At 41.8% G+C, this 53551-nt stretch overlaps 3 protein-coding genes and 1 pseudogene across 3 annotated transcripts; 1 reads left to right on the top strand and 3 right to left on the bottom strand.

Moving 5' to 3' along the window:
- The first annotated feature begins 16784 nt into the window (after positions 1-16784).
- LOC133917552 (uncharacterized) lies at positions 16785-17612 on the top strand. The gene has a single exon (XM_062361432.1). The coding sequence runs from the start codon at positions 16822-16824 to the stop codon at positions 17143-17145; it is 324 nt and encodes a 107-aa protein (XP_062217416.1). The 5' UTR covers positions 16785-16821; the 3' UTR covers positions 17146-17612.
- Positions 17613-22888: 5276 nt separating this feature from the next.
- LOC133917918 (sm-like protein LSM1B) lies at positions 22889-44050 on the bottom strand. Its single transcript, XM_062361736.1, has 6 exons — positions 43875-44050; positions 24702-24721; positions 24565-24633; positions 24392-24507; positions 24197-24268; positions 22889-22966 (listed from the first exon to the last, which is right to left on the bottom strand). The coding sequence occupies exons 1-6, from the start codon at positions 44048-44050 to the stop codon at positions 22889-22891; spliced, it is 531 nt and encodes a 176-aa protein (XP_062217720.1).
- A 916-nt stretch (positions 44051-44966) lies between these two features.
- LOC133917917 (uncharacterized) lies at positions 44967-47220 on the bottom strand (annotated as a pseudogene).
- A 3302-nt stretch (positions 47221-50522) lies between these two features.
- LOC133919118 (trihelix transcription factor ENAP1-like) lies at positions 50523-52197 on the bottom strand. The gene has a single exon (XM_062363386.1). The coding sequence runs from the start codon at positions 52047-52049 to the stop codon at positions 50847-50849; it is 1203 nt and encodes a 400-aa protein (XP_062219370.1). The 5' UTR covers positions 52050-52197; the 3' UTR covers positions 50523-50846.
- Positions 52198-53551: the final 1354 nt, after the last annotated feature.

The raw sequence follows: 53551 nt of genomic DNA, 5'->3' as shown, positions 1-53551 counted from the left end.
ATCTGAAAGACAAGAAAAGTGACGACATCTGTTCCAAATGTGGAACTTCAAGGTGGAAAAAGAATCCTGGATAAAACAACTCTAACTAAGAAGGAAAGAAAGAAGGCAACCCCATGTAAGGTTTTTCGATACTTTCCAATTAAACCAAGGCTTCAGATGTTGTTTATGAACAAAGAAACAACTACAACAATAAGATGGCATGATGAGGAGCATATAAAGGATGGGGCATTGCGTCATCTAGCTGACTCAGAGGTTTGGAAGAACATTGATTCTTGGTATCCAAAATTTGCATCATATCCTCAAAACATTAGATTTGGAATTGTTAGTGATGGGTTCAATCCGTTTAGGATGATGAGTTCCACTTACAGTTGTTGGCTTGTTGTCTTAGTACCCTTTAACCTTCCTCTTTGGTTATGCATGAAAGCTTCTTCACTTATGTTTAGTCTAATTATTCATGGCCCATCTTGCCCTGGAAAGCAGTTCCATGTATTTATGGAGCCTGTTTATGTGGAACTAATAGAGTTATTTGAGGTTGGAACACCTGCATATGATGCATCACGAGATGAGATGTTTGAACTTCGTGCTATTGCATTGTCTACTATGAGTGACTACCCTGGGCTTGGGATCTTTGCTGAATTTAGCGTTAATGGTGAGTTTGCTTGTTTCCCATGTTGTGAAGAAACATGTTCTAAACATGGGCGCAAATATTGTTTCATGGGACATCGTCGATTTCTACCTCCAGATCATGAGTTTCGGTATGATGGTAATTCTTTCGATGGTTGTGAGGAATATAGAATAGAGTCTATTGCTTATTCTCAAACTTCAATTCTACAAAAGATAAAGGCAATTGATAAGTTTGACAAGTCAAAAACTTGGAAGTGTGCCAGCGGCCTATTTTCTTTGCCTTACCAGGACTTCAATTTACTCCGTCATAATCTTGATTTTATGCATATTGAGAACAATGTATGTGAGAATATATATGGGACGCTACTAGGATTGGATGGCAAGTCAAAGGACAATCTACAAGCACGGCTAGACCTACAAGAAATGAACATTAGATCAGAGCTGCATCCACAAAAAAGAGCTAATGATAAGTATTACTTGCCTCCTGCTGCTTATACCATGTCTAAAAAATAGAAGCAACAATTTTGTAAAGTCCTTCATGATATAAAAGTTCCAGATGGCTATTCAGGAAACATCTCAAGATGTGTAAACATTGCCTAAGGGAAAATATCAGGTCTTAAAAGTCATGAGTGCCATATTCTAATCCAACAACTTCTACCTGTTGCTTTGCGAGGTCTACTTCTAGATAACGTTACATCTATCTTGTTTGATCTCTGCGGATATTTTAGAGAACTCGGTGCAAAAATTCTCTACATGGATGACCTTAATAAGTTAGAGGAGCGAATTAGAATGACATTATGTCGAATGGAGATGATATCCCCACCTAGATTTTTTACTATTATGGTGCATTTGGTTATTCATTTAGCAACAGAGGCAAAAATTTGTGGTCCAGTATGTTATCGTTCGATGTAATTTGTGGAAAGGTACGGTTCTCTTACAAATATAGGCTTGCATTTTCAATGCATTTGCAGTACAAGCTATTTAACAATTTCTTTTGTTTTATTTCTTGTTTATGCAGATACCTCTATGTACTGAAGTCATATGTGCGTAAGAAAGCTCATCCAGAGGGATCTATCGCTGAAGCATATTTTGGCAGACGAGTGCATGATATTTTGTTCAAGATATATTGAAGGTTTTGAGACCAAGCATAACCGGCCTTCAAGGAATGAAGATATCGAGTTGGTTGGGCATTCTGATGTTGAACAAGGACCAGCTCTCTTTCCTCGTGTTGGAAAACCACTTGGAAAGCCCAGTAGTTATGTTATAAGGGGTTTGGCTAAAGTACAAGCATATATATATATGTGTTGTTCAATTGTTCAGATGTCAATGCATACATTCGGTAATATCTCAAGCTTATAAACAATTTCAGCGATCCTTTTCTTAACAACACAACTAATTGTAAAGTACTTTGCAGAGTTCATGCTGATGAGATCACTAGTAAGCACTGTCGACGCCGTATCAACCCAAAGATTATTGAGCGCATGCAAAGCGAGAAGTTCCATGAATGGTTTAGAGCTCATGTAAGTCCCATATTTCACATATTTTACATGTACCACACAAGTCATCTGCTTAATTACTCCTAAATATACTGATAATAAGTTTAGAGAGGAAAAATGGCATCGACAATATTAAAGAAGGTATTAGATGGCTTGCTCGTGGACCTGTTGAAGCAGCAAAAAGATATCGTGCTTTCAACTCTCGTGGCTTCCGGTTTAGGCCTAAACGCTTGGATAGAGTGACACAAAACAGTGGGGTAGTGCTAACTGCAAAAACATCAAGTTATGCTACATCAGGTGATGCAAATCCAATTTTAGGTGATGTGACTTACTATGGGAGAGTGATACATATTATTGACCTAAACTACTCTGGTAATTTTTTAGTGGTGTTGTTTAAATGTGAATGGGTTGATGTTATTTCTGGAAAAGGAATTCAAAAAGACAAGTATGGCCATACACTTGTCAACTTCTCACATCTGATACACAAAGGAGAAAAGATTGAGCATACCAGGCTGATCAAGTGTTTTATGTGGAAGACGCAACAAATCCGGGTTGATCTGTGGTAACGAAGATGAAACCTAGAGATATATATGATACATGCAACGAGGAGTGGGCTGAGGAGATAGAAACTGAATTGTTCCATGTTTCACACCTCGGGGAGATGTTCAAAAATGCAAACAATGGTCAACATTGGGTTAGAATAGATGTTGAGGGAACAATAGCTGATGCTAATAATAATTCTTTGAACAATAAGGCATAGTGCAGGATGATATTTTCTTGACTTATTTAGTAACTTTAAGGAACACATATTTTGAATTTAATCACCTTCCTTGCATGTTCTTGTATCATATATATCCTTATGCCAAGCTTCCAGGTGCTGGATCAATTCTATGAACCAAATGATGGTTGTCTCCTGCTGACGCCATGAAGATAAAGTCACTCGACTGGTCCCATGCAACGTTTATTTGATATTAGTTCATGTTGTTAGGTTCGGATATGTATAATCTGGATCTATGGTGTGTTCAAGTTTGTCAAGCCTTAAAAAACATCTACAATCCTATTTGACTTGGTAAGTATGATATAATGCATCATTGCATCTTAATATGCTGAAACTCTTCTAAACTTAGACAGTGTGATTTATGTTATTTTCAGAATTTGCGATTTCTCTATGCTTTGGTATTTGACAGAATGTTCATGTAAATTTCTATTTTGTATATTTTGTGTATGGTCGGCTCATGTGGTTTCTACTTTCTACTTCACTCGGCTGTTTCAGATTTTGGATGTACTTTATTTATTATATAGTTGGTCCATCATTTATCAGTTTGATCCAGATAGATTGTAGGGTGCATGTGTCAAGTAATCACTTGGTGGCAACTTTTTAAATTGTTGGGGTTTTCTAGAAGTTCTAGGATCTGGAGATGGGAACCTATGATAACTTAGTAATGGAATATTTAAAACTTTTTGCTGCTTACATTGGATATCTATTCTGAGACAACAGCCTGGGGGGGGGGGGGGGGGGCTACAGGGTGAGTCCAATGATCAGAGTTCTCTCTTCTGCAGGGGCCAAACATGTTGGAATTTGACTAGTAATGGGGCTATGATGGGGCTGTCAGGGGCAAAGTGCTACTGCTGAAATCGCTGCAGTTTGGGACTTATGGGGATTGGGGAGTGAAAATGAATCTGTATGGGAAGGAGTATTTTACTGTCATTGGGTTAACATTTTCTCGCAAGTTTCACATGAACTAGAAAATAAATATGATCAGAGATTATAGCAGAAAGTTTTGGATCTTACTATTATGCATTTGAATGTATCAAGATCTGCCATGTGGGCACATATCTTCTAATTGGACCAAGGCCTTCACCAGAGAGGGAAAAAACATAACTGCACTTGTTATCTTTTATATAAAATTCAGTCTTCAGTTATGCGTCTGATATAATCACCACAGTACATACATGTATAATCATGTCCATGTTCATGGTGGGTTTCAATTGCATCCGCATACATGCGATGAAAGAGTGAAAACGGAAACTTAAAAACATATTGTTCTCGGTTGGCTGTAATACATATGGTGTTTGTTTACACTATTATCAACAGATGTGTATTCCCATTGCAAACATAGTGTTTTTTTGGTGTCATTTCTCGACCTGCACATTTCCCCTACAGTTATGATTTCTATACTAATTAATGTCATACTATATGATTTTCCACTGTCAATCACCAGTAACTGCTTACCATATGTTCTGGTGTAGCTATTTGTGTTCCTAAGTCGAAAAGTAAGACTGGAAAGAGTTCCATTGGTTCTCTACTAACTTCTGAACTCTGTTTTAGGCTTACCTGTGGCAAAATTGCAGCATCCTATCTTCTAAATGCCCAAAGTGGAATGAGTGTGTCCCCTAGAGTTCCTGCCCAGGATATGAAAGAGTACGCTTCATCAGCTACTCCTTCTCCAGCATATTAGTTTTTTATTTTGTTTTGCCAGACTACGAATACCTTTTATAATATTTCTTTGGCCGTGCTATTTGAAATAGAGTTAACTTTCACAACTACTGCTGCAGAAGTCAAGAACTCAAAGAAGCACTGAGGGCACAGATGGAAGTGCAACGGAGATTGCATGAACAAGTGGAGGTAACTCCGACTGCTTGTTCTATTATGCTCTTGAGTTTAGCTTCCTGAATGGTGTAAGGCAAGAAAGTGCCACCTTTAGTATTTTCTGCAATAGTTTTGCTTTTGACAGAGTCATTGATTTAAGACATGAAGTTTGGACTGGAAGTTACTGATATATGCTTTATGTCAATGATGTGGAATCCTGAGCACTGCTTTCTACTTATCGGTTCATTCACTGTAAAAACAAGTGAGCTGCATTTGGGTTTTAGTTGAGAAGACCATCTCCCTAATAGAATGATAATCAACTCTTCTAGTAGAAGTATCATTCACCATTGAAATGGTTGACGTAATAGTTGCTTACTAAAATTAAAATTGCAAGCTCAAAAAACAAATGATGAGTTTAGGGGCTGATCTTTAGCGAAACATTGTGAACAACAGTAACTTTGGGATATATCTGTCTTTGAAGCTTCTCTTAACCATATGTGGGATGCATCTGTCTGTAAAAGTTGCATCAACTGTGCTTGTGGAACTTCCAAAAACATTTCCAGTGTCAACTTGAACAGCTCCATACAAGACCTGCTCATTTACGGTTTCTCATTAATATGCGAATGCATTGCAATATACAATACTTGACTGATTTGTCCCACGGTCAGGTTCAGAAGCGTGTGCAGATCAGAATGGAAGCGCTTTAGAAGTACATTGACACTATTCTATAGAACGTATGCAAGTTGGTCTCTGAGCAGTTCACCTCAACTGGCTTCAGAATCTCTGACCCTGATCTCCCGGAGCTATCCCCTGGTGGTGTCATGTGTGGCCCCACAGACACGTTGAGCTCCTCCGTCTTCAACCAGCTCTCCGTCAGCTCGATTGACTCGCACAGTCCAGGAGGCAAACCTTCTCCCTCGGGTATCGAAGGCTCATCACTGTTACTCCATAAGTCGCCTAAGCTCAAACGGAGGTCCTCTTGAGCTGTGTCATCGACAAAGTCTGAGTGTAGTACTTGGGTCCTTGTCTACGGTAGTAATGTCGAATATTGCAGTGAAAGGAAATGGTCAACCAATCTTGTAGTAGCTGACCTGTTCTCTTGCTAGTGCCTACCAAGAAGCAGGGTTCGCTCCATCGTTTGATCAATCAAAACAAACCTATGTTTATATGAACTGATGTGCAAGATCAAATGCCTTTCTTGATATGGTACTTTTTGTCATGGGATTGTAGTTCTAGCATCCTTAGCACGTTTCAGAGATTATCTACTATCCTTTGTGCCAATGCATGCATGCACAATGATTTATGTACCTATGCTCAATTTGCGTCGGCTCCCCACTATGATAAATTCGATACATAGAGACCTGTAATTTCACCGGTTACCTTGTAGACTTGCATTATTGACCTGTAGACCGTTTGATATATATATTTTAAATTACTCAAATAATCACCAAAATGCAATAGTTCCATTGCTGGTGGCTCCTCTCTATATCAGCTACATACACAAGTCTTGAGTTCAAGTGCTGCCTTTAGGCTACCGAAATAATTAATTAGTGTGAAGCGTCTTAGGTTAAAAAAAAATATTTCTACATGTTTTAAAACAATACTATAGTTTAAACAATAACTTTTAATATTTTTGCAACAACATATATTATGTGTTCCTACAGTACGTCTATGTGTAACACTTTCACACCTAATAGAGTATGTATTACTGCATGTATTTGTGTTCCTATAGTATGTCTTTATGTAACACTTTAGCACCTGATGGAATATGCGTTACTGGCAAACTTTGTAACACACATAACGTGTTACTATAGTATTTTACAGTAACACGTTTTTTAATGTGCTACAAGAATATGTTATGTGTTCCTATAGTACATCTTTGTGTAACACGTTAGTACCTGATGGAATATGTGTTACTGACAAACTTTGTAACACACATGGCGTGTTACAATAGTATTTTGCAGTAACACATTGTTTAATGTGCTACAAGAATATGTTACAAAAGCCGCATCTTGCAGCAGTGTGCCCTTCTCCTGGTCAAACTAGACGGACCAAAGCAAAGACTAAACTGCAAAATAAAATAACCTTGTAAGGTCATGAAGCTCATACGTGGTCTTTCGGACGCCGACGAAGCCTTCGGGGATCGCCTGATCAAGGTCTAGGTTGGGGAAGTGCTCGCTGACACAAGCAAAGGCAAGGCAGGCGTCATGGAGTGTGGTTGCAAACAAGTGGTTGTTGATGTTCTCGCGCAGTCTCTGCTCGAGCGCACCTGCCTCTGCGGAGGCTGCCAAGAACCAGTCGACATAACCAGTTACAGTGTCTCCAGGAGTTGGGCGGATCTGAATGTTGGTGGCTTGGAGCAATGAGTCGAAGGGGGTGAATGCCTGACTGAGACAATTGTAAAAATGCGCCCACCACTAGTCGTCCTCCCTCATCACTCGCTCCAAGTCTCTCTTCGCCACCAACAGCTCCTCCCGACAAGCTAGTCACAGAATCAGGTCACAAACCATGCAGGAGTTAGCTGGTCGAGTCTCACTTGGCTAGCCTTGGACTACACGTGGCTTAATATGGGTAGGGCCGATGCACCTCGAAGATCGCTTTGCTGGACCTCTCGCTCGATCGCAAACCTAAGCTCACACTTGGCCACCACTTCCAAACTACGTTGGTCGTCGGCGCTATCAACAAGCATTGCCGGGGGATCCGAGCAAGCAGGAGGAGTGATCAATTCTTAGGCTCTACGACCATCGTAGTGACACAAGCTCATTAGAGAAATCAAAAGCTTCATTCATACATAATGCAAGCCTAAATTATAGTTCAAGGATTACTCTTCTTCGAGGGCCTCCTCAACAGTCTCCACCTGAAAGATAGACCCTACAAATCCGCCGACCCTTGGCACACCGTCTCTAGCCTCTCCATGGCTATGGGACTGGTGGTCACGACCCCTTCCTGGACGGTCTCGAGGTTGAAGTTGGGGTTACGATAGCGGTAGAACATGAGAATGTACGCCACCATGGCTTTTATCGCCGTCATCATGTCCTTCGAGGTCCTCGCCACTAGGATGTCCGTGAGCTGGGCAAACCTCTCTGACATGACATGGATGGCACAGGCCTAGCCCTGAGCAGCCCTATTGTCCTTTGGGTTGGGGGCGTCCAGTCTGATGCTCCTCAAGTGACGCCGAATCGCCTTAAAGGCTTCCTCAAGAATACCATAGGTCTTTCGCTCACCCTCCTTGAGTTGAGAACGTTCAACAATGAGCGCGGTATTTTCCTGCCGAAGTAAGCACCTCACCTCCTTCTTTTTGGCTACCAGCCTTTCCAACTCGGCGCACCTGCTGTCCCCGCCTCCTTCCAGTCTTCAGATGGAGGCGGGAAGGCTGATGACCAAGGAAAGAAGATCAGAGGTCGGAGTGGGCTCCACGATTAGCTTCGCAGGCACGGAAGTCACAACCAGTGCTCCCGGTGTCAAAGTTACTAGAGGCTAGGGGGTTGGAGCACCTTGCTGAGGCGCCAGAGGAGTTGCGACTGGGGTCTATGGGGGATTTGAGGACCTACAACGATAATAGATTATGGAATCAAGAGAGAAAATATAAATTAGAGCACCTAAGCCTAACCAAGAAGCTTAACGCGTGGGCAAAGGGGTGAGCACGAGCCATGTCATGTGAAACCCTCTATGACCGGTGTCCCACGAGCGCATTTGGATGCTTCCATGAAAGCAGAGCCCTCCACTAGTCTCTTCCCCGCTGACACAGATCCTTGGCCAGTAGCAGGAAAGCTTGTGATACTTCTCCCATATTCCTAAGCATTAAAACATCACAAGAATTTAGTAGTAATCCATCCAAGATAACATGAACAATGAGGAACGAGTTCACTTGATGGTTTAATTGTCACGCATGGGCTCTTGTAATTGGACCTTGTATGATTTGAGGATTATTATTAGTGTTGCTTTTATCTGAAGGAGCCATGTCCTCATCACTCGGGGCAGCCGCCATTAGGAATTCAACCAGTGAATTGATGGCCTCATCAAAGAGATTTGGGTAAGAGGGGGATACTTAAGATGCCACATGGCTAAAACAAAAGCGCTCAGGATGCAGCTGCGGTATTACATCTGGAGCTCTCTCGGGTGATGTCATCGCTCCCGGTGTACTTGTATGCCGGATGTGCTCTCCTCCGCAAAGGGCACAACTAGCGCTTTATGTAGTCGTGGACAACATTCGACCCTAACAGCCTGGCATCTGGAAGCCGCTTAACCTGTGTTGTGAGAACCAACAACTTTGAAGTTGTCACGGGAGCACTCCCCCAGTGCTCGGTGGTCTGCATCGGTCAGCTCAAAATGCGAATGTTGTCCAAAGAATCTTCTGTGGCAATAGAACCATCCCTCTCTCCAGCCCGACCATGATGACTTAAGGCCCATCTCGAGGTAGGAGACTGCGACGCCATCATTGAGGCGAAATTTGCAGCTCCCGGTGGTCGACCCAGTCTGTAACTTGACCATGTAGAAGAACCTGAAAAGGTCAAGGCATTGCTTGACCCCAATGAAATTCTCGCAGCAAAGACGCTCAACATGATGATGGAATTAGGGTTGAGATGGAGGTGACAGATATCGTAGAAGGAAATGATGGTGGTGAAGAACTCGGAGAAGGAAGGAATGAGGCCCCGGCCAAGAAGAAGGAGACAAACATCACGATTTCCCCCTTGCGGGCAGCAGGGACGTCCGCCCCAGGACGATACCTCAAAGACAGGTGATGAGAGATCTGATGGTTGTCACGCATTGTCACACCCGATTTTAACGAACAAAACCATATGTGTTTTATGTGTGTCTAGGATGTTCAACACACATAAGGATGTCACAGATGAAGTAACAAAAGCAATACTTTATAGATTAAACATTAACTCTTATAGCAATTGACATATATAGTCTTCTAAAAAGATATCTGCAATGGAACAGAAGCACTGGTGCTCAACAACACCGCAGGCAACCGACCAGGAGACACGCACCTAGAACGTCACAACCTCGTATTGATAATCTTCAATATCTTCACTCAATGTGCAATACCACACATGTCGTGTGTCATAGAAAAAATAGCAAATGTGAGCACATGACACGCTCAACAAGTGTACAGGAGAATAATGATATCCAGTCTTATATCAATGACAGGCTAACACAAGGGTTTATTTGCATAAATATGAGTAAAGTAAACAATTAAACTTTAAAATCATTGAGCAATCATTAAGTGAATGTAACCCAATTAATCCAACCACTAAACATCACATAAGGTTAACCACCTTGCAAACCATAACCATCACTGCACTGTAACCAAAACCATATCCATAATCATTCCATAACCATAACCCAAATCAACTAATCATGTGAGGATACAAGTCTCTCACGACTGCAAGCACGGATGATATATCAGATTTTACACTCTGTAAAGGTTGTCCAGCTTTCCCCATGAGTCGTAATTTTCATATTATCGTGTTTGCAAGACACTTAACACACGCTAGTGGTGTGCTTCCAGGAGATCACTACAAAACATGGTCCATCAATTAGGTCCTGGTACCCCAACGTATGCGAGCCAGGTGTCTAATCAATATGCTACGCCTCGTGGTTACTACGGTATTTCTTGGGTTGTTGTTCTATGAACCGGTCTTTATATATGACACTTGGGCAAAGACTACCCAACAAGAAAATAACCAACAAAACCTAACGCCTTTGCTTGGAACGTATCCACAAGCCCACCACATGAACCACCATTATCAAACTATCTCTTTGTCCAAGTCCTAGGGTTCCATGTTACTAAATCAATTTCATCATCACTATTGCATGTGTCCACTGATTCTGTAAATGACACTTCCCAACATTCCAACAGTATGACTAAGCAATTCTACCCAAAAGACTCATACCAACTATCATTTAGGTTTCAAGGGATGTAAAGGAAAAACTAGGGTAAACCCTAACATAAGTGACTACCCATCAGGTTAATAGACACTGCATGTAGTTTGTAAAACAAAAAAATCAAAAACATAGGTTCAGAATGATCAAGGAGTACACTTGCCTTTTATCCAATGCTACTCAGTGTTGTCAAAATCTTGATCTTGAAGTCCTCGAACAGATTCGAAGCGTTATCAACTAATCGTGAATTCTATCGACAAATAAAAGCAACATCGAATAAACACCAAATAAACTCCAAATTGCAAAAATAATAGGAATAGAATGATAGATTGGGATATTTGATTAGGCTGAATAAGGAAAACAGAATCGATTGGACTTATTTCGAAGAAAGATAAAGATATAGGAACTGGGGTTAAGGTTTCACATGAAATGATAGAAAAGATTGGCTGAAGCATTAACATGTGCAATCTACAAATTAACATATTATTTTAATATCATAAACCTATGTTTGTGATACAATGACATGTAGTTCATGACCTATATGTGACAACACAAATCTACTAATCAAAATAATATCTTCGTGTTGTAGGGATCTAGATGTTAATAAGGGAAAACTACTATAGAGATATGATAATTTCTATCTAAAACTAGTATGGTTGGATAGATCTTGAATTTAGAAAAATTTGAGCGCAAGAATCACTCAAATCGGAGCTAAAACAAAGAAGATACATGGTTTTGAAGTTCTAGGGACCTAAGTACAAAATTCTCTAATTTCCTGGAATTTTTGGAATTATTTTTGTACTAGAAAAGATTGCATTGCTGACTGGGCTAACATGGCACACACATGGATTGACACGTCAGCAAGCATGCTGATGTGGATGATGATGTGGCGGCTGACAGTGCACATGTGTTGCCTGGGATAAAGGTGGACATGTGGCAGCTCTCTATTGGCCAACGAAGGGGAATCTTCCAGATCTAATCTATGCCTTCGGTTTTGGATCTAACGGCTCAGGGGAGAAGGGGTGGCTGGAGGGAATCGAGCGCGGTGGAGCCGAGCGAGACACATCGACGCACTCGATGGAGGTCGGTGTGGACCTCGTCGCTGGCCTTGAGATGCGTCGGCGAGTGACGTAACAGCTTTGGGAGAGCACGAAGAACTCGTTTGGAGGCTTACCACGTGCGGCGAGGCTTGGGAAGAGAGTTGGCGACAACAGAGGCAGCGGAAATGTGCAGAAGCTCGTCGGAGAGGCAGCTCCAGTAGCCGAGGAGCGAAGGCGAGGACTCATGCGCGATCAGCGAGCGTCAGTGAAGCGATTTGGCAACTCGGTTGGGGTAAAATGATGCTATGCGGCTTGGCAGCGAGATCGACTAGGGTAGTAACTATGGCGACGACGACGCTGGGGTTTTAGTGATTTGGCTTGGGACTAAGCGAGTTGAGGCGATGGGAAAAACCTAGGGGTGACGGGGGAATATATAGGCGGGCGAAGAGGCTCGGGGCAAGGTAGGTCTCAAGGCAGCAACAAACTCCTTCTCGGATATAGCAGCGCATTCGACTTCAACTTAGAGACGATGATGGAAGGCGAAAAATGGCACTGTGCCTTCGGCTAGGCTGGCTAGCGAACGTGCGCGGGCTGCGGCGCGACCGAAGCAAGTGGAGGGAGGGAGCAGCAGGGGAAGTGGAGGGAGAGAGGAGAAATGGGCCGGGCGGAGAGGGGAAACCAGTTGGGGAGAGAGAGGGTTGGGCCGGGAATTAGATTAGGCTTTTCTTTTATTTTGGGAATTTCTAGAAGAGAAGGAAAGCAAATAAATCCCAAACAAAATACCAAATAAGCCTAGAAAATTCTGACAAGCTTTTGAAATCATTATAAGCCAAATAAAAATATTTTGAGCTTATGAAAACATATTTATATTTTGAAAATAAAATATAACCCAAATGAATTCAAATGAATTCCAAATGAGCTAGACTAAAATCCAAGAAAATTCAGAGAAACTCAACAACTCAAAATAAAACCCTATATGCATATTTCCAGCATGAATACATGCAAACAATTATAACTCAATTAAAATTTGGATTTGAATTTAGAAAATAGGATTTTTCCTTTTCTAATTATTTAATCTATAATATAATATTGGAAAATTTTATAAATTTGAGAAATCTGAAAATCAGGGTGTGACACACATCTGCTTCATCCTCGTCACGTTACACTTGGACTTGGAAAAGTCTGGCTCTTTGCCCATGCGTAGCGCCATTAGAATACGGCGGAGGGGGTAGCAGAAGCACGAACAAAGATGAAAACAAGGGGCTCTGGGTGCAAAGGCGTGGACGTTGGGAGAGATTGGAGAAAGGTCATGGGGAACCTTTGGCTTTCTAGTTTGTAGAGCTGGCGCGATATCCCAATTGTCGCGGAGTCCACCCGTTTCAAAATTCAAAGGGTCACGTATGGGGAACCAAAATTCTCTCAGGTCCGGTGGTAGTTAATGTTTCTCTCTCCCACGATTCTCTCTCACTTACATCTTTCTCTCTCTCTTTGGGCATTTAACCTCCCCTCCGAAAGCGATTTCTTGAGCCAACCACGTGAGAGGGCGGCGTCGACGGCCACCCCCTGGACTAAAACTTATGTTCACTTGGGGTCCAAGTGGTACGACCAGACTACGACCACGACCAAGTGACAAAACCACTCAGTCTCCCGCATCCCTATGGGAACTTGGGGGCTACTATCGATGTAAAGAATAGGGGTCCCGTGTTCTATGGGCCCACACTTGCAAAGGCCCACTGACAATAGATATTATCAAAAGCTAACTCTGACACACATGTCTGGCATAGCTTGCGCGACCAGTCCCCTGATCGCGGAAGAAAACCCCACGACCAACCTTGCTGGTCGTGGGGCAGGTATTCACCTAACTAGTGTAATTTCATTTAATGTTGTTCACTCAAGTGTTTTTCTTCCCTAGGCACATCCTTTCAGTGAGCGAAGTTGTGGCCGATGCAGTGGTGTAGTGGCCCATCCCGTAGCAACTAATGTTATGAAATGACCCTACGGGTGGGGCGACGATCTCACAAGTGGGCGTGACGACGTGCAGCTGATGGGACAGGATGCGCAAGACGACCAGGCAGACCGAGCATGCCCACTCTCCGTAATGATGGCCTCGTAATAGGGGTTTTTGGTAGGAATGGGACTACCATAGTTTTGGCATTTACTGTTTGTATATACACCTCCCCTTCTACTATATAAAGGAGGGAGGACCAGGCTTGTAAATGATGAAATTCTTTCTGTAACCAAGTTGATCCCCATCATAAGAAAATGCCCATAACGTAGTGCTGTTATCCCACGGGAAACCTGAACCTGGATAACCCTTGTGTTCTTGAGTTCATCACACACACTCTCGTAGAAAACGTTGATCACGTTCCTGTCGATCGGTATACCTCGGACACATTATTAGGGATTAATCCTCGACATTGTTATTCCTATGTACTCCATATATGGTGCTACTGTCAAACGAATCAACAAGTGTGTATTTTTTGTTTCCTTCTTTGTATGTGTTTTTTATTTTCATATTCATGGGCGTGGTTCAACAATTATAGAACGTGGGAGGAAATCACGGACGTGTTCCATAACAACTCACGAAGACACAACCAATCCGAAGATGTACATTTTACAATAATAAGAAGCCATGTTTTCCGGTCACACAACATATATTTTCCGGTCACGCCGACATATATTTTCTGGTCATGCAAACATTTGCTTTTCGGTCACGCAACATATATTTTCCTGTCAACGAATAGGTTATTTTTTAGTCAACGAAAAGGGATTTTCCTGTCAAGAATAAGAGTTTCCGATTTTAGAAAGGTTTTTTTCTAGTAATTAAATAAGAATTTTCCAGTCATTAATTTTTTTTTGGCAAAGGAATAGAAATTTTTCAGTTGTGAGTTGATTCGATGATGTTGGGTTGACCGGCGTGTTAGATACTTATTTAAAACGCAATGCGTTAAATAACTAATGGAGTGGATGACATAACTTGTTTTTAAGATGGTCTCCCTTCAACTCTATTAGCAAGGTGAGACTAAAAATCAATATTTCCTTTTACATGGTGGACCTTTAAGAATAATTCTCAAATATAAATGGGCCAAGCCCATAAATTGGTACAGATCCTACGGTATTCGTCACCGTAACGTAAGACGCAAAACGCAAAGGGCCACATGATCCTACAGTATATCTCTTAATTTCTCTCCTCATCCTTTCTTCTCCATCCACTTAAGGCTTTAATGGGAAAAGCATAACAAGGTTGGAACTCTTTAGAGACGGTTTGGTTCATAGCTACATGTTATTATACTTTACCACGTCTAAGATAAGATATGTTTGATCAGCTTAGGTAGACATTTGGTTTGCAGTCACAATTATAGCAAGATTCATTTTTGATTGTTGTGGCGTTACCTATTAGAGACTCAGAATAGTGTGACAAGATTTTGTTAGGTAATCTAAGGTGCGACGATGAATTTTTTCGCCACAAGTATGACAATTTACGGAAAAGAATATTTAACAAGCTTAAATATTCTTAGTCTATGAACCAAACATACCCTTAATTTCCTCTCCGTGCGCGATGAGCAGCAGAGAATCTTGTAGACCTCTGATAGGGTGTTCCGAGTTATGGGCCTTGCAAAGTTGGTATTCCTGATAGGGTGTTCCGTACATTTCTGATAGGGTGTTCCGAGTTATTTCTGATTATTTTTACAGTGATTTATTGTGAGAAATGCAAAGTTGGTAGCCCAGGAAAGTGACGGCGCCCTAGAGCTTGTCTGCTCCTTTCAAGACGCTATCTAGCTATCCCCAGCAGCTTTCCGGTTTCCTCGATACATTTCTACCATTTCAGTAGGGACCTAATTCTGCAGAAATGTACGTGACTAGCTGACTGATGTCGATTCTCTCTGGTAATAAGTGGCAAGTGCCTGAGCGGTAGTCAGCACCAATCCATTGGTCCATCCATTCCAAAAGCAGGGGAGAAGAAGAAGAAAGCATCGAGAGCTTATTACGATGCAGACACGCCACAGCTCCGGCACACCACACCAGGAAACAAAAGCAGATGGATCACGAGAGGTGGAAATCGGCAAAACAAAAGTAAGTGGCGTGTAAATTTGCTGGCCGGATGGAAGGAACGAACGGAGGAAACCTGGACCTGACCTGACCTGTCCTGACCTTTTTCAGGTTTCGGTGCTGGTTTCCGCAGTGACGGAGATGTGCAGGGAGGACTTGGGAGGCAAGTGAAGCGGTTTCCGTTGACGAACCGATCGAGACCATTGGCATCGTTGCTTTTGCGTCGTGTTGGTTGGTTTCAGGTGTCTGTCTGCGCGCGCGCGTGTGTTCCTAAGCAAATCAAGAACCACGCAACACACGGAGCTGACTCTCCCAGCAGCAGCAGGTGAAGCAACCACCACCAGTTCTGCTACGAAAGCGGGCAGCGGCGAGTCAAAGATAGGAGGAGCTCGTGTGAGGCGTGCTGCGTGCATCCATCCACCGCTACCAGCTGCTGATGCTCTCGTCATCGCTGCACTGGAAACGGAAACGCTTTGCTTGCATGACGCGAAAAGCGATGGCAGTTCATCAAGCTTGTTTGGCTCCTTTCTATCAGTTGGAGTCCAAATGCCGGGTGACGCGCTAAAGACCAGCGTTGGAGAACTCAAAGATCAAGAAAGCAAAGAGACTCCATAGTATGGTTGCTCGTGAACTAGAAAAACATGCCAGGAGAGCAAGTAGCTCGGCAGTGTGGATAGCAAGGGTTCTTTCATGTATCGAGCACTTGATGATCAAAGATTGCAACTCTGCACTATTCCTTCATGTAGCAAGGCTTCAGATAGCCTCTGTTTGTCGGGAAAAAAAAATGCCAGGTGAGTCGCAGAAAAACAAATACAGGATTGCCTCGCTATCTGAAGTATGGCCGGCAATTTTGGATTGGAGTTGCTAAAAATAAGCATGGGAGGATCAAGCCGTCAATTAGTGCTCTTCCTAATCTTTAGTTTCCATAATAATTCGATTATAGAGTAAATAATTTAGCAGTTTGCCATGTACTGCTTACCATGCAAGGTCATGGTAAGCGCGTTTGGATGTGTCCATGTCCATGGCCCGGCCCCCATATATCACCACTCTCCAAAGCCACAGTTTAACAGGCCAAAGACAGAAGCCAAAGGATAGACGAGGACCAAGGGGCGAGATCGTGAGAGAGTAGAGGATGTGGGGCGCGCCATGCAACGTCGACCCGGGCCGCCACGGCGTCCGCCTGCGGTGGCGCGGGCTCGGGCGCCGGCGCCGGAGGCTCTCGGTCGCCCGGCTCGGCGGTGGCAAGGGCGGCAGGGGCGGCCGCGGGCTCCTGCGGCGGTGGCTGGCGGTGCGGTGGCTCCGGCGCGCGGTGCGCAGGCTGGCCGCGATCTACATGGCGGCGTTGGCGGGCCCGCCCGCGCCGCCCGGCGCGTCGGCGTCGACGTGCCCACCGTGGATCGGCTTGGAGCCGTGCTTCGCCACACCATTCATGGCCAGCTCCAGGCCGTGCTGGTGAGGCCCCGGCCAACGCCGCCGTCGTCGAAGGCTTTCCAGGCTGCGCCGGCGGCGGCGGCGGCGTCGCTCGGTCCCACCGCAGCGAAAGTACAAGGGTTCTCCTGTACAGGCATCAAGACGTGCGGCCTTGGTGCAACAACCAGTCAATAATAGACTCAACGAGCTCTGGTGACAGCCATGGCTTTTTCGACATCATCTGCATGCATACAAGACTCCTTTCTTAGTTCTTAATTAAATAATCCTCTTCTTCTTCTCTCCTTTTAAAAGAAAAGGGATGAAAATATAGTAAGAAAAGGGCTGCTTCTCTCCTTTTGTGTTAGAAGGAAAGAAAAATGTTAAGAACAACTAATTTCTGTTCTGGCCATCGGCGATCTGTGGATTGATTAGCTCCTTCTCTGTTTCTTGTATCCAAGTATTGCGTGCCCGTATACCATGGATCTCAAATTCAGGCGTTCATCGGTATGGGGTAAAAAATTAACCGAATATATATGTGAGGAGGAAGAAAGAGGACAACAAGAGGGCCTTGTCGTCAGTAAAACCGAATTTACCTGAAGCGATCGACACGCGTCAAATCAAAAGATGCTGTGACGTCAAAAGAAATACGGCGACGCAAAGTAAACAAAATTAATCACCGGTCCTTTGAGCATAGCATAACAGTTGAGGTACTGCAACGTCTATGTCAGCCTCTTTTATATCTACTTCCGTGCAACGCCGATCTATTGAAAAATGCTAAGAAGATAGCAAATCGTCCAAAGAAAAAAAATGCTAGGAATGCCGCAGTGAATTCTGTAAAACGTCAGCTTCTCGAAGAGCAGTGGCAAATGTCAGGACAAGAACGCGTAAACTGCATTGTCTTAAGCAGCATTCATGCGCTGGAAAATATGCGTCCATCTAACATGCTATCGGCACGGGTTTCGAGCTTCAGATAAACTGGTTGCTGCGACAACAAGGAAGCCAGTGCACCTCATCAGGAACTTCTTAGATACAATTTTTTTTCCTAGTTGTTAACGGTACGATCATTTATCACCAAAAGAAAATTCTATCTTAGATAAGATATATATAAAATATGGGATTTGATCCCTATAGATAGGGTGTTATGGACGGAATATATACAGTAGGAGAAGAGCAAAAGGGTGCTAGCAGATAAGTTAGCTTAGTCGGTTTCAAATTAATGAGTCGGTTTAGGATTAGGATTTGTAGGTAAGTTGGATTAGGATAGCAGAGTTACTTCGGTTGGAAATGATAAAGTTTAGCAAGTTGAATTTAGTTAGAAGAAGAGATAAGAGTTGTAATTAGATTGGACTCGACATCGAGTCTGTTTAGGACTCTCAAATCTTAGTAGGATTAGGTTCACCCTAGCTCTATATATTCGGAGCAGCCATCCCTTCAGAGAATTAAGTAATAAATTAATCTAGTTTATCATCCGTATTCTCTGATATATTATCCTCTTACCGTTACTTCTACTCCTCACCTCCCTGTTGTTTGGTTATCATTGCAACCTATCGCCTCCAGGCGCTCATCATCCTCCATCACAGGAAAAAAGCAGCCAAGGAGAGACTAGCCATCTCCCATAGCTACCCAATCAGATCATTGTAGCAGGCCCATGACAACTTGGTATCAGAAACCATAGTTTCCAGCACTGATTAGGAGCAATTTAAGGCGTCCCTTACTGCTCAGGAAGATATGCTACGCACAGAGTACCAGGAGGGGTTCTTAGCCATCAATAGCGCCCTAGCTGGCAAGAATTAGTAGCTCGGCCTCTTGGGCGATATCCAGAACTCCATGTCCTCCCTCACGCATGTAATGACCAGCCTTATGAGTCGTGTAACTGTAGTGGAGAAGGCTACCAGCATAGATTAAACTCCGATCACGTGTGATTCTATCTCATCGGTTGTTGATATCTCCAAACAGGATCAGTAGTAGCCCCCTCCACAACTGATGTTGCCCCCTTTGGGTGGCAGCGGCATCCTGCACACTCACGATAGTACCCCTTGTACCACCACCCGCCCCCAACCACATCTGTCTAGCAGTGTCGACCCACACAAGATCGACAACAGGCTAGACATGGGCGGCAGCAGCTGAGGGGTTGTGCCCCACTTCTTCAAATTGGAATTTCTGTGCTTCGATGGCAAAGAAGACCCCCTACCATGGCTGAACAGATAAGAACAATTTTTTTGCGGGTAGAAGACGGAAGAACAATACAAGGTATGGTTGGCTTCATACCATATGGATGGCAATACACACCATTGGTACTTCATCTGGAACACAGCCGTGGCGAGCCACCCTAGGACAAGTTCAAGGTCCTCTGCAACACTCGCTTTGGACCGCCCATCCGCAACAACCCGTTAGGTGAACTTCATCATCTTCGGCAAACAGGCACGGTGGAGGATTGTCGAAGCTGATTCTTGGTGTTGCTTAGCTAGGCCGACCCCATGACTGAACTCTAGGAGAAGCAACTCCATGTGGACATTGAGCTTCAAGACCCGCACGATCTGGAGGAGGCTATGAGCCTAGCACGCACATATGAGAAGAAGACGACACGTCTGACATGTTCGACAACAACCATGCCATCTAACGCGCCATCTGACATGTCCGTAAACCGCTAAGTTCAGCATCTCATGCTACTGGAGATGGACGACTACTGACGTCAAGGGCTTTGCTTTAACTGTGATGACAAATTTGTTCCTTATCATCGCTGTGCCCACCTATTTTCATCGAATACGATGACATGATGGCTGACACCTATGACTGGGGTGCTGAGGATGGCTGAGCTGTGTTTCAGCTCAAGGACGAGCTATTTTCGAAAGAGGGAAGAGATGTTATGTATGGAATACATACAACAAGAGAAGGGCAAAATGGGGTGCTAACAGATAAGTTAGTTAGTCAGTTTCAAATTAATGAGTCAATTTAGGATTAGGATTTGTAGGTCAGTTGGATTAGAATAGCATAGTTAGTTTGGTTGGAGAAGATAAAGTTTAGCAGTCGGATTAGATATGTTAGCAGTAGCTAAATTTGGTTAGGAGAAGAGATAAGGGTTGTGATCAGGTTGGACTTGATATAGAGTTTGTTTAGGACTTGAGTTTTAGTAGGATTAGGTTCGGCCTAGCTCTATATATTTAGAGCAACCGCCCCTTTATGGAATTAAGAAATAAATTAATTTAGTTTCTCATTCTTATTCTCTGATATCTCATCCCCTTGCTTTTACTTATACTCCTCACCTCCCTACTATTCGGTTATCATTGCAACCAGACGCCTCCAAACGCTCATCATTCTCCATCACAAGCAAGAAGCCAGCCAAGGAGACACTGACCACCTCCCATAGCTACCCAATCAAATCATTATAGCATGGCCATGACATAAGAATACAACCACCTCCAATGACCATCCAAGCCAATGCTTGGTTCTCTAGATATAGGAACCTAAACAAGCACTGATCTAGCGAACCTACAAGAAACCTTATCTGCAGACCTATGTCAGCACAAGGATGCAGGGAGCCGTACATGAATGATTCTGAAATCTCATCTCATTTCTGCCCGGCACAGACTATGGTCTCTGCAGGTGGTGTTTTGACTCCAACCATTCATGGGGCTAGTTAGTGGCTTACTGACACTACATAAGAAACCATCAAATAAGACACATTATTAGTGTATGTGTTAGTAATGTATTATTAGTAACAGGTTAAATCACACTCATCACTAATGTGTAGCTTGGGTTGGGACTCGATCAAGATCCGTAACTAATAAGGGGTCATTAGTGACAGCGAGAGAATAACTCGTCACTAAAAATAGTAGTGACGGGTCACCTCAAAACCTGTCACTAATGATAGACATTAGTGAAGGGTGACCTCAAAGCTCGTCACTTATGATAAAGTTATTAGTGATAGGTAGAGAGAGCATACTCATTAGTGATAGGTTACCTAAAGGCTCGTCATTAATGAGCCAATTATTAGTAACGGGTAGAGAGGACATGCTCATTAGTGAAGGATGTCTTTATCATCCGTCACTAATGGCTAGCTCATTAGTGACGGGCCTTTAGGTGAACCGTCACTAATGACGGGTCGGATCCTGAGTCATAGGTGGTCAGGTAAAAAAATTCATAACTTTTTTAATACTAACTCAGATGGAGAAAACTTTATGACAATTGTAGCTCTCGATGAGGTCATAGTTGATCACTTTTTTTTTATTCAAAACTATATAGATGCACAAATAAATATATAAAAATTGTCGTAGGAACCATATACAGGGCCAAAAACTAAAGTGCTAGATCTAGTGTAAAACTAGTAAGAATCATTGAAAAAGACACATATAAGATCATAAAGTTGAAAATTTTAAATTCAAAGATTTTTATTGTGAGTTTGGTAACTCGGATTGTTGAAACATCTACGTAGCACTAACTTTCAGATGTAGCACTATGTCTCCAAAAATTTTCAGGCAAATCGAAGGTCAATTTTTGATGAAAAACTTCAGAGATCCTATGGAGGGTCTTCTGAGCCTTTTTTGATATCAAGAAAGGTACATGTCTAAAGATTGTATTTTTTCGGATACGCCTCCTCATTATCTTCGAAAGTATAGATTAAACGTCGAAATCAGACTCTGTATGCAAAAGTTATAGTTGTTTTACTGAGCACTTCATGAGTTAGACACAAATTTTTTCATATGGAGTCGGAATTGGATGGAGACAAACTTTATATTGTAGAACTCGGCGATATCTACAACTTTGTAGTTGACAAAATTTTCATTTAAGATCATTTAGATGTTTAAATAGGCATTCAAACGTTTAATCAGAAGATATCAAAAGGATTGATTTTTCTATTATACTCAACAACGAATGAGAGGTGAGATGCTTAGAGGAGTCATACATGCGGAGCTCACTTCTGAGGTCGTGAGTTCAAGTGCTAGAATCGTGTGACTTGTGAATGGTAGGGTGTGGTCAGATGAGCAGTGACTTGTCGGGTGCTTGGTCGGGTGTTAATTTTTTTTCAGACAAAAAATTATTTTCTCTTTTTGTTTTTTAAACATATATTTGTGATGGGTCAGGAGTGAGTATTAGTGACGTGTTAAGAGTGACGGGTAAAATATCCGTTATTAATAAGAATTATTATCCGTTATTAATGTGGATTTCTGAGATAGTGTGAACTTTTAGTGTTGCAGTCAGTATCACATACACATATAAATGTGCAGCTATCATGTCTGGATGCCATCTGATAGCTTGGTTTCACCGAAGCATGCTACTAGTTGCGCTTTTTTCTTTTTTAATTTTGACAATAACTCAATTCATTTCCTCTGAATTATCATGGGAAAGAAAGGGGCAAAAGGATGAACATAGAGGCACCTAGTTGAAGTACGGAGGAGGAAAAAGTTTCAACATATCACTCTCGAACAAGTCCCTCGTACCCTCGGCAAACAGGGTTGGAATTTCCGTGATCAAATTTGCTTTATTTGGATTCATAAGCTTATATATGACATGTTTATATAGTTCTCTAATGTGATTGAATCAATTGTTTAAAATTGTGGTCGGATTGCAATCAGGAACTCGATCGATAGATCACAGTACCACTGCAAGTGCAAGGTACAGATTGCAACAGAATCAAGGCTATTTTTTTTAAAAAAAAAATTGAGTTACTACAGAAGAATTTGCCAGGTGAAAGCTTTCCGGTCCAACGCCAAACATGACGCAAACTAATAAGGTTTCTGTTTCCATTAGCTGAAACCGCCAATAAAAAAAAGATGGGCTTCAATGGGACCCTAATCAAAGTCTAGGAACTCCATCATTTTCCTTATTGAGCCCTTAAGATCTCTTGCTTCCTTTTCTGCTTTCTCGGCCTGAGTGGAGGAAGAAACAAAGTTTTAGCATAGAATCTAACGACACAGTATTCTAGAAGAGCGGATGTACTGCGCACTTTAAGAGACAATCAAGAATGTACAGGGCAGTGTACTGCACACTTTAAGAGACAATCAAGGGTTCAGAATGAACATAACATATCTTGTAGATAACTAACTATACAGGATGGATATTGAGAAGCTCAACTGTTTCAAGTGGAAAGTGTAACCAAGGAAAGAACATCTTCTATCTATGTATTTATCATAACCCTAATAACAAAGTCATACACAGAGACTCAAAGAAGAGCACAGGGTCCAACAGAACTACTATGCAAATCGCTTTCCATAGAAGATAAAGGTTTTGTTTGGTACAGCTAAAACTTATGGATTTTTTGTTGAAAGCTACTTATAACTTTTGGCTATTAGTTTTTATAAGAAATCTTTAGATTTTTAACACACAAAAAACTAAAAAAGTCACTCTCAATCAGCTTATCAGTTTTTAATTTATTTCATTAGAAATCAACTTTTCAGTTTTTTAAAAACCAACAATAAAACCGCTCGTTTATTTCAGCTTTTGGCTCTGAGAAACCGAAGCTAGCAATAAGCTGAAATAAACAGGACCAAAGCGCCGATAGAAGACTGGAGCTAAAAACAACTTTAAAAATATTTTTTTATATAAAAATCTCTAGGTTACGGGCTAAAAACACATTCCAGAACAATGATTGAAAACTGTTTTTGTTAGGAAAGAAGAGTGGTTGGCCTATCACGGATTTTACTTGATGCAAACAAGAATTAGTAATGGGCAAAATCAACTCAAACTTATAGTTCTTCAAGTGTACGACTAGTTTAAAAGAATTATGACATAGAGCATCACAGGCCCACGGCAAAGAGATAAGACCAAGCCAGTACAATTGATGCATCAAAGGACATTTCTCTCAGATTGCGAATCTATCAATGAACTTCCTATATATATCATTATTTCCTCTTTTCTGAACCATTAATCGATGATTGAGACCACTGCCCAGGCTAACATGCATCCTCAGGGTACCACAATAGCATTATGATCTAAAAGTTGTTAACAAAGACCCTCGTGGATCTACTGCTAAGCCAAGAAGTAAAGTAGTGAGATAAACCAGTGAAAGCCATACAAAGGACAGAACATTAAAAAGGAGGAAATAACTGAACAGAGCAAGCGACTGGCAAAAAACTTTACATAGAACAATACTAGGAAACAGTACAAACACTTGCCCTTATTACTGAAACACATGTCATTTGAGCAGGGAGTTCATCCTTTTCACGGCCATGCTCAATCCAATGCCGAAGACAAAACATGAATATATTTGAAGTGAGCAGGATCGTGAAGACAAAACATGAATACAGAGATATGAGTTCTGTCAGGTTTATCTACTTTGCAGAAGTTATCATTACCAATTCACCAATTAAAACAAGATTCTCTCCACGGATGACATACAGACCAAGGGGAACATCACAGTATAGTTCCCCAACAAATACTCGTTCACAAGCACCTTGAACAACAGCATTTGCTGTGGAGGTAAGAATGCTAAGAAAAACAAGCTTGTGGTGATCTCAGTGTAGCATACCAAACTGATCAAATGAGCAGAGGGTGCTAAGCAACTTTCTTGCATCTCGTAGCAGGACAATAAGTTTCTCTGCAAGGACAAGCAGGAAGATATATAAGTTGCTAGTAAAATGGTAACCAAAAAGAAACAAGATGTACCCTCGATGTCAAGCATGCAACTGAATTCACATAAAACAGTACAAGGCATGCAACATATGCAGAAAAATTAGCCTAAAATGCCTTCCTAATTAAAAAAGCCATTGAGGGTACATTGTTGGTCAAGCATTCTCCTCCTCTCCCCTCTGACTATATTGTTATTAAGCAGTGGCGGGTGCAGGATTTTGAAGCTGGGTGTATATACTAAATTATACATAGCTATTTTTTCGATAATTATAAATATTAAACAATGATAATTGACCATATCTGAAGTACAAATTGTTCATAACAATGAAAACATCTAAAGTAATAAAAAGAATTATAAAAATTGAAATTACAATATAACTTTAAGTTTCTCCATCTTTTAAAATGTAGCTACGATGGCATCATCCTCAACTTATAAAAAAAGTCTCGCTCAATAAATACGATCAAACAATTATTCATATATTAGCTTTCAAATTTGTTTTTTAGCTTATTCTTCACATAAGTCATGAAGAAAACACCCTATCGATACTAGCTGTTACTATAGGAAGAATTAGCACTAATTTGAGAAGTTTGTATACAACTTCAAAAATATCGCACTTCTTATTTTCAACAAGTTTAATAGAAAGATCGGTGAGATTTTTCATGTCTCTAAACCTTTCATCCCTTCACACATCAGCAATATAGTTTCTTAGTACGGCATAACACTTCGCTCAAGAATCAAGATTAGCAGCAACAATAAACCTAGTAAAGAGTGACCCAACAAATCCACAACTAACATAACACCTTCACATTGATGCGTTCTACTATTTTAGTTCAAGAAAGAACGCATCCAGAGCCAACTAATGCTAGCTGGAATAACAGAAGCGAGATCACAAGAGTAACCCCAAAACGCACAAAAACAGAACTGAATCCAGCAGCACTAACATGATAAACCACATTAATTCAACAAAGAACCCATACCCAAAGCTTCCATGATAAACCACATTAATCCAACATCCATTAAGTCAAACCTACAGATAAATACAGAGCCCAAATCTGTAACAGACTATTTGCTTGCAGTCTAGCCAGCATAGCCAACTATCGCCCAATTTCTTGTACAGTAAGGGGTCACAAGCCAGAGTACTCATGCTACCTTCATTCTTTTTTTACTTGACGTTTTCTATTTTTGCACGGTTTTTGAGATGTATCTTTGGCCACTATTTTTTAAAATTTATATTAAGATATAACAATAAAATTATGATATTACGGAAGCATTTCTAACGACCGATCTAATGATATAATTTTTATATGATAAATCCATATAGTTTCAAACATATAATTGGTTAAACTTTAGAAAGGTTGACGGAGGAATTCATTATGACCCACATTCATGCTTGGCATAAATCCAGTGCTTCTTTCGGCCCGATGTAGCAAGACAAGAATATGCAGCAATTTTCTTATTAAAACCAGTAAAAATCCAACGTTGGCCCAGCTGTTAAATATAACCAAACCAGCTTCTAGGTAGCAGAAGTCATCAAAGTTTCCACCTTTAAGTGAGTTCAGTGAATAACAGAAACAACTATACCAATTTGGGGCGATTAAACCCGTCATTTAAAGCTTGACGCTTCAAAATCTGACACAACACAGAAAAATCACATGAAAACTTTGGCAAAATATTCTATCTATGACAAGTGGACTATGAGGCTAAAAAGTTAGGCAAATTAGAATGCTAACAGCAATCAAACATTGCCTAATCAAACTAAGGCTACCTAAGTTTAGGCGTGACAAGTATAGTTGTAAGCTAAACAAGCAAATATAGAGTGCAATCGACCATGTACAGATCTGTTCCAAATTATAAATTTGATTTGAATCTAGTGCTGCTCGATTCCAAATTAGGGTTCCAAAATTTGTTGAAAATTATTCAAAATTTGCAATATTTGGTCAATTCGGTCTACACCGTATTATGAATTCAACCGGTTTTCGAATTTGAATTCAAAAAATAAAAAATCACAAAAAATTCTAAAAATACTAGACACAATTCTAAGACCTTTTGCAAAAAAAAAAAAAAAATCAAAAATAATATCGTTAGCATCATATTTCATGGAGAGGAAGTTTAAAAAAAGAAAAATGCTAAAATAGGCCGTATGAACATGATGATTTGACCCATCATGTTAAGGGAAAGCTTAACATGCAAACAGATATATTTTTTTGTGTAGGGCATATCTTAAGATGATCTTTAAAATTTATTTCACTTCATTTAGGTTTTTATTAATTTCTCCATTATGTTTACAAAGTTCACAAGCATAAAGTGAACATGTTAAGAAACAACACTGCAATTAACTTTTATCATTATTTTTCCTACATAAAGAATATTATAAGTAAACTAATAAAAGTGGTTTCACTAATTTTGGAGGTGTGATGGGTTAGTTAAGAATTAATCTAGTTGCAACACATTTTCACTAATTTTGCTTGTTAAAATAACTATTTCATGAGTTCGTGTCTTTTTCAAAGACATAGGATCATGTAAGAAGACTAAAAAAATTGGTTTCATGATTTTTGGATTAGCAAAGAATTAATTATGCATTTAACTAGGTTTAGCAAATACATTTTCTTAAAAAATATTCAGCTTTTTTATGAGTATAAATACTTTTTACCATGTACATGTTACAAGGAAATCAACAAAATTTGTTTCACTTAATTTGAAACTCATATGAATTAGTTATTGATTTTCCAAGGTTGAGCTATTTTTTTGGTTTTTTATGAACTTCACTGAAATTCGAGAAATGCGCTCGGCAAATCGGGAAATTCGACCAGTTTTCGATGCATTCGTTCAAAATGTGGAAAATATAGAAAATTCGCTTGGTAAATCGGAGACTCTGCTCGATTTTTGGTGGTATTCGATCGGTTTTCACTGACTCGATTCAATTGGTTTTTGTCTCTGATATACAAATTTGATCGAGTCAATTTGTCTAAATTCTCACCGAATTTTGACCAAATTTTCTAGTTTTTGTGAATATAAAAAAATCATTAGGTCCCTGTTTTCGAGTGCCAAATAGTTTTGTAAACCTTGTTTCGAATACAAATAACATTTTTACTGGATAATGATATGAATCAGTATCACAATATTGCATTACATTAAGTTAATTGGACATCAAATTGCTCATATTCTATTCGGTCTGTTGGTTTTGCCTCATTGCTGTTGGACCCTGATCTTGGTTCTTTATACTTTGTGTGTCAGTCTCTATATTAGTAGTTGATACATATAGATTATAATAGAATAACATCACAATCATACATCGATTAAGATTACAGCATAAGGTCTGTCGATACAAAGGTCTTAATTCATATGATCCATTGCATCCATGCCTGACTGGGTGCCACAGACTCGTAGATCCTTTATTCTCCCATTCCCGTAGGCAGCTGACATAGAGCACCTCCTCAAAACATGTCATCCTTCGAGAAATCCTCAGAATATTCCCCGACTGAGCATTGTGGTTATTGCAAGTGTGAGTACGTCTCATACTCCGCAAATTATGGTAAAATAATGAAATGGAGGCAATCACAATAATAAAACTTGCAGGGGCTTATTTGCATAAAGGCAAATTTTAATAAAAAATATTTAATAAAAGTATAAGTAAAAGACTAAAATTAAATAACCTCAAGAATTAACATTCTTGATAAACTACCTCAACTAAAGTTGACCACCTCAAACATGGTTCCCATAACCATGAATGGCCCACCAACCTGAGTTATCCAAAGAAAATATTGTATTATAATCATGTGTGGCATTCCTTGCCGCTCATAATCATGAGCATGGCTGATATATCAATTTTACACTTTTGCAGAGGTTGTACACTTTACCTACAAGACATGATCATCCGTTATGCCCGTACCGACCAACACTTACACAGTTCTGAGGTGTGCGGCTAGATTTTTTTACTACAAGACCTTTACAAAATTTCTCCCAACAAGTGTCTACCCATTGAGATTTCACTGCCACGTGACATAAATATCCTCAACAATGGAAGCCCCCTCTTGCCCCTTACGGTTCCAAGGAAATTCCATCTGTTCCCCATTCCACCACTAGGTCTACACTATGTTAGGAGAGACTAATTAATTGGTCAGACCCGTCCCATACCAGGCTTGAGCGAGACTACCATCCACCTGCCCTTGGCAACCAACCCAACCTCTTGCTCAATTTCCTAGTCCATATTGCTAAAAACATTATCAGCATTTTTATCTCATATTGCATAGAACCATTATCAAATTATTATACCAAGTGTTTTCCCAAGCATGTCTAAGCAACTCTACCCTTGAACCCACCAAAATCGAGAAAACAAGGTAGAGACGAGAATATCGAGTTATTTCCTATCATAGGATTCCCACCAACAACTATATTCATGCAACTTTGTAAACAAAACATTTAGGGAAAACATATGATCAAAATGCATCAAGGACAACTTGCCTTCACCTTGGTGCTCAGCGAGATCCTCAAAGTCATGGTCCTGAAAACCTACAAATTCTTCTTTCGGGATGGCGGCATCTAATCGCAAAAGGAAATAAAGCAAATAAACACCAAAAGTCAAGAAAAGAGACAAAAGCACAACAAACAACTTAATTTATTATTTTTATATTTTTTGGTGAATTTTTGAAGCACGAACGATTAGATCAAAGTTGCAATGGTGCAGATATGGCTTTGGAAGGGTGAAAAAAGGAAGTAGGAATTTTCCTGGGATTCTAGAGGCTGCTGGTATTTTTTGGATTTTTTTTGGATTTTCTAGCAATTTTTAGGACTTAAAAAGGATTTTTAGGAATTAAAGAAATAGTAAAAATAATTAAAACAGATTATTCAAAATTAGTTTCCTAAATAAATACTCATTTTATTATTTATTATAGTTATTTACTATTTTCTAAAATTAAAAACATTATGGAAAACCTATTTAAACATTAAAAAATAATTAAACGTTAATCAGAATGTTATCTATTATTTTTAACCCTAGAAAGAATTAAAACACTTATTTTATCATGGAAAAACATATATAAAGAATTATCATAATTAATGAAAAAATTTCCTAATTTTTAATAAAACCCATTTTTTATTTATGAATTATTTTCCTAAGGAAAACTGGAATTATTGTGCAAGCTCACATCAGCAAAGGGATTATAAGAAAAAGAAAAAAAAATGAAAAGCTGAAGTGGCATGCTGACTGGGCTGGGGCTACTGACAAGGCTTGCCATATCAGACAAAATGTCCACGTGGCATGCTAGCATGGACGGCTGATGGGACGTGGTCTTTAAAACGAATTGGTACCCTCTCTCTTCTACTCCTAACCATTGATGGGAGATTGGATGGCGGTGAGAGGTTTTACCTCGGCTCCGTATGGAAGACGACGGCGATGGTAGTTCGGCATAGCAGAGGCTCGTCGACGAATGCGAAAAAGGCGTTGTGCGGCACGAGCATCAATGATGAGCAGCAGAAAACGCTGCTGGGGTGACGGCGAACCCGATTGAGGCACATGTTGGTGTCAGGGATCGGCAATGTGGGCTAGCGGCAGTGAGGCTTTGCAGCGACACACGGTATAGAGGCTTCTTGGGCGGCTCTTGCGCACAAGAGAGTGAGGGGAAACATCGTTGGGACTTGTGTGGTTCTCTAGGAGGTCTCGGTGGGGGGGGGGGGGGTTATAGGGCGGGGCGAGGGGAATCGTATCGGGCTTAATGCGGTTGCCGGCAAGGATCACACGATTGTTTTCCTTGCTCAGTGCGCCAAATCCGTGATTACTTCCTCCTCCTTGCTTCTTTCGGCTTGGGCTTTCCAATTTATGCATGTGCAGAGCTTCCATAACTCAGGCGCAGATTGCGCTGTTGACTCGGCTGCGGCTGTTGGCATAGAAAAAGGAAGGGGGAGGTTGAAGATGACCGATGGGCCTAGGGTGGCAGAGAGAGAGAGAGAGAGAGAGAGAGAGAGAGAGAGAGAGAGAGAGAGAGAGAGAGAGAGAGAGAGAGAGAGAGAGAGAGAGAGAGAGGGCAGGAGCTAGGCTGCCACGGAAAACAAGTTTTCATAATTTTCACCCCACCATCCCTCCTTTCCCAATCAGACGGTAACAAGCACCACACCTCATACCATACATTTGCAATTTATTGAAGATAACAGATATTGATCAAGTGTATCATCTTCGAATAGATAAGTAACCATCCTAAGTATACTAGATGGTAATGCATCATCCAATATTATTATAACTAATGATGTAAGTAAACTAGGGCTATCATGGAATATGGTAAGCAAGTATTCAAGGTATATCATAGCAAGATAGTTCATAACTAGTATAAAGTATGGTATATCATGTTTTAAGTTTGATGTATCAAATTATGAAACATTCATCCAACATGATCAAGTAATTAAGACTTGCCTTCCTCAAGGTTCTCATGTCCTTTCTCGTAGTTTGGGTCTTCAGTTTCCTCCATAATCTCTTCTTCTACAAAGCACAATTAACAGCGATAAGCAAACCTAAACTAAGGAAGAACCAAAATGGCACCAAATGGAAAACCAAAATGTCAATGAATACGGGGTGTGCCGAATGATGGACACGTTGATCTGCGTTTCTTGTGGAGGGATCAAATGGACACAAGAACGTGGGAAGTTATCCAGGTTCAGGCCTCTCGTGCGATAATAGCCCTATGTCCTTTGTATTTTCTTATGGATTGGATGAACTGATTTTTTCTTTTATCCCATTTTACAAGTCTGGTCCTCCCCCCTTTATATAACAGGGGAAAGGGAGATCGTACAAATGGACAGGGTCAAACCCTGTAACAGACATATTCCTAGCTCATCATGAGGGGGTAGGCACACCCGATCTGCTCTGGTTGTCCTACAAGCCTTGTCCCATCCGTCAAATGCTGTCACACTCGCCTGCAAATGCTACGGGATGGGTCATTCCAACTTTACGTCTGCCCACGACGATGCTCACCGAAAGGAGGTGCCTGGGGAAGGAAAAAACTTGAGTGGATGACAGTTAATGAGAGAGCTTCATAAATCATGATCCATATGAAATGATACCAATTGAAAAGATATACCAATTGTAAGAATATGAGGCATTGATATCAATTGAAAAAAGATAAATAAGGATCATAATTCATGAAACTCACTTGATATAATCTAAACTCCCGCTTTATGTGTGCATACATATAATAAGACCTACTTGTGAATACCATTTGTAGGAATGTAGCAATATATGCACATCTAGACAATAAGTAGAGGTAGGAAGTTTATGTCATATCATGCATGGAGGTAGCTTAAATGTAGAAATAAATTGATAATGATACCAATTGAAACCTTTAAGCATTGTATACCTCCGGGGACGTGTTGATTTCTCTATGAGACTACAAAAGATACATCTAGCAACACATGTTAGTCTCAAAATCACAACCCATAGGATATACCCCCCCTAAAAGTGTGTATACAAGTTTTGAATACTTGTGAGACATATGCACTTGTTATTAATAGCAATGAGAAGAGTACCCTATGGATTGGTTCATGGCACATAAAAGATATCAATCGTGAAACTAATACCATGAAAAGAACCTACAAGTAATAAACCATGTAGGTTGATCATAAAAAAGAGAGAAACATAAACAAACTACCATATAAAATCCTACACTAGGCATTGCAATAAATTGAAATATGCACATGCAATCCTAGATAAGGCAATGGTTCAAAAAACATGAACAATAAGTCTAGCTACCATTACCTCATTACTTTTGGATGGGGATTTGGATATATGATGATCACAATCTTCATCAAAGCACCCAATCTTATACACTTGGCTTCTTTGCTTGAACCTTCACTTCATTTTGTAAGCCAAGTCTTCAAATCCCATAGCCGTCTTGGGGTTCAAGTCTTCTTTGGAATAAAAATCGATTGGGGCTCCTTTATGTTGGTGATGACTTCCTTGGGCACCTAAATGGGTTGGCTCCACCCCTAATTCTTTCTCCCAACCATATGTGCAACCACCTTGCTATTGTTCTTATTCTTGATCGTGTAGTGGTTGCTCTTAGTCTTAGTTTTGTAGTTGAGCTTGATGTAGATGTTGGAGGTCTTGTTGGAGAGATTTATCACTTTCTTTTTCTCCTTGATCTCATTCTTGACTTTCTTGCATTGGAAGGACTTGTGGCCTTCTTGATGACATTTGAAGCATGTCATGATAGATCTCTTCGCAAGCTTCTTCACCATGGTAGCATGGTTATCTTGAGTAGGTTGGATATAGTTCTTGCCCTTTAATCTTGCCAAGTCCTTCTTGAGCTTTTTGACTTCTTGCTTGAGCTAATCATTTTCTTGTGCAATGAGTTCATTAGATGGTTCTTCAAAAACATTCTCAACACATATCTTATTGCAAAAGGGTGAGCTAGATAAATCAATTAAATTATCACAATAAATGCAAGCATCTATCTTAGAATTAAGATTAAATAGAGAGGTAGATTGCTCCAAAGGGGCCTTAGAATGATATTCAATGCACTTAAATTTTGTCTTAAAGCACTTCTTGCTCCTTGTTTAGTAAATTTAATTTGTTCAATAATTGTTCATAATTAGAAATAAATGTAGCATGAATATCATTAAGTGTATTGAATTTCTTAAGCTCTTTTGATTGGGCTCTTTGTTGCTCATTGATCAAATGAAGAAGTTCATCGTAGGAAGTAGAATCCTCATCGAATTTATCATCACTTATATCGCTATCCATATATTTGGCCATAAGGTACTTGTGTGATGACTTGTACAATGATGACTTTCGTGATGATGACCTTGAGGAAGAGATTCTCTTAAAGGAGTGGGTGGCGAAGCTCTCATCACTTGAACTTGAATCTTCATATTCACTCACCCATCTTCCCATGCTTACAAATTCTTTGGCTCTTCCCCTTGTCTCCCTCTTGTTCTTGGTCTTTTTCTCCTTCTTGATGTGATCAATAGTTTTGACCAAGTCTTTCATGGAAATTCGATGATCAATCTTGGCATTGATGTTCTTCTCCACTTGAGAGATGAGCTTGACGACTTTGGGGTCTATTTCTTCATCACTTGATGTGCTTTGCTCATCATCTTCATTGTTCTCTTTATCTTCATCTCCATCTCCATCATCGTTGTTTGAGCTTGACTCTTGCTCTTATCTCCTTATACTTGCCTTCATATGTTGACATTGAGCTTGCTTGTTTGTGAGAGCAAGGTTCTTGATGTTGGATGAGGAAAAAGCTTCCACCCCCATTCATGGTCATCTCATGGGCGGTGATCTTGCCGAACACTTGATTTGGAGTCATCTTCTTGATGTCGTTGTTGTCGTAGATGATAGAGACTATCAACTTGTACTTTGAAAGAAGAGCTTGAAGTACTATTCTCACCACTTGATCATTGTCAATTGGCATCAAACCTAGCCCATTGATCTCATTAACAAGAATATTCAAATGTGAGTAATGTCATTAGCATTTTCATGGGCAAAATATTTGATGCTATTGAGCTTAGTAACAAGCACATGATATTTCTCATTGTGCATATCCTTTGTGCCTTTATGTATTTTAATAAGACTATTCTAAATATCATGTGCATTGGTGAGAGAATAAACATGATTAAATACATCAACATTTAAAGATGATAAAAGGATACTCTTCACCAATGCATCTAATTGCCTCTCCTTATTAGTGATACGAGGTCTCATCTCTTCCTTGGTGACTCTCCAAACATCTAGACCCTTAGCTTACAAATAACAAGACATTAGAATTTTCAACGAGGGAAATTTGTGATATTGAAAAGTAGAGCACTATGGGTATCCATCCCAACCCCGAACATCACAACTCTATAATGTTAAGCCTATCAAGATCACGAGGCTCTGATACAAATTATGAGAAACAGTGACGTCCTAAGAGGGGGGGGGGTGAATTATGACACTTAGAAATATAAATCAAATTGGCTTCAAAAACTTCACAAGATAAACCTATCTCAATTTCTATCCAAATCTGCTCTAGGTTTATCTAGTGTGTCTACTCTATCGCTTAAGAGGATTATAACCTACTCTAGCAAGATAAATTGGAAGTATGTAAATGCGGAAACGTAAATAGGGTAGAGAGACAAACTCGGTATAAAGGATGTTTATCCCGTGGTATCGATAGCATGAATGTTATCCCTAGTTCATGTTGGTGCTCCACAAAGGATATGCTCTCGGTCTCCAAGTCTCTTCCAATCACAACTCTTGAGCTACCAAGTCACCAAAATAAGGTCTCAAGCACGATGAGCCACCAAGGCAAGGTCTCACCACTAGCCTCCCTTCCGGTCACTTGCCATCGTGATCACTTCAGAGCTTGAGCCACCAAGGCAAGAGTTTTCGCATCCCTGTACAGGTGTCTTGCCGCTGCTCCACACCACGTCAAAGAGTCAACAAGCTTGGGCCACCAAGGCCCAAGATGCCGGTGAGTCACTAAGACTCCAAGACGCCGACGTACCACTCGGTACAAGCTAGGATCACTCCTTGATCCCTTCTTCAAGCTGCAGCGCCTAGCTACAACTCACTATAGGCCTATAAGCACTAAGCACTCTTTAATCTTGTACTTAATTACATTGGATGATCACTTTAAGTACTTTGGTGGCTTGGATGTCTTATCAAGTGTGTATAAGCTTCCTCTAAACTCCAGCAGCATGCCACACCTTCAAATGACTGAGTGGAGGGGTATTTATAGCCTCAAACCTACCAACTAGCTATTTTCCCAATGGGTCAGAAAAGTTGTTAACACCGGATGATCCAGTAAGAATAATAGTACTAATATCGGATCATCCGTTGAGTACAACCTCAGAAACTAGCGGTTGGGACTCCACTCGAAGCCTCTATGGACACCGAACATTCTGATGTGCCTTCAAATCCATCACCGGACCTTCCGGTGAGTTATCTTAAGCCAGACCGTGCCACTTCTTTTTTGTGTAAAATGCTCCAATGCATTGATCTTCAGAGCACAGAACCTTCAGGTGGGTTGTTCTTCATTCTTTAACACTTGCAGTCGCCTCTGCAAAAAATGCTCCGGTGCTATACTCTGGTGTGGACAAATCAAGCACCAGACTATCCGGTGGATTGATCTTCAGTTTTTTGCACTTGCATTTTTCTCTACAAGAAATTCTTCGGTGTTACCTTGTGCAGATCACCAGACTATCCGGTGGGGTCCTTAGCCTTCTCCCCCTTTGTCAGAAATACTCTGGTGAGTTCAACACATAGAGCACCAGACCATCCGCTAAAGTCATCAACCTTCACTTTGCCTCTGGATAAAATACTCCGGTGAGTTCAACTCACGAACACCGTACCATCCGGTGAAGTCAATTCTCCTGGGACTTCTCCAATTCAATCAAACTTTGTCCCGATTGTGGTGGCTTCTTGATGTATTGCATCCATGAGACCTACTAACATATATTCTTGACAAACATGTTAGTTTCAATAACTATGTTATCATTAATCACCAAAATCATAATCATAGCCTAATAGGACTATTTTCGCTATAGCTGGTCACAGGGCCTTATCCTTCGACTAGGGGGTTGGTCGACTAAGCTCTGTCTTGGTCACACGGTGAGGTCGTGGTCTTGAGGATATCAGCCACCGGCTGACATTTGGCAGTGTGACGCCCGTCTGGTGGGGTACCCCCTTACCTATTACACCAACAGTAGCCCCTAAGCTCCATCGGGGATGTGGTGGACTGAATGGTTTGTTGTAGTGGCTCATAGTCGTTCCATGTCTTGTTATTGTATTCAGGTCCGGGCGCACCACTTGGGACCCAAGTGAGTGCATGTTTGCCTAGGGAGTGGGCATCGACACAACCTGCTTTTGTGGTTGACTAAGAAACCACATCCTGAGGGGAGGTTGAACATCCAAAGTGAGAGAGAACGTGAAAGGGAAACATGAAACACCGCTGGACCTAGGTCATTTCATTTCCCCAGGCACAACCTTATGAATTTTGAGAGGATTAGACCCCACAACGGTTGAGGTACCGTGGTGGACCTTTAAATTGGAGCACTGAGGTCCCTCTTGAGTCTCTCTGTAGTCTCCCTCTGCATCCAAGTTTATGTGCCTAGCGCTCTTCATCTCCACCTCTGTTCTTACCACCAAAGCAGCCTCCTCCATCGTCCAATGGTACACATCAGTAGCAAGCCCGCCTTCCCCAAATCCATGTGTGATGCGGTGAGGCTAAAGCAAATGCACGACACTAGCTAGCTCACCCGCAGCCTATCTTCAGGCTATCACTCTGGGGAGAACGTGCCTGCTCCCCACTAGGGGGAGATTGTGATGTTCATCTCCATCTTCTTGGCTGGCCTGATCCCTCCCTTCTCTGATTTTTTTTACCACTATCATCTTCTTCTACGACATCTGCCACCTCCATCTCAACCAAAATTCCATTTCATGCTGAGCATCTTTGCTCATTTGTGTGAGAACTTCATCAGGGTTGAACAGTACTTGGATCTCTTTTGGTTCTTCTATATGTGTCGGTCTGTGACCGGGCCAACCATTGGAAGCTGCGGGTTTAGCCTCCATGACAGCGTCATTGACTCCTACATCGAGGTGGGCCTCAAGTTGTCATGACAGGCTGCAGGGAGGAGTGGTTCTATCTTGCGACAGACAGCTCCTTGGACAACCTTCGTGTTCCGAGCACACCGGTGCAAGTCATCGACAACTGGGGGAGCGCTACCACGACAACTCTGGAGCTACTGATCCTCATGAAATGGATCGGCCAGCTCCGAGAGGTTAGGCTGATGGGGTGTGATGTCATCAGCAACTTCATCAAGCGCCAATTGTTCCCTTTGCAGAGACGAGCGCATCCAACATTCTAGTACCCCGAGCTAGACAACACCACCCGGGAGAGCTCCTTAGGTAATACTGCATCCGTTTCTCTAGTATTTTATGTTAGGTGTGCAACCTCTCACATCTCCCCTTTATCCAGATCTTACTAAAGATGTCCTGTGGCCATCGCCCCTCCGCTATGTGTTCTTCCCTTGTTGGAAAGAGCATGGCTCAGGAGGGTAAGTTCGGTATTTCCCAAAATTCCCACCCCAAGCCTTCTCTTGGGTTAGGGTTTCACAGTTGGCGCCACTGCATGGTCTTCCTGAGGTCGATGTCCTATGCTCGATAATCCACGAGGTCATGGAGGTCCCCAAGGCCACCTCAGGGAGAAATGCTCGTAGAGACACCCATCCTGGCACCTAATCGATCTTTGCCTCACCTAGTACTAGCCCTGCCAACAACCAACCTAGTCGCCGTACTAACTCATCTGGTCATGGCGATGACCAGGGTAATCGAAAATGACCACTAACCATGAGTGAAGGTCTTGCAAGCTATGTCGGCTAGCAGGGGAGCACCTAGCCTCACACTGAACCAGTCGGGGGTGCTCAAGCTACTGCTCATCGAGCCTTCTAACAAGGGGGGAAGCAATCGATGGTGGATCCAGCTTCCCTAGAAATGTCCAAATGTGCCCGTGAGACGCCGACCACTAGTAGCTCTCTGGTAGCTATCACCTCCTGTTTGCTTGTTCTTAGTGGATTTGCGAAGACGAATGTTGTGCTCACCGCTCCGACCATGTGGTAATCTCTCCATTTAGGAGCAGACACTTCACGTTCTTTCCTTGACAACATAATTTTCTATCACTATAGGTCCTTGACTCCCTCAACAACTCCGGTTGCAGAGATGACCAAATGAGCCACTCGGGCCATCCTGGCACGGGCTTGGCTTGGCATCGCCCGATAGGCCCAACTACTATAATGGGCCATGTTGTACCGGCCCGCGTGTTGCACCCTCGGCCCATGACATGCCCCATCTTCCACCATGCCCTGTCGGGTCAGCCCAGGCATGATTCTGGCATGGCGGGCCCTGTCGGCATGACGGGCCTAGCGGCACGGCGGGGCCGGTAGGCACGGTGGTAGCCCAGCGACATAGTGGCCTGGCGACATGACGGCGCACGGCCAGGCCGGCAGGCACGGTGGAGGCACGCTCGGCCCGATAGCACTCCGAAAAAAATAAAAAATAATAGCTACAAATTTCAAAAAGAATAAAAAAAATTATAGAAATTAAATAAAAAAAGAGCTTTATTGATTGGTTGTCTTGTTAAAAACCTTTCTATTGGAAGGAAAAAAGAGTACAACCTATGGCTATGCTCCGAAAATTACATGGTTTCATTAGAAACCCTAGAATTTTTATTGTAATATTTAATATGCTTCCTCAAGTGTCTCGTTCCATTTAGAGATCTGGCACATAATTCGTTGCATATATTACACTTAGCAAATCTTACATGTTGCCCGTTAATTTCTCTAAAGACCTTTTCAATGTTGCCACACCCATGACCATGCACATGAGTTCTCGGTGTCTTGATCCATGAATGGAAATATGAAATTGATTTCTCGAAGTGGGAAAGTGGCTACTGGCTAGCATGTAAAAAAAGAGATAGGTGACCATTGGGATCACAAGGAGTTTAAGATGGTATTTATAGGCCAAGACGAGAGGTGGGTGGTGGGTCATTTTCGAAAAAAAATAAAGAAAAATCAATCATAAAATAAAAAGTTAGAAATAATAGGGACACATAATTAATTCTTAAAATGAGATTTATTGATTGGTTGCCTCATTAAAAACCTTTCTAGCAAAGGAAAAAAGAGTACAACCTAGCTCAAAAAATTAGAAATTACATGTTCTCATCAACATCTAGATATAAATTTTGGAATGAATCTTCAAGCTCAGTGTTCTCTACAGTGTGTTGCATTCGTGCTTCAGCTTGTTCCCAATCTTTTACTATGGTGAGTGTTTCAACCATCTCACTTGACAGATTTGTTCTTCTCTCTTCGATTATCCTTCCAGTAAGACTGAAAGCAGCCTCAAAAGAAACTGTAGATATGAGAACCGTTAGTAAATCTCATACTAACAGTGAAAGTATTGGATAATTTATCTTGTGCTCATGTCACTATTGCAGTATGTTGAAGTTTTCGTTCATGGTTGATAACGTCGCTGTCGATTAAGGTAGTTAGCTTCCCTCCGGATGTTGGAATTCCAGCTCTGGTGTGTAAAGCACATAGATCACCAGACTAGTGAAGTCATTTCTTTTCTCCTCTGAGTGAAAACACACCAGTGTGTGCAAACTCTTAAGCATCGAACCTTCCGATGAGAACAAATTGATTTCATCTTAGTTTTCCACCCTTTTGGTAAATGCTCCCATGTGTATACCTTTGGTATCACTAGGCTATCCAGTGTAGTCATTTTTCATGGGACTTCTCTCTTTCAATCAAACTTTATCCCGGTTTTGGTGGCTTCTTCATGTATTTCATACATGAGACCTACTAACATATATTCTTGACAAACATGTTAGTCTCATTGACTATATTGTTATTAATCACCAAAATTATAATCATGGCCTAATAGGACCATTTTCGCTACACTACAACACAACTTTCACACTTCTCTTCCTCATCTTTAGCTCTAGACCTAAGAAACTCAAGCTCAGATACTGAACACTCTATCTTAGACTTGAGTTCCTTAACCTCTCTTCCCACACTACAAACCTACAAACCAACCTATCTAGACTAATCAATGCATCAGTTAAACGATCTAACTCAATAGAAAGTTGATCATAAGATGGTTGTACCTCATGTGAATCAGGCTCAAGGTCATCGTTCTCACCCGCCATGAAGCATAGGCCAGTGAAGTCCTTGTTCTCCTTCTTGTTCTTCATGGACTGCTCCTCCTCTTCTGAGCTCTCATCCTCTCCTGAGGAAGTGTTGATGTAGTTGAACGCTGCCACAAAAGCTCGTGGAGTTGCCTTGGCCGCCTTCTTAGCAATCTTTTCACGATTCTTATAGAAAGTCTTCTTGTTCCTTAGGTGCTTGTAATAGTCGTGGTTGAGTTGAGGTCTCTCTTCTTCTTGAGCTTGGGGTAGTCCGCTTTGAAATGAGTGATGTCACCACACTCATAGCAAGCACGAGGATTGTCTCTCCTTCAGTCTCATCGGTTGTTATAGAAGCGCATAAATTCCTTCATGATCAATGCTAGATCTTCATCATCAAGTCCATCCACCTGCTCTTCTATAATAGAGACCAAACAAGATGAAGCAAAATCACCAAGTAAAGAGTTAGCACAAGAAAAAAACACCTCTCACCTAATTGCCACTACTAGATCCTGAAACCAACGTCATATTCTAGTACAGGGGATTTCCTAGACCTATCTTAGCTGACATGGCTATCTCTGTGGACTTAATCTTGCTAAATAGCTTATCGCAAGTCAGGATATCATAGCTAGAGGACTCCTCAATACTAGAGATCTTCACCTCCCAAATGCTACGATTAGTAGCATAGAGAAGCTTGAACCTCGTGAACATGACATCCAAAGACTCTCCAAGACTCTGCACAAACATCTGATACTCCTGATTGTAAGTGCTCTATTGCTCAGCCTTAATCTGGTTTGTGCCCTCATGAAAAACGCTAAGTATGGACCAAATCTCTCTAATAGTGCGAAGGTGTTGAACCCTATCAAACTTGCTATGACTCAGACTGGTGAACAAGATATTCCTATCCTTGTTGTTGGCCTCATATTGATCATACTGAGCCTGAGAAGTATGACCAGTAGGAATTTCATAGTTGTAGTCAATAATCTCCCATATAGCACCTTCCTTGGCTTAAGTGATAAGCCTCCATGTGTACCTTCCAATACAAATAGTCACGACCCTCAAGTGATAAGCCTCCATGTGCTCCTTCCAATACAAATAATCACGACCCTCAAAGAAAGGTATTTTTCTATTTCTCTCCATTGTCACTTATGGATCACAAAACCGGTTAAGGTCAACTAGTGATCAACTCGGATTTGATATCAATTGTAGAACCAAAGAAGGCGATTAGAAGGGGATGAATAGGAGCCTCACCAAATTTTTGGATGGTCTATCCTAATCTTTCACCCAACGCACCTCAAATAAACACGGGAGCAAGAAACCAAGAGAAACATGATTAAATAGCACCAAACATATCAAAAATATTGTTTTGATCAAAAGCTCCAATAGATGGATCTAAACCCTAGGTTCCATAGAAAGACATTCCAAGTGTCATAGCTCACAAAAACTTGCTACTACATGTGGAAACACTCAAATCAAAAGAACTAGGCATCGGGTGAAAAAACTCTCGGGGTTGATGAATCTAAAGGTAATGGATGATTCACAACCAACTTATAGATGATTCTTATCCTTCTAACAACAAGAAGAATAACTTTAATACAATGCAAAATTTCAGCTCTCCAACACAAACAAAAAACACAGCAAAACCAAAAAACTTGCAATTATGTAAGGAGGCCAAAAGAGGAAAACTAGAAGAAGATGAACACACGTGTAAGATGCAACACAATATTCATTACTTGCAGGGGAATGTCCTATTTTCCGCTGATTACAAAGTGGTTGTGGATACACATCTCTCACATAAACCATAGGCTAAATATTTCTCTCTTCCTCTTCTAAAACCCTAGAACTCAACTCTCAAATAGATAGCTCAAGGAGACTCTCACAGCCCTCCCCTCATATTTATAGGCCTTGGGAGCTTCATTGCGTCCCAACCTTCCTAGATTCCTTGCATCCTAAGCAACCTAGATTTCTTGCATCCCAAGTAACCTAGATTTCTTGCATCCCAAGTGATATTCTTGATGATGGTGTGTGTACTCTATCTTGCAATCTCGACCACCGGTAAGTCTCTCCCGCTTCTGATTCCTCAGGTCGTCTTGTCACTTGCACCAGCATTCCTTTCGCTTGACTTTATCAACACGCCATCTTCATCCACCTTCTCATGCTTTACTTGCTCTCCACATGTACAGCTAGGATTACCATTGAGTCTGCCCGGCCTCCTTGATCGTCCGACACCAAGCACACCACTTAGCCTCGATCATCCCGTCGTCGACTGACAAGTTGCATCCATCACCTACGCATCGCAAGACAAGTACACAAGTTTCTCCAACTCCATTTCTCTTCATCCCTGGTTAGTCATAATCATAGTCATGCATTGTAATACATAGACATTCTCATGCAAACCAAATTTAGCTCAACTCAATCTTTGTCAATGACTCATCACATATAAACCAAGATACATATCTACTTGGTCTCTCACATTCTTTCGTTGTGTAGTTATTCTGTGCTCATTGATTCTCTGTTGCCCATAACTATGATGAAATTGACTCCTCAGTCTCAGTACTACATACTCTCTCATGCAAGTTGCGACAGAAGGTACCAGAGTGGGACCAACAACATATTAGCTAATGGCTCTCCTATGAAGCCATGGCCTGGGAGTAATACAACACTATGAACTACATCCTGTAAGTTGAGGTACTAGGCCAAAGTAGGAACAAAACTATATCGATAACATAAGTTGAGGTGATCAGCCAAAAGTAGAAACAAAATTGCATCCCATATGTTGAAGTACTCGGCTAGGGTAGGCCTAGAGCTTCATCCTGGCATTATTTAATTTGAAATGCTAGACACACTCAACGCTTGCCTGCACTACTCCTAGTTCCACTTGTGAACAAGACTCGGAGCTCTTGTCCACATAGGTAGTGTTTGTTTCCCTGGATAAGGCTGGATGGGAACTGGCCATCCATCTCCTTAGGGATAGAGGCATCCAACTAGCTATTTGTTTACCTGGATGGGATATTCAATATTTTTGTTTGTTTGAATGGATGAACATGGCTAGAATATCCAACTTTTCTATTTGTTTGGATTGATAAGTGATTGTGATCACATCTTGGCTTGAGGTGGTGAGGTTACCCCTTCCATGTGTGCACAACAAATTCTAAGTTTCTATTTTCATGGTGTTATATTTACACTTATTATTTTTATTACAATTGCACACAATAAAAAAAATTCCATGATTATACTTTATCATGCAATTTTTTTAATGATCATTAGTCATATCCTGAATTTTCATGCAAAGAGATACATACAACCATAATCAATAGTAATTCAAATTTTAGTAAGAACTCATAGCCAACACAGTTCACATGATAACAATTCCACATAGTAGATTACATAATAGAAATGTCTAGTACCATGATAAAGCAGTTTACATCAAGTCTTAGCATTGGTACATACCAAAAGCATGCATAAATAATCAACCATAGTTCAATGTCTTTGGTTGAAAGCAAAAGACAACTAGCCATACAACAACCATTCTGCCATCAACCTGGAAAGTGCTGAGCCACATACCGTGCAACCAACACCAACTTATCAGAAACATCTAGTCCATAGAATGCCCAAGAAATGCTAGATTTCTCACAAAAATGGGCATAGTAGTGAGCAAGATGGACACCATCAAAACCAGGAAGGCTTTTAATTCCATGCCAAAGATCTTTTGGTGGTTTTCTCTGATCATCTTCAGCCATCTTTTCTATAGTAGTGACAAGCCTATCAAAGCCACACATAAGTGTTGCTTGCAGCCCCAAGTCTTCTTCAATTGGGGCTGATCTGGTTCTCTTCGGTGGCTTAGGGGCTATGGAGGACTCACCAATATTCAGAGATTGTGCAACCTCTTCAAATGTAGCAGCAACACCATCTCCATTCTCAGCTTCATCATCTCAATCTTAGCCACTTCTGTAGCTAGAGGGTCGCTTGGTCCTTTTAAATACTTCCCCGTGGCCAAAGCATTGCAAAAGATTGTGGCCATCTCTCAGTAGTGCTCATTAGGCTTGTTTAGATACTTAGCATCAGCTTTGTGTGCCTAGAAAACAAAAAAGAATAGGTTAGAAACCATATATACAGCAAGCCTACCCAACAAAAATTCAAAGTATGTGGTACAATAATACCTCCACATGGCATGTGTACTGAGTATGGTCAAATACAATGACACAGTTGTCTTCATCCCATCCAACACCACTGAGCTTCTTGAGATTGTTTATCTTTGCCCACTTTCTCTTCCATGTTCTGATATGATTGGCGATCTAATTCCCAGTGAGTTTGATCTTGAAGTGTTTATTCAAATCCTTAGCACATGTATTCAGATGAACTTTCTTGAACCCAATTGAGGTCTTAGTACCACTAGCCACCAAATTGCACAAGTGGGACAACATGTAGCTAGACATGGCAGATTTACATGTTATATGGCCATTCCCATCAACTTTAGCCCCAAACTACTCAATAATTTGTGCAAGGTTGAAGTCCTACCATAGTTCAGCAAGCATCATGACAATAAGAGATATATTTCAGCAAGCATTACAATAATAAGTTCTTGATATCATTACAAATACATGAGTGCATAACACATGAGTTCTTGACACCATTACAAACACATAAGCACACACATTAATGGCCATAGTTATTTAGACAATCTTTCCACATCTGATCAGCAACTTGTTGTTTAAATTCAACCATGGCCCTATGTTCACTTGCTTGCCCAGTCCAAGATGTATTGGCGATTGGATTAGATGGCCAATTGGTCTCCGGTATAATGTACTCATCAATCTATCCTCCATAACCCAATTATGGTTTATACAACAAGCTACCACAATGTTAACTTGAGTTGGGAATGGCAAGAATGGAGTGGCATCATCAAGTATCTTGAACCATCTCTTAAGTGACCCAAATGCACGCTCTTCAGTAACAAGAAGAGCTGAGTGCCTAAGGTTGAAAAAATCCTTCTCATCAACTACGGGATTGTTGCCCCACTTGTTCAAGTGGTACCTCACCACATGGAAAGGAGGCAAGAACCCTGGTTTTGCTTCATATCTCGCATCAACTAGGTAGAATTCTCTTAACATATGAGGCACAAGTGGGTAAAAATCCTTTTAAAAAATTGGCATGGACAAATCAAGCTACATAAGTAATCTATTACCTTGTGGGATGTATAGGCTATTTTCATGTGCTAAAGCATCAGCTAACACTACAGCATCATGGGTTGTCCCCTCCCAACCAGCCAACACATATGAGAATTTAAGATCAAGGTATACAACTGCCATCAAATTTTGAGTGCAAAAGGACTTTCTACCATGAAATGAAGGCTCCATGTCCTTAGAAACATATGCCCTTATATGTGTGCCATCAATAGCTCTAATACAATCCTATTTTCATAATAGTAACATGCCAAAAGATTAGGAACTATATAATGTTGATCCTAAAATGATTAAGGACTAATTACTCAATACCATAACTTAAAATATGGATCCCACCTTGGGTTCCCTGCTATTTTGGTGGGGGTCTCCAATGAAGGTGGCCCAATAAAATCATTTTGTAGCTCACCTATGGCGTGGAGGATCAGTTTGAAGTACCGGCTAACTGTTGCAGTGGGCCTATCATAATTAGTGAAAAATAGCCTATTTCTAATATTGTGCCCAATTGTATTCAGAAACATGGCAACTTGCTGCACTATACATACATGTATAGTGTCTTAAAGCAAAACTTGATCCCTCAAAAGTTTACACAACCGAAAGAAAGGTGATTTTTTGAGCCTTAGCATGTTAATACAAGTTGTATCATTCTTCCAAATATTGTTGTTCAAGTACTCTATTCTAATCCTATCTCTTTCTTCCCTTGGGCCATATGTAATTCTCTCTCTTTTCCTTTTTCTAGAATGAATACACAATGCAACCAAAGACATAGCAGCATATGCAGCAGCCGCCAATATCAACAGCTTAATTTATCTCCTCCTGTCTATCTACAAAACCAAAACACAAAAATATTTTACCACAATCACAAGTGTACCATATAATTAATATCTTATCAATAAATGCAAGCAAACAAAATTCACAAAAAAATTTAGCATGATGTAATACGCATCCTCAACAATATCATCGTGTGTCTATATTAACCATAGTTGATAAACCCAATAAGTTTGAATTTGGGTGATGGGAGCATCAAAGGGTATATGTCTATGCCGACATTTCCTTCCACAATCCACACACTAGCTAGACCACTGCTCATTCATGTTCGACGTCATTCATGTGGGACTAGGAGATCTGGTTCAGTAAATGAAGAAAAACGAGCAGATCCAGAATCTAGATCCAGAAAATTTGTTTTACCATGATTTCAAAGCCTGCTGCCTTCTTCTCTTGTCGAGCTACACTGCCTTCTTCTCTCGCCGGAGCCACGCCGCCTTCTTCTCTCGCCAAAGCCGCCCACCTTTCTTTCTCGTGTCGCTCGCCTTTCCTTCCCGCGTCACCCTCCCTTTCCTATGCCAGCCGAGCTGCTAGGCCTCCCTGCTGCACGCCCCTAGATCGATCTCACAGTAGTAATGCCACCACTATCAAGAGAAATGATATCGGCTTAGGAGAGATGGGGATAAGGTTCTGTCAGCTTGGGAGGAGGTGAGCAAAAAAGATTCGTTCGGGGGAGGGGGGGGGGGTGAGATGCGCACAGGGTGGCAAGGCCATCCAGCTCTTTTGGCCAATTTTCACCATCCGGAATCTAGAGGAAATATTTTGCGAAGTTGAATAACTACAGTCATGCTATCTAGCCAAATAAACAAATGGATAAACACCTAGCCATAGATGGCCATCTCAAATCCAGTCTTGTCTAGGGAAACAAACACTACCTTAAACCGCACTGCTTCGCGCACCACCATCGGAGGAAAGAACCAGGGACGGTCAAATGGGTTCGAACTTGAAGACTTGCTATCTTCGTTGATTTGGTTGGATGAGCAGAGTTGGATTGTTCAGCTCGAGATTGGCCTTAGGAGAAGATCAAGGCAAGCTACTCCACCAGAACATTGAGCCAGCTGGAGAATGCTAATTAACAAGGCTACAAGGTGCATTCAACAAAAATAGTCGAACAGATTACAATCAACCAAACCCTAGTGAATTTCTTGAAGGAAGATGGATGGGTGGGAATGGAGTTGTCAAAGGCAGAGATTTAACCAAATTTTCCATCCCTAAGATTTGCAATATCAGCACAAGATTAGGGACACTACCATCCCGGAGTTCCCCCTGGCACCCTTGATGGCAACTCTATCAGCATGTTTGGCAACTCCGACCAACCCTCTACATTTCTGTATCTACTAAGCAGTGACGTTTAATGTGTCGTATACTACCACTATGTCTTGGTATTCTTCCTATTATCACTTAAACGTCACTTCATCCAATTCACAACAATATTACCAAAATACCATGTCACAAGCAAATATGATAGCACTCTCAAATAGAGTAATTTGCTTCTGGTGCAACATCATGTCACAGACATATTTGTATTATCGAATAGAGTAGTGCGCAATTCAATGCCTTCCATCCTAGCACTACAAAAACTAACAATAATAATAACAACAACAATACAAAAAATATTTCTCACGGAACACTCCCCTTTGAGGAAATACAATGTGTGTGGACATCATTTGTTGATCTACTTTCATCATCCTCGATTTTAATGCTCGAGGAGCCTATATATAAAAAGGTAAAACTGCAAAAACCCCCCCAAAAGTCACTTGGATTTTGACTTTCCCCTCCAAAAGTTGTTTTGTTGCAAAAAAAAACCCCCAAAAGTTTGACTTTGTTGCAAAAAAACCCCCTAAAAATTCAAAAAAAATAAAAAAAAATCACAAAAAAATTCTAAAAAAAAACTAGAGACAATTCTAAGACCTTCTGTGAAATTGTTTTTCAAAAATAATATCCTTTGCATCATATTTCATGGAGAGGAAGTTTGGAAAAAAAAGAAAAATGTGCAGCTCATTTAGTATCATGTTATTTTAACTTTTTCATGTCTACCATTATTTTCCCTACACAAATAATTGTTTAAGTAAACTAATAAAAGTGGTTTCACTAATTTTGGGGGTGTTATGGATTAGTTATGAATTAATCTATCTGCAACATATTTACTCAATCCTGCACGTTACAATAACTATTTCAAGATTTCATGTATTTTTACAAGATAGAGGATCATGTAAGAAGACTAAAAAATTTTGTTTCATGATTTTTGGATTAGTAAATAATTAACTATGCATTTAACTCGAATTAATAAATGAGTTGCACATTTTTCTTTTTTTTCAAACTTACTCTCCATGAAATATGATGCAAAGGATATTACTTTTTAAAACAAATTTCACAAAAGGTCTTATAATTGTCTCTAGTTTTTTTAGAATTTTTTGTGATTTTTTTAAATTTTTTTTGAATTTTTAGGGGTGTTTTTGCAACAAAATCAAACCTTTGGGGGGTTTTTTTTGCAACAAAACAACTTTTGGGGGGAAAAGTAAAAATCCAAGTGACTTTTGGGGGGGGGGGGTGTTTGCATTTATCCCATATAAAAAAGGGTGAGATCAACACTCAAGGTATGGTATTTAATAAACATCAAGATACATCATTGATAACTTCTAAGCCTTTCTTTGCTTGGATGCCACCAATGACGGTGGGATTTTCGCTATTCCGAATTTGGGGATATGGTATAACGCATGGTGAATACAACTAGTTTGGTGCTAATGGCACATATTTCATCTTATACTGCCAATTACTGGCTCTCTTTTTTTATTTTGCTCATTTTTCTCTATGGTTATTCCATGGGGTTGTGTACAAACATAACATGGGGGCATACCCCCCTGCTCGACCCCGACAACGACGCGTCTATAATGGGTTACAACATATCTATTGGCAGACTTTTTGTCTTTTTGTGGATATTGCAAATCTTAGGAACAGAAATTTTAGTAAAATCTCGATCCTCATTTGCATAGGTGGTGTCCATATTATAGCAGGAAAGATAGGAGGGCGTAAAGGCACCATATATTATCAGAGAAAGTATGTTACCAATTTTAAGAATAAAATGTGCATATGTGTTACCAATTATCGACACAGTTTGGATACCATCCATCTAAAATAATGCTATCAACTTAAGCAGAACATCCAACTAAAATTTTCATGAACTTTGATTATTCATTTGTTTTCTACGGGTTGATGGACTAAGTATACATAGTAGCACCGGTTACATGCTGTGTGCACAACTATTTTATCAGGCCAGTACTTCCCCCAGAGAAGCTAACACATCACCGGCTCAGTAACACATGACGACCTCCGTCACACGATGACAACGAATGGTTCAGAGCTAGAAAAAGGTCGGCGGCGGGTTCCAGCAGCGGCCCTTCCTCGGCAGGCGCCGTCGCGGGCACGTCGGCTGGCTCCAACAGCCCCATTACCTTCACCGGCGGCGGCGGCGGCGGCGCGAGCGACGAGGAAGCTTCAGCTGTTTAGCGTTTGAGGAAAAGCTTCAGCTGCTTAACGTTCGAGTAATGTATTATTAGGTGTAGTATGGAATGTCGCTTTGTGCTTAGCGTTTGAGTTATGTCTTAGTCAACTAGAGTGGCCCTTTTGTTTCTTTGATGACTTAACGGAATGAAGTTGCTGCAACTTTTCAAATTCATTTCATTTCTATTCACTGCCGTCAAAACGTAACTGCGACTCATCCAACGGTTTCGGAACATGTTAGGATGGATTGTGCATATCCACTAGTCTGTAAAGGTCTAAAGGGTGCTCAATTTTCTGCCAGGAAAAGCAAATCTGGGTTTTTGAAACTAGGCCTTTTTTCGTACATGTGAATGTCTGGAATGTGCAGTAATTTTGAGCTGATGATCTGATGCACCGAGCCAAAACTTTTCTTGCTGTATAGTTGCAGTTGCGGTACAGGTTATCAAATGTTTGCCTGATATTTGAATGCAAGTGTACTTCTGCAAAAAATAAAAAAAACAAACATTCTGCTTCTGAAAATGTGTACTGATTATGTGACCTTTTTCAACATAAATGTATCAACAAATGATGAGCTGATGAAGTTTTGTGCAGAGTTTGAACACACACATATATACATATATGATGTAATCATGATTGGAAGCTATGTTAAACAAACAGTGACTCTAATATTTGGTGTGTCAGGATCCTGATCCCAAGAACAAACACAGACATAGCTAACGTTGTCATATAAATAAACATGTTACATTTGATGAGACATTCATTCTCCATGACAATTTTCTTGACAACAGATGACAATCATCAGCACAAACAGGCAGGTACAAGTTACACTCACAGGCACTTACCACAACTCAGCTACTCCTTGATTGTTGCTAACACCACCGCTACCACCTAGTACTCACTAGTCATTTCTTAGCTCCAAGAAAACCTAACTGGGAGCAATTCTACTAGAGCAAATACCAATTAACCGACACAAATTCTTGAATCGCCATTGCTACAGAGGATCGGAGTAGAGCTAGAGCCATTACTGGCTCTATTCCTCTTCATCCTCCACATCCTCCTCGTCTTCCTTGTCCGAGTCGCTGCCGTTCCCGGAGGCAGGGGCGGCCGCAGCAGAGTTGTTCTGGTAATGTGGCTGCCGCGGGGCGTGGCGGTGCCTGCTGCCCTTGATGCGGTACCGGACGCGGTGATTGCTGCTGGTCGCGACATCGTTGGCCATGGCTGCTCTCCTAGTGCCATTGCCGTCAGCTGAGGTGGCAACGGCCATGGGTGCAGCCGAGGGAGCGGCACCGTTGGCCTTTGAGAGTTCCATCTGCATCTTGAGGAAGAACTGCACCCGCTGGTCCTCGAGCTGGCGTGCAGCGTCAAGGCGCTCCCTCTCCATCCGGAGCTCCTGGTCCCTCTTAGCGCTCTCGACGCGCTCATACACCTCGCCTAGTCGCCGGATCGCCTGAGCCAGCTCGCGCAGCCCCTGCACGCGGTTGCTGCTCTCGCCGCCGTTCGCCCCGGGCTCCTCTTCGACGACGCGCTGCCTCTTTCCGTTTGCCACCGCCGCCATCGGTGGCTCCGGCGGGAAACCGTCGGACGACTCGGATGACGCCGACGCCTGGGGCGGTGGCGACGGCATCCTCCGCTTGGCCCCCGCCGAGGGCTGGAGGGGCGTGCGGGTCCGCTGCGGGAAGTTGACGCGCGGCGGCATCATAGGCGCGGCACTCCGGGCGGCCGCCGCCGCCGCAGCAGCAGCAGCAGCAGCAGAGGAAGAATTGGGCGCCCCGGGCTTGTGGACGGGGCCGAGGAGGTCGTCGAGGCGGTAGAAGAAGGGCCACGAGGTGTCGTGCCTGGCCTTCTCGATCTTGTACTTCTTCTTGAGGGTGTCGATGCGGTTCTTGCACTGGACGTCGGATTTGGGCACCTTGGAGTAGCCGTCGCGGGAGGAGACGACCTCGGCGACCTCTTGCCACTGCGGGTGGCGGAGGCTGCCGCGGCCGAGGGCCACGAAGCGCTCCCCCCAGGCGTCGATCAGCGCGGAGGTGGCGCCGTCGCTCCACGCATCCTCCCGGCCACCGCCGCCGCCGCCGCTGGAGGGCGAGGGCTTGCGGAGGGGTATGGCGACGGCGACGTGGCCGGGTGGAGCGGCGGCGACGGTAACAGGATCGGCGACCGGGAGCGGGGAGAGGGAGCGCGACGGGGAGGGCGAGGCCGAGGCCGAGGCCGAGGCCGCGGCGTCGTCGTCCATGGCCGGAGATCTGGCGGCCGGCGGCGGAGGAGGAGGGCGAGGGTTTGGGGATATTTCCGGGATGTGTAGTGGGGAATGCGCCCGATTTTGTTGTGGCCGTCGCGTCCGGCGGCGAGGCGAGGGGAGTCGTCACTGCCTGCGCCCGCTGGGACGGAGTGGGACTGTTGCCTTGTTGGGGCGGGCCGGGCCGGCCGAAACTAACCTTCAGTTGAACTCAGGCCGAATACCGCTCCACGTCAGAACAGGGACCACTTTGAACCTAAGGAGAAAGCTTAGGTACCTATATTAATTAAGTTTACAACTTACTAGTTGAATCACTGTATATTAGGACGGGAGAAAAAATTTATACACAAGAATATGAGCATGAAGGTAGAACTACAGTACAACTGTATAAGACCCATAATCGACCTTCAAACCACCGGGACACGATGACCCGCATGAGAGCGGCCCTGAGTCTCTTCCCCATGGACCTGCAGGTGTGACAGCAAGGCAGATCTCATTAGCAAAAGAGAAAAAAAAATCCACCTTTGAACCATAGCAAATCAAGCAAGAGATGCAGCCAACCAACCAAATGCCAACAGGTGGTGTGCGTACTTGTCTTGGTCGCCCCCGTAGTAGAGCATGGCGAAGGGCATGACGAGAAAGACGAGGACGACATCGCCGATGTAGACGGTGAGCCAGAGCGTCTTCATGGTGAGTGTGAGGTTGCAGGCGCCGCTATAGATGGGCTTTCGGCATGCCTGCCGGTTGACGACGTCGGCAGGGAGAATGAGGATGGAGAGGATGGCGACGGTGAGGCCAAGCACGACGATGAGCTTGGGGAAGTAGGCCTGGTTGGCGTCGTCGGGGTGCTGATAGTTGATGAGCAGATAGACGCTGACGAGCAGCACGAGCATGCTCACCACCACCGCCATGATCACCAACGCCAAGTTGAAGTCCCCCATCGCCGGCACCGGATCTCTACGAAGCTTGCATGGGGCCGCCTAGGGTTCGGGCTGGGTGCGGATAGGCACGGAGCCTATTTATACTTGATTCTATATCATGTGAAATTAAACTTTAAGATAAATCTTGAAATATGAGGACAATGAACAAAATGAACATCTACAAAGTGAACACAATGGCATTGGTCATTTTCATAGTACATTAGGTTAAGCTTGATAATTCCAACCTGCTATTGAGCCTTAACTAGATAAAAACTTCTAGACAAAAAGGTTGCATTTTGCCGGTGTGTCATGACCCACTGAATGGGCATCCATGATGGAAGGATACCGCTTCATGAGCAACGACGGCCAATACACATTACTTTTGTTGTTTGTCCTATTACCGTGCACTTATGTCAATTTAAACTCAGTTCTTCAACTATTTACAGCATGCTTACTTCAATTGATTAGGACTAATGATGTAATTAGTATGGATATATATGTGATGGTGAGAGGAGGGGAGAGAACAATTCCATTTTGCTATCTTTTCAGAACAATATGCTATGGTGAACAGTAAATTTC

This window comes from Phragmites australis, chromosome 5 (genome assembly GCF_958298935.1).
Source record: "Phragmites australis chromosome 5, lpPhrAust1.1, whole genome shotgun sequence".
NCBI lineage: Eukaryota > Viridiplantae > Streptophyta > Magnoliopsida > Poales > Poaceae > Phragmites > Phragmites australis.
The sequence above is the reverse complement of the archived record's forward strand: the minus strand, read 5'-3'. Positions and strand labels throughout refer to the sequence as shown.

What these genes read in the sequence shown, in the direction of transcription:
- LOC133917918 (XM_062361736.1), bottom strand. Translation starts at nt 44,050, where the DNA reads ATGGCTGAAGATGATCAGAGAAAACCACCAAAAGATCTTTGGCATGGA. An exon ending in TTGTTTTAATTGGTGAATTG is followed by an intron (nt 24,269 to 24,391) that starts GTAATGATAACT and finishes CATTGGATTGAG; the next exon opens with CATGGCCGTGAAAAGGATGA. An exon ending in TAAGGGCAAGTGTTTGTACT is followed by an intron (nt 22,967 to 24,196) that starts GTTTCCTAGTAT and finishes TCCTCCACTCAG; the next exon opens with GCCGAGAAAGCAGAAAAGGA.
- LOC133917552 (XM_062361432.1), top strand. Translation starts at nt 16,822, where the DNA reads ATGTGGGGCGCGCCATGCAACGTCGACCCGGGCCGCCACGGCGTCCGC.
- LOC133919118 (XM_062363386.1), bottom strand. Translation starts at nt 52,049, where the DNA reads ATGGACGACGACGCCGCGGCCTCGGCCTCGGCCTCGGCCTCGCCCTCC.